The sequence below is a fragment of the Arachis hypogaea genome, chromosome 3, assembly GCF_003086295.3.
Source record: "Arachis hypogaea cultivar Tifrunner chromosome 3, arahy.Tifrunner.gnm2.J5K5, whole genome shotgun sequence".
Taxonomy (NCBI): Eukaryota; Viridiplantae; Streptophyta; class Magnoliopsida; order Fabales; family Fabaceae; genus Arachis; species Arachis hypogaea.
Window position 1 is genome coordinate 141897713 of NC_092038.1, and position 71629 is coordinate 141969341.

General features: G+C 33.2%; 6 protein-coding genes, 1 long non-coding RNA gene and 1 other non-coding gene across 15 annotated transcripts; 4 read left to right on the forward strand and 4 right to left on the reverse strand.

Annotated features, from left to right (window-relative positions):
* The first annotated feature begins 6062 nt into the window (after nt 1-6062).
* Nucleotides 6063-6185, forward strand: LOC112739698 (small nucleolar RNA U19). Its single transcript, XR_003170635.1, has one exon. It is a non-coding gene; the product is annotated as a small nucleolar RNA U19 (small nucleolar RNA).
* Nucleotides 6186-15122: 8937 nt separating this feature from the next.
* On the reverse strand, nt 15123-17437 carry LOC112734801 (E3 ubiquitin-protein ligase AIRP2). The gene is made up of 5 exons (XM_025784265.3): nt 16886-17437; nt 16387-16549; nt 16182-16248; nt 15801-16029; nt 15123-15594 (listed from the first exon to the last, which is right to left on the reverse strand). The coding sequence occupies exons 1-5, from the start codon at nt 16972-16974 to the stop codon at nt 15384-15386; spliced, it is 759 nt and encodes a 252-aa protein (XP_025640050.1). The 5' UTR covers nt 16975-17437; the 3' UTR covers nt 15123-15383.
* An 8475-nt stretch (nt 17438-25912) lies between these two features.
* On the reverse strand, nt 25913-30745 carry LOC112734803 (probable LRR receptor-like serine/threonine-protein kinase At1g67720). 7 transcript variants are annotated; one of them, XM_025784266.3, is made up of 15 exons: nt 30393-30745; nt 29739-30282; nt 29141-29652; nt 28899-29028; nt 28570-28641; nt 28404-28472; nt 28263-28334; nt 28050-28118; nt 27770-27924; nt 27431-27681; nt 27124-27250; nt 26969-27034; nt 26701-26887; nt 26479-26611; nt 25913-26384 (listed from the first exon to the last, which is right to left on the reverse strand). In XM_025784266.3, exons 1-15 carry the CDS (start codon nt 30484-30486, stop codon nt 26055-26057), a joined length of 2811 nt encoding a protein of 936 aa, XP_025640051.1. In that variant the 5' UTR covers nt 30487-30745; the 3' UTR covers nt 25913-26054. The 7 variants fall into 7 exon arrangements, with proteins under 7 accessions (XP_025640051.1, XP_072089824.1, XP_072089822.1 ...); XM_072233723.1 differs by having other exon boundaries at nt 27821-27924; nt 30393-30733; XM_072233721.1 differs by having other exon boundaries at nt 26479-26614; nt 27821-27924; nt 30393-30733.
* On the forward strand, nt 25984-27125 carry LOC114925089 (uncharacterized). Its single transcript, XR_011880486.1, has 3 exons — nt 25984-26115; nt 26213-26377; nt 26526-27125. It is a non-coding gene; the product is annotated as an uncharacterized lncRNA (long non-coding RNA).
* Nucleotides 30746-39799: 9054 nt separating the features above from the next.
* LOC112734805 (E3 ubiquitin-protein ligase AIRP2) lies at nt 39800-41769 on the forward strand. The gene is made up of 5 exons (XM_025784271.3): nt 39800-40511; nt 40637-40799; nt 40903-40969; nt 41062-41287; nt 41389-41769. Exons 1-5 carry the CDS (start codon nt 40432-40434, stop codon nt 41594-41596), a joined length of 744 nt encoding a protein of 247 aa, XP_025640056.1. The 5' UTR covers nt 39800-40431; the 3' UTR covers nt 41597-41769.
* Nucleotides 41770-45627: 3858 nt separating this feature from the next.
* LOC112734806 (two-component response regulator ARR11) lies at nt 45628-48656 on the forward strand. Of its 2 annotated transcripts, XM_072233733.1 has the most exons (6): nt 45628-46320; nt 46552-46704; nt 46786-47187; nt 47285-47361; nt 47457-48298; nt 48522-48656. In XM_072233733.1, the coding sequence occupies exons 1-5, from the start codon at nt 46188-46190 to the stop codon at nt 48294-48296; spliced, it is 1605 nt and encodes a 534-aa protein (XP_072089834.1). In that variant the 5' UTR covers nt 45628-46187; the 3' UTR covers nt 48297-48298; nt 48522-48656. The 2 variants fall into 2 exon arrangements, with proteins under 2 accessions (XP_072089834.1, XP_025640057.1); XM_025784272.3 differs by lacking the exon at nt 48522-48656 and having other exon boundaries at nt 47457-48496.
* On the reverse strand, nt 48451-50448 carry LOC112734807 (stemmadenine O-acetyltransferase). The gene is made up of 2 exons (XM_025784273.3): nt 49719-50448; nt 48451-49247 (listed from the first exon to the last, which is right to left on the reverse strand). The coding sequence occupies exons 1-2, from the start codon at nt 50343-50345 to the stop codon at nt 48537-48539; spliced, it is 1338 nt and encodes a 445-aa protein (XP_025640058.1). The 5' UTR covers nt 50346-50448; the 3' UTR covers nt 48451-48536.
* Nucleotides 50449-53076: 2628 nt separating this feature from the next.
* On the reverse strand, nt 53077-54553 carry LOC112734809 (acyltransferase). Its single transcript, XM_025784274.3, has one exon. It carries the CDS (start codon nt 54481-54483, stop codon nt 53185-53187), a length of 1299 nt encoding a protein of 432 aa, XP_025640059.1. The 5' UTR covers nt 54484-54553; the 3' UTR covers nt 53077-53184.
* Nucleotides 54554-71629: the final 17076 nt, after the last annotated feature.

Consider the following 71629-nt stretch of genomic DNA (forward strand, 5'->3'; position numbering starts at 1 on the left):
AATCCTTTGCCGGGGCTAGTTTTCAGATATCATAACACATGCTTGGCAGCTTGAAGATGAGATTCAGTAGGAGATGCTATAAATTGACTTAATTGTTGAGTGGCATACATGATGTCTGATCGAGTAGTGGTGAGATAGATAAAACGTCCAACCAAACGGCGATATACAAAAGGGACAGATAGCAGGGGACTTTTGTCTTGATATAGTCTTGTGGTACTATCCATTGGAACAGAGGCAGGTTTAGCACCTAATAAACTAGAATCCTCCAAAAGATCAAGACAATATTTTCTCTGAGATAAGCAAATTTCCTTCGCTGATTAAGCAACCTCAATATCCAAAAAATATTTTAATGGGCCCAAGTCTTTAATTCAGAAGTGTTGGTGCAAAATAGACTTAATAGCAACAAGTTCAGAAATGGAATTACCAGTAAGAACAATATCGTCAACATAGACTACAAGGATAGAAATTTGAGCACCAGTGAATTTAACAAATATACTATAATCAGATAAGGTCTACTGATATCCATGAAATAGCAAAAGATGAGAAAGTTTGTCATACAACATACGACTATATTGTCGTAAACCATATAGTGATTTTAGTAGCTTGCAGCATTGATTCGGTCGAGAAGATGTAAATCTGGGAGGCAGAGTCATATAAAAATCCTCAGAAAGATCTCTATGTAAGAAAGTATTATTGACATCCAATGGATGTATGGGCCAATGCTTCATAGAGGCCAATGCCAAAACTAATCTGATGGTGGCAGGCTTGACAACAGGAAAAATTTTTCCAAGAAATCAACACCTTCAGTATGAGTGAATAGCCACAAGGCATGCTTTATATCGATCAACTGAACCATCAGGCTTGTATTTGATGCGATAGACCCATTTACAGCCAACCGGCTTAACGCCTGTAGGGCAATCAATAAGACGCCAAGTTTTATTCAGCTCAAGAGCATCCAGCTCATCTTCCATAGCACTACGCCAATTAGAGTGTTGATTGGTGTCCTTAAAAGACTTTGAATCAACGTCAAAATGTAGTGATAAAAGAAACTTTTTATGTGAAGATGAAAGAAAAGAAAAAGACATGACTGAAGATAAAGGATACTTGCACTTTGAGGGAGATTGATTTGTAGAGGTGAGAGAGAAATTACACAAGTAATCAGAGAGATATGCTGGAGGTCGGTGAGGCTGGTCGGAATGACGAGGATGGGGTTGCTCAGGTGGTGAAGAAGGTGACAGGAGATGAGGAAGTGATGGTGGACTGATGTCTAGTGCGAAAGGAGAGAAGGGTGTGTGTGTTGAAAGAGATTCGGTGGTCATTGGGTTCAACTTGATTAGGAAACGACGAGAAAGAAGGAGAGGTTGTTGGAGAAAATAAAGAATTAGATGGAGTTGGGTCAATGGGTATAGGTGAGGGTTCAACTGGAAGACTAACTGAATCTTGTTTTTGAGAAGACATGTTTTGGCAATGTTGGGCTGAGTGTATGGAATTGAACTTTTTTGGTGACTAAGGACAAGATCATTTCATAAAAAATTACATTTCTAGAAATCTTAATTCTTTTATCTTCTAAAATATAAACAATATATCCTTTAAAACCATGTTAAAAGCTAATAAATACAGCCTTTTTGGCTCTTGGATCAAATTTTGATCTGTTTGCCATTATGGTAGAAACAAAACATAAACATCAAAAAATTTTAAGGTCATGATAACTTAGTGGATGATTGAATAAAATCTCAAATGGTGTTTTAAAATTAATTGCGGATGATGAAACTATGGTAAATTAGATTGAAACATAAGAGCACGAGCTATATTCAAAATATGTTGATGCTTGCGTTCTACCCTTCCATTTTGTTGAGGAGTTTCAACATAACTACGTTGATGAATAATGCCCTTTGAAGCATAAAAATCATGTAAAATAAATTCTGGTCCATTATCGAAACGAATAGTTTTGACTTTAGAGTTGAATTGTGTTTCAACTAAAGTAATAAAACTTTTTACATGATTTTGCACTTCTCCTTTTGATTTTAATAAAATAACCCATGTAAAGCAGCTAAAAATCATCAACAATAGTAAAAAAATATTTATGATTATGAATAAAATTTTGTCGAAACGGACCCTAAATATCAAAATGTAATAAATCAAAGCTTGCATTGGCTTTGTTAAAACTTTGAGAAAATGAAAGTTTCTTTTGTTTAGAAAGATGACAAATGTCACAAGCCACGTCATGATGCATAGAGATAAAAGGGAAATGTTTATGTAAATGATTAAGTCTTTGTCCAGAAAGGTGTCCTAAACGAAAATACCATATATTTGAAGGTGTAATGGGTGGGGATTACATGGAATTTATGGAATGTGTAGTGGATAAATTTTTACCGAAATTGGATTTAAAGACATATAATCCCTATATTATTCTGCCCAAATCAACCGTCTCTAAATTATTGCTCTGTAGAGTACAAGAAGAAGATGAAAAAGTGAGTTCACATATGAGTGCGGAAGTAATTTTTGAGATGGAGATAATATTAAAGTTGAAATGAGGTAAATAAAAAATATCATGAAGAACCAAGAATGGGAAAAATTGAACAATACCTTTATAAAAAACAGTAATTTGAGAACCATTTGGTAAATAAACAATAATAGGAGAAATTTGTGTATAAGAAATAAACCAAGACAAATTTGATGCAATGTGATCTGTGGCACCAGAATCAATGATCAAAGTATTCAAGAATGAATCTCAATTTGAAAAATTGTTGACAATAGAAAAAGTATTGAAAGAACAAAGATAATGAGTAGTTAGACTTGACAAAAGCTCAAGTTGGTTTGAAGGACGAGTTTCTTGATTGGAAGGAAGTGACATGAAAGAAAAGTGCTGGACTGACGAAAGGTCCAAAAGAAGCTCCTGATGATGTTCGTGTGCTCTTTCTCCTTGACCTAGGACAGAGTAGGGAGGTTGATTATTCATCGTGGGAGGGAGGTTGAAGGGGTTTTAGGATCTGAATTGGTTGGTTTATCCATAGATGTGAGCAAAGCTCAAGAGAAGCTCTGAAACCATAATAAAACGAAAAGAGTACATAAAGAGTACGCAAAGATAATAAAATTGTGAAAAAAAAAAAGAAAAAAAAAAAGAAAAGATGAAGAAATTTTATTGATTGTTGATTGATTGAAATTATAAACTATGAGGGTAAAACTAAATATATATAGAGCATTGGCCTATGAAAGATAAAAGAAAATAAAGATAAGACAAGATAATAATAAAGACTAAAATTATAACTGAATTTGTGTATACTGTTGGGTTGAATTTGTGTATTCTGTTGGATTGAATTTGTGGGCCGTGAGACTTCTTTATTGTTGTCATTGGCTAAGGTGGAAGAGTAGTTTAATAATATTATCTATTTTTTGATAATGTACAGATGAGTGGAGAGAAGGAGATTGGAGTAGGGGTGGCAATCTGCACCCTATCTGTGGGTATCTAATCCGACCCCATCTGATTGGGTAGGGTTGTCAACCCAATCCGCAGTGGGTAGGGTAGGGTGTGGGTTAAGCCTCAACCCTACCCGACCAACTCGCACAGTATATATTTATATGTTATATATTTATATAAAAATATGTTTAAAATGGATGTTGAATTAAAGACCTCTCACTAAATGTAAAAGATCCTTAGACACTAAAAGAAGATCATTAATTGATATTTTAATACTTTTTTTACATAAAAGCCAGTTATATTTTAAATTATCATCAAGTTATATAATAATGTTGCATCTTTTTTGTAATCTGCGGGTAAGATCGGGTGCCCGCGGGTTAAGAACGAGTAGGGTTAGGGTTGAGATATTCTCAACCCGCAGATAGGATAGGGTTGAGTTTATATACAAATCTCGATCTGCGGGTAGGGTTAGGGTTGACTCCAAATCTTACCCTACTCTACTCATTGTCACCCCTAGATTGGAGGCGTCTTTGGTGACGCAACTTTTTGTAAGGTTTAATTCCTCTATAGATCCTTATAATTTTATCAAATTTTTAGTTAGATTTTTATATATTTTTTTAATTGAGTCTTTATATCATAAAATTTTTTTTAGTTAGATTCTTATATATTTTTTTAATTGAGTCTTTATATCATAATTTTTTTTATTTAACCTATAACATAAAAAAATGTTTAAAATAATAAAATATTTTATTAGAAAAATGAATATTTTTTCTATTAAAATAAAAGATCTAATTAAATAAATCTCTATATTTCTAAAATACCAAAAGAAGTATTTGTATTTTGTCCCACAATCAGAGTCCTAACCATAGTTCTTCCCGTCTAGTTGCGTTTCCCGTGCTCATTGTCCGTTGCATTCTCGTGTCGTAGTCCATCGCGTGCTCGTCGTCTCTTGCGTCGTGCGCCATCGCCATCACTGCTTGGGTGTCGAATTAAACCCTAAAATGGTCCCTGAGATTGGTGTCATGCACTAAAATCGTCCCCGAAATTTCAATTGCACTAATTACGTCCCTGAGATTGAAAAAAATGCACCATATTAGTCCCTAACCTATTTTCCATTAACGACGTGATGACATGGCATGATAACGTGCACATGTCACTTCATGATTTCGCTACGTGTAATGGTATGATGATGTGGTGACCAGTGACACGTGGCATGCTGACGTGGATGGTTGTGCCACGCGTCACAATGTTATTTGGCCACGTGTCCATTTGTGCCACGTGTCACAACAGTATTCGTCTACGTGTCATCCATTATGTTATCGTTGTATATGCACCAAATTAGTCTCTCACTTTGCATTAAGTGACTCATTTTAGTCCCTGAAATTGAATGTCGTGCACCAAATTAGTCCCTTCACCAATTTTTTCTCATTTTTTTAAATTTAAAATTTTAATATCTTAGATACATTAATTTCAATTCTATTTTTTCATATATCGTTTAAATACAAGTGCTTTCATAAAATTTTTTTAAGATTTTACTTTTTAGTTTTAATAATTTAACATTGGTAAATTTTGTAATATATAAGTATGTTATTATAAAAAAATAATTATATGATTGATTAGACACATTTTTTTTCATAAAAAAATATGTATTTTTAACAATAAATTAATAATTAAAAATAAACATTTTTTCTTATGAAATACACGTTTTCGTTATGTGTAAATGAGCTAGATTGAAGGCATTTCAAGCACCCTCACTACCATCTTTGACCTCTGCAGTCTAGATGAAAGAGGTCAGAGATGGTAATGAGAGAAGCTTGAAATGCCTTCACGTCAACTCCAAGACGGCGGTTATTAGGGGTATCCACAAGAAAAAATATTTTATAAAAGTACCGAAAGAGGTCGGAGATGGTAGTGAAGGTGCTTGAAAAGCCTTCACGTCAACTCTAAGTCGGCGGTTAGGGTATTCGCAAGAGAAAAAATATTTTATAAAAACACTTTTATTTGAAGAACATGTGAAAAAATAGAATTGAAATTAATGCATTAAAAAATATTGAGAATTTTGAATTTATAGAAAAAATGAAAAAAAAACTGGTGAAGGGACTAGTTTGGTACACGACATTCAATTTCAGGGACTAAAATGAATCACTTAATGCAAAGTGAGGGACTAATTTGGTGCATATACAACGATGACATAATGGATGACACGTGGACGAATACTGTTGCAACACGTGATACAAACAGACACGCGGCCAAATAACATTGTGACACGTGGCACAACCATCCACGCCAGCATGCCACATGTCACTGGTCACCACATCATCATACAATTACACGTGGCCAAATCATGAAGTGACACGTGTCACTTACAGTCCACGTCCTCATGCCATGTCATCACGCCGTTAATGGAAAATAGGTTAGGGACTAATATGGTGCACTTTTTTCAATCTCAGAGATGTAATTAGTGCAATTGGAATCTCAGGGACGATTTTAGTGCACGACACCAATCTCAAGGACCATTTTGGGGTTTAACTCCTTGGGTGTCTCCTCCATGGGTCGTCCACCATCGCATGGTATAGCGAAGTTCTTAACCAAGTAATGTAACCTATGCCTCTTTGAGTAGCCCTATGAAAATAATCAATTTCATATGTGGTTTAGTTAGGGGGCAGATAGCAATCAGAACCCAATTAACTTTGGGATTCTTTGAGAGAGGCCTTTTGAAGGGACTCTGCAATCTCGTTGATTGTTCCTCAAGCAGCCTTTCACATTTTTCCTACCTTTTTTTATTTTTAACAAGGCTACAATGGATTGAAAATTTATGTTTGCGGTTTTGGATTATAATATGTTACTCTGTATATGATCAATTGACTATATGAACCCATCAATGCAGGTAAGTTTCCAACATTAGTGACACATCAGGAATCCGTAGAGTCAAAAGTTAATGGTACAAAAGCAATGGTGAAGTTTCAACTTAAGAAAGTTCTTTGCATGGGTGTTACAGTTGGAAATTGCTCAATGGAGGAGAAATAAATATTCCAGAATGTACAATTTAGTGTCAATTTCCTTGTTTCATTATTGAAGAAAAACTGGCAAAATGTAAGTTTGACTGTTCAAGACCTTATATCAATATCAGTATTAAGGTTCTCAATATTGGAGCATTAAGTTTGAGATTCTTTTGGACTTTTGGTTTAAGTATACAAAATTTTAGGTTTTATTTGAAACTGTTTGTTCCCTCCAAGATAAGATATAGGCAAGCTAATTAATCTCAGCGTGAGATGTGTTTATTTCATGATGTCAATATATTCTATTATATTAACAAGCATGAATATATTTGAAAATTTTCTATTATTACCAGTTGATGTGTTCATAAAAAGGCTTAGGCAACTAGACATATCTTTAAGTTATGTCTTTATAGCCAAATGCTGGCAGCGTGATGTTGAATAGGCACTAACTTAGTTTGGCCAATAGGATGCCTCTCATTGTTAAGCAGAGAATCATTTTCAACTACCTTTGTTTTTATTTGAAAAAGAATGTTGTTTTGGCTTGTTATTTTATTTTTTTAATTTTTTGTTAACTGTCTTTTTATTTATGTTCTGTTTGTTGAAACACGTGAGATACTTGTACCTCAAGAGTACAATGGGGAGTGCAATCCGCATATTTTAGATTGTTTAGATGTGGGTAGTTTGTATTGGCTAAGCCTCATGAGTTGTGGACATGTTAGCGGGATGTTATGAAAATTATGGTTATGGACAGGACCCCAACATGTATGAAAGCTATCCAAGGTATGCAAATTACCAACCGCCTCAGACCTCAGCAGTAGCAGCAACAAATGGGATATAGTTAATAAGAAGCCAAACCCGACTTCTATTTTTCGATTACTATTCTGTATCCCTATGATACTTATTTTCAGTTGCTTCTATGTTGATGGAAAACTAGTGAACTCTATTCCCTTTTTTATTTTTCCTTCTTTTTTCTTCTTGTTTTTTATCAATGGTGGTTATATTAAGATTTACATTTGTTGTAAACCTTTTGTTATCAAATCATGCTAACAGAGTACTTTGTTGATGTTCATATATTTGATAGATTGGTCCATTAGATATGTATTTTTCATTAAAATTTATTTTTTTCGCAAGTTACATTATTATGGATTTGTTGAATGCAGTAGATTGCTATTTGTTTTTTTTTTTTTTTTTTTTTTTCATCTTTTCACCTTTTAATTATGTTTATCATTAAAATATTTTATTGTATTGTGATATTGTCATGTCTTTTATCTCTTTCGATTAATTTATGTTAAATTATTTAAAAAGAATTTCATGTAAATGTCCGTAGATCTGAGAAAAGAAGGCAGGTTAGAATAGGCAAGAGCAGAGAAAGGGTTAGGAGAAAGGATTATTGCTGCATCTTCTCACCCAACAACAACCTCTGCTACTACATCTTCACAATCACGTACTCCCCACCACACTGTTGCTGCATCTTCACAATCACTATCCACTAGTGCTGCAGATTGTGAGGCTCTTATCATAGCACCTCCTGGATCTTCATAAGTTGTATAAGAGGAAAGTAAAAAAAAAGAGTAGAAGAGATACTGAGAAGAGAGAAATCTCAGAGAAATATGAACCTATTATAGGTGAAAGACAAGGATATATAAGTAATTTCATAATTCGCTAATATTTTCTTATGTTTAATGTTAACAGGGACTAAATTGAAAAAAATTATGGTATAAAAAACTAATTAAAAAAAAGTATAGAAACTTAATTGAAAATTCAGTAAAATTATAGAGATCTGCAGAGTAATTAAACCTTCTCGCAATACACGAGAGACCTATGCTGACATTTCGCAGATGGCGAAAAATGAGAAAAACAACACCCGTCTCAGAGTCAGTACTTAACTGTCTACAAATTGGTAACCCATGACTAGCGAAAAAGGAAAAACCAAACACAGACACCCCTTCATGCATACTATTATTTTAGTGTTATTACTAATGATAATATTAATATTATTACAATAATTATCTCAGTACATATATATCTTAAATATTAATATATGTAGGTAATATGTATAATTTTTTTAATGACGGTGCAGCATTTTTTTTTATTGCTAATAATTGTTACAATAATGTTCTACATCCATATAAAATACATATTCAAGTCTTCCAAGCAGTTTTTCGTTAACACGCCTCTCCCTCCTATCAACGTAACATATAAACCTCTTCTTCAACGTAAATATTCTTCTTCCTCTTCTCTTCTTCAACGTTAACGATTTGCATTGTAATTTTTGGATCCATAATCTCTGCTTCTCGTCGTTCTTCTTCTTTTTTCTTTTCTTCTGCTCGTTGTTCTTCTCTGCTGTTCATCCTTCTTCTTCCTATTCTTCTTCGTTTTCTTTTTCAATTTTGTGGATTTATCTTCTTCCTTTTTAGATTTCAATATTCTATCAAAATAATGAATGATTCAACTTCAAATCAGTTGAATGAGAGCATTTTGGATTATTCTTCTGAAATGAATCAAGCGGACGTGGTTTGAATTTTTTTTAATCGAATTGAATGGAATGCAATTGTTAAATTGAATTGAATTGAATGTACGCATATGTTCTGAATTGAATTGAATTGAATTGAATTAAATTGATAATCTCTCAATTGTAGACATAGGTGTTTTGAACTTATATAATGGATAATGTTTCGTTCATTTAGTACTATACAATTGTTTTACCATAATAACGTGTTCGGTTTATTTTGCAGAAAGCTGTTTGAATTTGATTTTATATAATGGATAATGTTCCATTCATTTAGTACTATACAATTATTTCACTATAATGACATGTTCGGTTCATTATGCAGAAAGCTGTTTATTGCAAATATATATCTTTTCTCCCAAGTCTCCATTTCAAGTGATCCACTAGTTCATTGCAAATAATCTCTATTATATGCACACAAAGAGCAAGCGCGTCAAAGTAATTAGTTTCTATGAGTTGCGCCACGTTATTCTCGTTGAATTTTATTATGTTGCTATTCTTTTCCAAGCTTCCCAATAAGTAAAATTCTTTAACATCTCCAGATGAAATATTAAAGGCCCAGTCTTTTATATTAGATTCATAAATTTATTTCTCTCAAAGTCCATCCAAGCACTCTTTTAGATTATTTTTGAATTGAATTGAAGATGCAATTGCTAAATTGAATGAATTGAATTGAATGTACGCAAGTGTTCTGAATTGAATTGAATTAATAATCTCTAAATTGTAAACACAGGTGTTTTGAATTTGATTTTATATAATGGATATGTTCCTTCATTTAGTACTATACAGTTGATTCACCTTAATAACGTCTTCGGTTCATTATGCAGAAAGCTGTTTTGAATTTGATTTTCTATAATGGATAATGTTCCGTTCATTTAGTACTATACAATTGATTCACCTTAATAACGTGTTCGGTTCATTATGCAGAAAGCTGTTTTGAAACTAAATACTGATAGAAACATTTTTTTAATAGTGATATATGCACTTTTTTGGTTCATTTGGATTTTTAGGGCTATTAATGTTTGATAAATACCCTGATTTCCATTCACTGTGAACCTAGAACAAAACAGCAGCCAGACAGTTCTAATAAATATATACATTAACATCTCAAACTGACAAGACAATGACTAATCCATCTTAAATCAGATATATACCTTAACATTAGATTTTCAATAATATTTACATTAATATTCACATATATACATTCAAAGAAGCAGTGCTTGTTTTTTTAAACAAGTTAAACAAAATAGTGTTAATTACAACCAGTCAAACAAAGTATATCATATTTACTATCTAAATCCCCATATGTGAATTTACAATAAGGGCTGGAGAGGGTAGCAGATGGCTTCGGGAGTCTTATTGTTTCAAATGCCCGAATCACTTGGCCTCTCATTTTGTATATATGCTTACGTTATAGCGCGACTTCTCCTTCTTTGTCACCATTGTCTTCTTCATTTTTGCTTTAAGGACAAAAAAAATTAGTCAATAATTCACTCAATACACTGACAAGCACAAGCATGCACATTTTAATCAAGTGAATCAAAATAAGCAACTCCACTAAACCGAACATTCATGTACTGAATAAAACGTGATAAACATTCATTCATCAAGAAAAATATTTCTGCATACACAAGGACTCAACTGAACACACTAACAATCAAGTGAATTAAAATGAGCAACTCTACTGAACCGAACAATATTCATGTACTGAATAAAATGTGATAAACATTCAGTCATCATGAAAAATATTTCTACATGCACAAGGACTCAAATAAATACACTAACAATCAAGTGAATCAAAATGAGCAACTCCATTGAACCGAACAACATTCATGTGCTGAATAAAACGTGATAAACATTCATTCATCAAGAAAAACTTCTCTGCATGCACAATGACTCAACTGAACACACTGACAATCAAGTGAATCAAAATAACCAACACCAATAAATCGATCAATATATCACAGAAAGGAAATAACAACACATTTTCTATTCGTATGCCCTAGTTACGCAATAAAAATGGATTAGAATAAGCCGAACTAGGAGAAATACGAGTTTTGAGAGAAATTAAATGAACATAATAACGACAGTTTTTCTCATACCTTGCGGAGTCTTTGTTCTTGTTTTTGTTTATTTTTTCTTCTTCCTTTCGAAAGCTTGACGCGATTCTGGAGTAGGAGCAGTTTTCGCAGAAAACACGATGGAGGTTTGAGAGATTTGAACTTCTCCAGTAGCGGTTTCAAAGTTGAAGTAGGAACGTTGTTTCATAATGAAGGCGCGAATGAATGTTAAACGTTTTGGGGTTTGGGCGTGCGAATACATGCTCATTTAATGGAATTGTGTTCTTTTGGTGTTAGATAAGCTTGAATGGACTTGGATGTAAAATTACATGGATGTATAGCATGACCGTAATTGTTATCTAATCTAATATTATATGTGTAATAATGTGAACATTATATATTATTATTAACTTTAAAACTATGAAATCAATATTAATATAATGAATATTAAATATGATTTTATATGCTAAAATAATATTATATATTAATATTCATATTTTTATTATAATAAATTATTACCGAATGTCAAAATAATTATACGTATTAACATTAAAGTATTTTATATATTTATGTTAATAAATATAATTATTTTAATATATTAAGACTGATAATAGTATAATACATAAATATATTATTAATAAATATAGTAGTATAATAACATGAAAAAGGAAAACTCTTCTTGCTAAGAGTATAACTCTAATGGTTTGGTTTTCATTACATTTTTTTTATATAAAGGAGAACTAACTGAAATGAGAGTCTCTATACAATTTTTTAGAGGAGAAAATTTCTCTAAATAGAGACTTACAGTATCCAATAATAACTTGTTATATGGCAAGTTATCTTCTTTAAAATAAATAATAATATAAAATTATAATTAATTAAATAATTATATTAAATAATTAAATCATAATTAATTTATTAATAATTATAATAAATTAATATATTTATTTATTAATTAATTATAATTTTATTATTTAATTAATTATTATAAAATAATTATTTATATAAAATCATAATTAATTAATAAATAATTATAATAATTTATTATATTAAATAATTATATATCTATTTATATTAGTTATATTAAATCATAATTAATTAAATTTATTTTTTTACATAAAAAATAAATTTAATTTTTACATATTATAAAATAATTTTTAGTTGGATTATTTATTTTTATTTGTAAAATTTAAAATATTAACCAAATTTAAGTTATTTATTTTAATATTTTTTAAGATTAAATTATTTTTGAATTTATACATTTTAATAACATTATTGTAAAAAAAAAACTAACTATATTAATTTTAATTACTTTAATTAATTTCACAAAATTAGTCGTCGTAAAATTAGCTGTTAAAAACTAGCCATTACTATATTACTGTTATTATTAATAAATTAATATTTTATTACTCTGTATATACTATTTACATACACTTCTATCCTCACACTTTCTTCTATTCTTCTTCATCTTTTTTCAAGTTTACGAAATCAAAATTCTGCTGATATTATTTTTTGATCGAAAAAAATAGATCTAAACCAACTCAACTCTTTTTTCAATTACTTACAAAAATTTTCTCAAATTCCAAATATCCAACCATCTCAAAAGTTAAACTCTCAAATTTCAAATCAAAACTTCCCACTGCCAAATACATTTCAAAATTCAAATCTACCAAATCTTCCTAATTTCAATTTTCAAGCTCATTATAATAATCAATTTCTTATATTCCAACCACAAAATCAAAATTCATAAACACCACATTTTTCATTTTCATCCATATTTAACCCCTTTATCAAAAATGTTACTCCAACATTCTTCCCGTTTTCAACTCAATTCAGGGCATTGAGACATAACTCATCTATTGTTGGTGACTCTTCTAACCTATCCTCTCAGAGTCCGATTCAGTCTAGTCCAAATTTGCAATATTTAGATTTTGCCAATCCTCGTTGATTAGATGCTATCGACCTCAATGATGATGACATTGAAAATTGGAGACAAGATAGTAGTCAACACTAATATTGGGAAGAGAATGAGATGTTGATCAGTGCATGGTTGAATGTTTCAACTGACCCTATAGTTGGTACCGATCAAAAGAGCGACACATTTCGGAGTCGAATTCACAGGCACTGTATAAAATTTTGCGCCGACATGACAAAAGGATAGTTGCATGTAAGAAACGATGATATAAGATCAACAAGACAATTGCACAATTTGTTGGTTGCTATGATCAAATTAGTCGAAACATAAGGAGTGGTTCGAAGAAGAAAAAACAAATTATAGTAAAAAATTCACTTTTAAAAGACATTAAAATATACTTCATTTAGAGCAAAAATAGAGAAACCAACTACCTACATAAAATAAAAATTCAAGGAGAATCAAAATCAGTACAATGTATACTCATCATCATCTAATCCAAAAAAAAAAAAGGTTCTCTTCTCGCTTTGAGCGAGGTGCTTTTCGAGGATGTTAAAAAATTTTTAAAAAGGCTTTCTCACCCACTACAAGAAGGGGTAACCTATCACCCCAAAGTTCAGCACCACACATTTCCATATTCGAGAATAACACAAAAACCATATCCCCGAGTTCAAACCATGTCTTCAACTTTGTCATACTCATTTGACATGGGTTGGGCCACAAAGTTGACCTTTCCCCCCACTCAAAGCAGATCCCATGAATGGAGTTGGACATGGCTAGGGATGGTAAAATTTTCCGAGACGCGGGGATCCCTGCGGGGACTGCCCCGAATGGGGATCCGATTGTGGGGAATTTTTTCCGCGAGGATGGGGATGGGGGACAAAATTCCCCCGAAGCAGGCGCGGGGACCCGAGCGGGGATCCCCGCCCCGTCCCCGCTATTCCCCGAAATTTATGAATTCCTTAAATTATCCTTAATAGTTTATTTCTCATATATGTTTTTTAGTCATTTCTCACACACACATATATAGAAACCCAAAACTCCTAATCTTTATTTGCATAACCCTTCTTCAATTCAGAGATCCCTAAGGCTGTCCATACTCCATCTAACCTTTCTGCAGCCACCCCCTCGTCACCCTTCTCACCGAATCGTCACACCTCACCGTGCCATCACCCTTACCGCGTCGTAATTTCTATTTGCGGCGTTCTTTTTCATAACTCTGCCGTCGTGTCCATTATCCTCTCTGTTGCCACGTCTCTTACCTCGTCCACTTCTTTGTCCTTTGACTCGTCGTTGTGTCCCCCTATTGCGTTATTTCGAGAGAAGTCACCATCGTATCATTTAGACTTTTTGTATAAAATCTTGCAGTTTTTGTATAAGATAGATACTTACAACTCTATTCATATGGAAATTAATAATTAGTTAGAACTATTATGTAGATGGGGAATGAGGTCCCCGCGGGGAATGAGGCCCCATGGGGAATGGGGATGGAGAGCAATATTCCCCCACGGCGGGGAATGGGGCGGGGATGGGGAGCAGGGAGGCATCCCCCGCCCCCGCCCTACCCCATTGACATCCCTAGACATGGCTATACAGACCTGAATAAAATTTTAAAGCTACATAAATATCAAGTCCAAAAAAAAAAAAGCTACATAAATATGACCACAAAAAAAAGAGTTACATAAATACTCCAAATAGTCCCTGTCCCCCCACCCCCCAAAAAAAAGGTTACATAAATAAAATATCATTGCATGTAGGGAAAGGATTGTTATCATATAAATATATTAGTAGTTTAGTAGTTGTATTTTCAAATGACCTCAAATGAGATCTAACTAATTTATTTACCCTTAATATTGTTTACATTTTTTAAATACATAATATATAATTTTTTTTAATATTAATTGTTTCCAAACATAGATAGGGCCAGTCATTAGTTTGAATTAGCTTTTTTCGCTAACGTGCCATCTTTTTTAAAATTTATTATCAAAATACCACTCTTTTAAAACTAATTATCTAAATACCACTATTTTGCTAAAATGATAACTGATTTGTTATTTTATTTTTAATTACAATCAATTATAATAATATAAAAAAAGTGGCACATAGGTAATTAGATTCAAAAGAGTGATATCTTAGGATTAAGTTTCCGAAAAAGTAGTTCATTGGTTAAAAAGCGGTCTGAATCAAATTGTGCAAATTAGCCTGTACTAAAATAGCATACAAGTATACAACTTTAGTGCAAATAGCACAAACAATTTATTTGTAATAATAGTAACTCTACAATGGAGATATATCAATATCATCAGAGGCAAGAGTGGTTTCCTCGGGTGAAATTCCAGAAATTAATCTCAGCAAAAGCTGTTTCTGAAATGAACATGATCATTAATATTTCTTACCAGACTCTATTCACATTTGCAGTCCGGAATGTCCTATCTGTACAATTTTTCTTCTTAATTTTTTTTCCCTTTGCTGTTTTTCTTTTGAATCAAATTAAGTATTCATAATACATTAAAAATAGTGCATCAGGGTAATCTTTAGGTAGGCTATTGATATAAAGATGGAAGCGCAGCAAGTCCTCTTTTGAAACAGTTTCAGCATCAACAACATCCTCATTGCAGGTCAGAACCCATAGATCCTCAGAGTTAACTCTCCTCAAGCTGCCGCGGCAAAACGGGCATGACTCGGACCGCGTGTTCCTGCAGGTTGGGAAGCTCAGCATCCCCGTTACAAATGACAAAGACAAACCAAATTGTGCACATAATCTGTTAAGCAAGGTTATCAGACTCGAGAATTCAGCAAACTTGTAGAGTTCAAGTTTAGGTAAATGCGAATCCTAAAACTCTACGAGTTAACTCGAGAATTTGATAACCTTAGTGTTAAGGGTGAATAACCGAGTTATTACCACTTGCGGTAGCATTTGATACACATGGCATGACAGCAATTAGGCAAAACCATTTTGGTGCATGGCTCTAAGCAAATTCCACATTCATCTTCTCTTTCCAAATCAACATTGATCAGTTTCCTATCACCTTCAATAATCTTGTTGCCATTGTTGCAAGAGTGTCCTTCCTTACAAATCTCCAACTTATCCAAGCTTCCATGGAGCCGCTGGAGAGACGGCAGAATAACGGCTAAAGTTCAATTTCCAACCACAAAAAAGATCAATAAGAAATAGTTAATAAAGGCAGCCATACACTCTTTTTTATTTTTTTCTCTTTTGGTGGGTGAAATGAATAAATAAAAGAGAAAAAGGTACTTTTTTGCAAGTCAAAGGTTCACGCACCATAAAAGTCTCTTATGGTTGCCTTCCTTGCATGAGAAGTTATGCTTGATCTACCATCATTATGAACCTTTGGTACAGTAAAAGAAAAAAGCACCACCAATAACAACAGCAGGAAAACACATGTATCAATTATTAGCATTTGACACACACATACCAAAACAAAAGATAAAGATAAAAGTTCTAAACCAAATTTCAAGGAACTCACTTTGTACACAAGTATGTGGAACAAGTTGAGATAACTGTGTAGAAAGCATGTGCAAGAACAATCCATCCATTGCAAGAACAACAGAAGGAGAGGAGCCAAGTGATTGTAAACCAATTTCATTTGGAGAAGAGTCCCACCTTTGGCTCTTGGAATTGCAGCAGCCCTATATATATAGAGAGAGAAGGCACAGAACCACACAACTGAAATTCAGTAAAAGGGGCACAACACAAACAACCATAACCCCCCAAGAGCCACGAACTGTTTATTCCTTAATTAGATAGTCACCGAATTCATACTTAATTAACAAACAAAAACAAGTGGATTCTTATCAAGTGAGGATGATGATGATTCATTTTATTTTCCAAACCCTTTGATAGAAGTAAATAATTTTGTCGCTACCAACAAAACCCAGTTTTAATTTGTCTCAAAACAAGCAAAAAGAAAGTAATCTAGCAATGAAAAAGAAAGAAACTTTAGAGGAAATGAAACAGAAACTCACAAAGCATTGGCGTGCTGTATATCAGCCTCAAGCAGTTTGAGGGAATCCTGGTAAGGCAACCGAGAAAGCTGGTACGGCACCACTTCCATCCTTTGACAAAAAGCTGAAAAAGGGTTCACAGAGAAGACCAAATTGGAATTCTTCACTTCCTTCTTCTCTCTCTGCAACCCTCAAAAAAGCAGTTTTTTTTTTTTCCCTCCCTATTTTCTTTTTATCTGTTTTTTTGTGAGCCGTTGATTGTGAACTTCTGACTATCGTGAGGGCCACTGATAGGAGATGAGGTAAAGAGAAGAACTTTGGTCGGTATTCAAGCTTGGGTGGTGGTGATGATGGTGATGGTGGTGGTTCTTCTGTGAAAGAGTTTATGCGGTGGTGGGGTGGGTGAGAGAGAAGAGTGAAAGAAAGGAATAATAATGGGACAATAAGGAATGAAATGTGTTGTGTTGTGTTGTGTTGCGTTTCGTTCTTTCCTAAGAGAGGGAGAGAGTCTATGACTATATGTCATGTGTTATTGTGTATGTCTCTTATGTGGATTGTGGAATGATGACTCATGAGGATGGTGATGATGACACACACATATCAACTTGCCCTTCATTCATTAAGCAAAGTATTACTATTTTCCTAATCCTCACCAAATATTAAGTCATTAGTGGTTAATTTGAGATATCGTATTTAATTTTTACTAGAGTGAGACTCGCACTGTGAAGGAAATGATAAATTAATAATAGTATATAATATATTTTAATAAATATTATATTTTTTAAAAATTAATTAAAAATATATATAAATTAATATTAAATTTGATGTATTTTTTATTTAAATATTTTATAATACAAAAGTTTTTTTATGTTAAAATTTTATAAAATTATATCTTTATATATTATTTTTATTTTTATTTTTATTTTAATTTTAATTGACGAATTTTATCTTTTTATGTGGTGATTATTTTTTTTTATTTTTAATTGTTATTAGAGTGGTTTCTTTTTTCTTCCTATTATATATTTTGTGAATATATATTTTTTTGAATTGTTGACTTATATGTATTTTTTATTGTCTATTTTGTTCCATTTTTGTATATATGTCGTTCTTCGTTTTTTTTTTTTTAAATAAAATAGCTTAACACAATAAGGTGGAGTAATAAAAAAGTACAAAATACAACGTACAAATAATAGTCTTAAAAATCAAAAAACAATAAATTCAACCCATAATTATTTTTGTCATTGTCAACAACAAACATTAATTCAACACTATTTCACTCTGTGCAACTCATAAAATAACCTTTCAATAACATTCGTCACTCCTACTTTTTAATTCTCAAATATTTTATTATTTCTTTTCATTCATGTATTTTAGATAATAGAAAAAAAATTCAATTAACCACCTTTTTTCATTTTTTCTTTCTTGCAGGCACTCCTGACCAACTCTCAAAATGTTGCTTAAATATTCTTTGTCGAAATATATATCTTAAATTTATTAGTTTTTCTTTAATCTCTTGAGTGGTATATCATATAGGTCTAATAATATTAGTATTGGTGAAATTTATTTTTATAATCAATTAAGAATAAAAATGAACAATATAAATGATATTTTGAATAATTAAATTTTTTATAGTATTATCTATTTTATTTGTTTTAATAGGAGTTGAGTTTTAGTATTTTTTATTGGGACAAATATCTTGATAACAGTATATTGGTGAGTATCTTTTTTAAAGTTAAAATCATTTACTTTGACTTTAAATATTAGCGTGAGATTGTATAAATTTTTCAGACTTTTTTACTAATATAAAATAAGAAAGATTTAAAATTATCAGAATTTCCTAAATCAATTTCTTGGTACGTGAATATCATTTTCTTATTATTATATAAATCGTTTCAGGACTTTGTTGTTAGGTTTACTAGTAAAATATCGCATGTTGAGACGATTTATGCTTGAATTTAATAATCCAAAAGCATGTAAATTGTCTTAGAATATTGTATTTTAATAGATAGATGACTATAAATCGTCCGAGGGTGAGAGAGTAACGAGTAAAAATTGGAAACGCAGAACCCTAGGACGATTTATATCTTGCTCTAATCCTCAAAATTTGGGACGATTTATGCTTTAAATAACCATCAAGACTCGGAAATGATATATGTGTGACACAAAACTATCTCTTCCAAATCACTTTATGTCAGTATATACCATACTCATTTATTTATAAATTTATTGACTTCATAAATCATCCCAGGATCATTAGGTTTGTCACACACACATAAATTGTCTCATGGTCTTGATGGTTATTTAAGGAATAAATCATTCCAAGTTGTTGAGAGTTAGAACAAGACATAAATCCCAATTTTGTGTTTTCAACTTTTATACGTTACTCTCTCCACTAAAATATAGTCAACTACCAAAATACAGTATTCTAGGATGATTTACATATTCTTGGATTACCAAGTTCAAGCATGAATTGTTTCAGTCTACGATGTTTTAATAGTTAACTTAAACTATAAAGTCTTAGAACGAATTATATAATAATAAAAAAAGGATATTCACATAGTAGAAACTGATTTAGGGGATTCTAGTAGTTTTGAATCCTCCTTATTTTATATAAGTAAAAAAATTAATTTTTTATTTTGGATGGTGCTTCATTGTCATTGTTGTCTTGGAATATTATTAGATTTAAGGCAGTTGTATCCAATTATTTTTTTTTTAATTTTTCTAGCACAAAAAATACTGTAAAAATCTTTAATTTAATTTTAAATCTATAATAATTATTGAATTAGTAATTTATAATTTGATAAAAAAATTTATGATAAGTATAATTTGATGAAATTTTTTTATAATTTGTATTTGTAATCATTTTTTATTTTATAGCACAAAAACTTTATTTTTTTATATATTTTGTGAAATTTTTTTTGACATTTATTTGTTAAACTTCTTTTAGGGCGCCAACTTTATTTTTTGAGTTCTCTCTTTACAGTAAAAAAAAAATCTTTTAGTACATATAATTTTTTAATGACATCTACAATAATAAGAATAAAAATTTTTAGAATATTTATTATGTGTATGTATATATTGAATAAATTATTTTTAATAAGAATAATTTAAATAATGTAAAAATATCTACTAATATTTTTTTAGCACATTCTATCAGATAATATCTCCAGTAATACAAATTTAAAATAGTGTTAAAATATAATCAAAACTAATTCTTTGATTTTGTTCTCAACTATTGTGAGTAAAAAAATATTTTCATTGTACTCTTAATTGGTCTATAAAAATTATTTGCATATTTTATTTTTAAAATTTTGTAGTGTTGGGAATAAGGAGTATGACTACAATCCAATCAATCATGTATCAAATAATTTGTTATTGTTATTATATTAAAATGTTAATATAATAAGGTCCTTGATTAAATTTAGAGATTTATCATTGTGATAGTGATCATAATATTGAGAGATAAATCTTTTATAATTTAATCTAAATTATTTTTTGTCATAGGATTATTAAAAAAAGGACATTAATAATCCGGAAAGATCAATATATATATATATATATATATATAACGGTCTTCATTGGATGAAGATTAATAGATCTCATTTATTAAATTATATATATAGGTGGTGCATATAGAGATATGACCATTGAACTGACTCACTTTGAGAATTTCTAATGGTTATAATTATTGCATATTTGTCAATAGGATATTCTCAAGATGAACATAGTAATATAGTTTCCTTTTGACCTGCGACTGTCATAGTAATTAACAATGTATTTATTATACTTTGATTCCGGACACCTAATACCCTAGGGTGCTAGTTAAATGGATATTGGGTATAATTTAAATACTTGTAGAATTAATGATTAGTTAATAAGGAATCCGTCAACTCTCGGTAAAGAGTTTGAGCTCTATGATTATAATGAATGAGATGAATAAAACCTTGGCCAAGGGATTGAATGAATGAAGAAATGAGTTTCTTAGGTCATTCACAGTTCATTATAATAATGGTAACAAGTTAGAGTTTGACAATTAAATCATACTCTAAAGGTTAACCAAGAGCTGGAAAGATGGAAGGAATTATACTTTGTTCTTCTCAGGTTCTTAGTAAAAATATATTACTTCATACTATCGGGTCGTTAAGGAGTGTTGCTAGACGCCAACCTTGATTAATAAATTTAGTATGACTAATTTACTACCCGCTTAGTATTGAACCTATGGGGTCACACACTAACGAGTGTTCTAATATTTGCTATTAAAATTATTTAATTATTATTTTAATTTGATCAAATAAATAATTATATTAATTCAAATGAAATATTATTATATTCTTTGCTAGTACCAAGAATATAATAATAATATGATAATTGAGAATATTAAATCAGATTTGAGAATAATAAGTTATTTTATTTTTTAATTTGGATGAGATCCTAACTGATTCTGTTTCAAATTGAGTTATGATATGATTTATAAATTTGATGGATTCAGATTTAGAATTTCAAGATATGATTTAAATTTGAATTGAGATTCAATTTTAAAATTAATAACAAATCTCATACTATATATATATAAATGCCAAGAGTAGAAGAAAGGTGAGAGAATAACAAGCGTTTTATTCCTTTACCTCTACACACATAAACGTATGTGAGCCTGATTCTTGGAGAAGAATTTTATGGCGTGCAAAGAGTTGCAAGAGGTTTCTCAATTTAGATCAGATCCATTGGTCAAAGAGTTGACAGCAAATGTTGGTCTCAGTGTGGATACGCATAGCGCATTCGTACCATCGAAGGAGAAAAAGATTTTTTACTAGCGTACTCAGGTATTTAGATCTGATATATACATCTATGTATTATTTCTAGAATAAAATTTAAGCACAAAATAGATCTTTAGGATTACTTTCTTTTCTTCCGCTGCGTATTATGAACACATGGTAATCCTTCATATAGTATAGATATTTTTTTGTAAGAAATATTTGAATTTATTCATCATATTTTTCTTTACAATTATATGAAGAGGTATTTTCTGCGGTGTTAGTAAATTATAGTTAAAAATTAGTAAAAAAAAAGAATTTGGATCCTCTAAAGTTTGAATTTCACTTTAGAAAGTAAATATGATCTCTCACCATTGATTTCATAGGTGGGACCAATAATAAATATGAAAGAGAAACTATTCAATGACAGAAGATCACACTTTACTCTCTAAAGTGAAATTCAAACTTTAGAGGATATAAATCCGTAAAAAAATGGTTAACATTTAATTTTTGTATCATATTTTTTCTTACCGTTATATCAAGAGGGTATTTCCTGTGGTGTTAGTAAATTATAGTTAAAAATTTGTGAATAAAATTGTTGACGGTTAATTTGTTTAGTTATTACAAAAGCAATTATCAATAACATATTAAAATAAATATAATTATAAGAATTTTAAAAAATAATTATATGTAAAGTATTACAAAATAATAAAAAAGATATAAATAGTAAAAGTAATAAGAGTATTTTTTTAAATTTGTTTTAAAAATGCAATAAATATTTTTATTTTATACCTAATCATCTAATAGAATTATTTTTAAGTAGATAGGCTCCTCTTTATTTATTGGTGTAAATATTTTTTATAGACGAACTACGAATTTGTGAAATGAAGTAATAGTGATAAGAGTCTTATATATGATATATAAGTAGGTCAAAATAATATAAAATTTGAATATTTTTTAATTTAAAATTTGATATGATAATATTATTATTATGACACTTTTAATAAGATATTTATTATATTCGATTAGTGCTTTATATTTTTATTGAATAATAATATGTAATAATTTACTTAATTATGAGATTTATGGTTTTAATTTTTTTAAATATTTTATTAAAAAGTAATCAGCTAATTTTTAAATTTTGCCAAATTATTAAAATTGATAATATGGTATTATTAAAAAAAAGACATGACCTAAATTCAATATATATAAAAAAAATAGTATCAACTTTATATAATAAAAATAAATAGATAAATAGATAGATAGATTATTCTTCTATTGAAATATCTTTTGAGAAGAATTTTTATTTTGATATATATTAGAAACAAGAAATTTTGCCAAAATGTTGTTGCGAGAGTGTTACACTTTACCTTTGAATGAAAAAAAAACCACACCATTTTAGGCTCAATCATGGTATATATGCATTAAAATTAATTATTAATATAAAATATATATTAAAAAATAAAATATATATTAAACATAAATTAAATAATATATATTTATATATAAATACATAATAATTAATTTTAATAATTAATTTAATATACACATAATATTTTTATTTAAGTGATTCAATTATAACCATAACTTTTTAGCAATATTTTTAGATTTAAGAGTTTTGCGAACTTATATCCTAAGAATATGTTAAACATATCATAAAAAAATATTTTATAAAAATTATTATAAAAATTAATTTTTTTTTTACATTTTTAATGTATTAAATACATAAAAAATATTAAAAAAAATTGTATTATTTTATTTTAAATATATTTTTAGAATATAAATTAGTTAAATTCTAAATTTAATACGACTTAACATCATATGAGTATTGGGATTGAAAGTAATTAAAATTTGTACGTTTTAAAATAATTGTCGTTTGACTTTTTTAATATATTAAAATTAATATATTATATATAAGTATATTAATTTTTTTATGTATTAAATAAGTAAAAAAAAACCATTATTTTGTAAAATATAAAGAGTATTTATATTTGTGTTTTCCAATAATTGATGAATTCAACTTTTTTTTTTGGGGGTATCTCCTTCTTTAACTAAGAAATCATTTCTCTTTAAATAGTATCCACTTGTTTGTTGATTATATATTATGGCTGTTTTCGTTACAATTGTTTTTTGTCCTTATTGCTTTCTCTCTCTCTCTCCTCTCATCATTATGCGCCTGTTGCTAAGATGACTAATTAGGTTTCCATGGAAACACAAGGTATTAGTAGGTTTGCTCATTATCAACCGCCAATACTAGCCTTTTTCTTTTCAAAAAAATTCTCCTTGGATTATTATATTGTAATATACTAATATATTCTTCCCATCAATTCAACCGAATAATTTTCTCATATAAAATGTATAATGAATGCCATTTGACTTTATCAATAATGTTTCAGAATCATGCCTTAAAAATAACGTGTTAATGTATTTATCCCAATTATATATAAAAAAAAAACATTACAAATATAAAGGTAATTCACGCTATTAAAATAAATAAAAATTAATATTACATAAATATCTTAAATTAGAATTATTTATATATTTTATCTTGAATAATTTTATATAAATCAAATAAATTCAATTCAATTCATATTAAATATAACTTGAATGAATTAAATTTAGATTACTAAAATACATAATAATTATATATAAATCAAATTAATTAAATTTAATTTAGTAAGATGTCAAATTACATTCGAATTAAAGTTTGATAAATCCAAGCAAATACACTCCATTTATCATGTGATGTGATGTAGCATAATTGTAAAGATAAATAGAAACAAATACTTTCAATTTACCATGTGATGTGATGTAGTATATTTGTGAATGTCAATAAAATGAGTTTTTACAAATTTCAACTGCACTAATTTCATTCACTGGCTGCACTTGTTTTTGGACAAAATCGATTTAGATAACTCATTATGCTAGCAAGTTTGCCAATGTTAGAAGGAATTAAATGGAGTCAATTAAGCTAGCAATAAGATGCTGCTCACGTGGCACATTAGATTAGATAATTGTTCAAAAGATTAGAGATTGAAGAAATGTTACACATGTATGTATTTTTTTTTGTTGTTCTTTAAATTATGTAGCTTATCCTAATCCCCCTATGTTGTACAGAAGAAAACACAACTATGTTATCACCTGTTTGAAGCAAATTAGATTAAATATTCGAATAAAGGAACATTAATTATTATCATCATTAGCATTGAATTATAATGGACTCATACATAGTTACGTGTAGGTACAGGAAAGGTGCTCAAACAATCCATCAAAGTAGGGCAAAATCTTAATCTATCCTAAGAAGATTCTGGATCACAAATATGATTTCTCCATGTTATATTCGTTGCTGTTTCAATTTTCAAACAGTGATTAATGTTGTCAATTATTCGTCGTCAGAAAAAAGAAAAAAGAAAAAGGAGTTAGTTATAGGGCTTCAATAAGTTGAGACAACACGACACCACAAGGGTCCAAGTCCAACCCAACACAACACACAGGTTGGTTTGGTGAGGCCATAAAGTTTGTTTCTTGCAACTTGCAAGTGAGATTTTAGTTGATTTACTAAATATGTTGTTTGTTAGGGTTTGTTTGGGTGAGCTTCTAATAAAAGATCTTTTTTTGAGTTATTTTTTTTAAAAGATCTTACGAAGAAATAAAAGTAATTTTATGTTTAGATATCTTATGCAAAAAGATTTTTTTATTTATTAATTATGTTTGGGTATAACAATATAAAAGTACTTTTTTGTTTATTTATTACATGAAAAACATTTTTTTTCTAAGAAAAAAAGATCTTTTAAAAAAAGATGTAAATTATAACTTCTCAAAAAAGATGTTTTTTTTTATTTTTCTAGTGCTTTTACTTTTATTACTAAAATTTGCCAAACACGTTAAAAAATAAAAAAGATATTTTTTTAACAAAATAATGACGCCCAAACAAGCACTTAATATGTTACATTCGAGTTTGAATTTTAGCAATAATTATGTAGTAAATAGAACCTTTAAATATGTGTGTAAGTGTGATATAATACATAAAATTGAGAATTGTCCAATCCATCCCACAAAAAAAAATTGTTTCTTTTGCTTGTCACTGTTCATTCCATAAAATGTCAATTTTTCCAAATTGATATTTGATGCCATCTTATCTTTTACTCTATTTGCTTATTTGTTACTCTATTTGCCCATTTGGTCAATCATGCGTGTCCCTTAGTTTTGGATCATAAATCTCCTTCAACCAACACACACAGATATGCTTATGTTAATTGATCCTAATTGATTAATTGCTGTCTCAAATTTAACAATATAATCAAATTTAAATTGCTCATTTATTCTTGCAACTAGCCAAATACTAAAAAAAGAAGAATTAGGGTTTGTCATTCACTATGTTGTAACTGTATGGATGGTGTTTGACATAATGCCTAATAGGATTACTGATTGCTACTCATTTATCTTGCTGATGGGATGCAGCCACTTGAGGAGTCAGGACTCTCAATTTCAAGAAAGCTTGTGAGTAAAGTTTTCCTAGAAGACTGTGGTTTTCCTGAAGTTGATGATGATGATGTTGATTTTAGCTTATTTTGTGCTTCTATTTCAATCTTGGTAGCATCTTGTATAGCCAAAATGACTTCTTGCATCCTTGGCCTTGATGCACCATGCTGTTGCACACATTGCATTGCAATCTCAACAACCCTCCAAATGGATTCAATCTTCGCATTCCCTGCTATACAAGGGTCAATCATCCTCATCACATCGCCTTTTCGGATTAAAGGTCTTGCCTGCAAAATTTTCATTTTCATCTACCATGAATTCTTTAGCTGAAATCCATAATGTTAAAGAAAGACTAGTTAAATTATTCAAAATAATATATACCCAGTGAACAATATTCATATCATCACCATAATCTTCTGGTGACACAGGCTTTCTTCCAGATATCAGTTCTAGAAGAACAACTCCAAAACTATACACATCACTCTTTTCTGTCAACTGTTGATTTGCATAGTACCTGCTTATAGAGAAAAGTACAAACTCAGTTCAGAACATTCAGAAGTAAAGAAACTGTTGATCATAAGAATTTGAGACCCCATGGCTTACTCAGGATCGAGGTAACCTATGGTTCCCCTTGCAATGCTTGATATGTGAGTTAAATCTTCTTCGGCTAGCCTAGAGAGTCCAAAATCTGACACTTTTGCTCTCATATTGATGTCTAAAAGAATATTGCTGGTCTTTACATCTCGGTGAATGATGCTGGGATTGCATCCTCTGTGCAAGTATTCAAGACCTGTAGAAAATAAGTCTGTTTGTTCAACTGTTAACTTGGAAGAACTTAACTGGACTGAGAAAGGTAATTTTACTACTGAACCTTTGGCTGCATCTTCTGCAATTCGAAGTCGACTTAGCCAGTCTAAGTTCTTTTGCTTGGAAGGTTCTGTGAAAACATTGGAAACACATGTCATGGGACAATTTGTAGTGCTAAATAAACAGATTAAACGAAAACGTAGGATTTAGTTGTTAGACCATGAAGGTGATCCCTTAAAGTGCCATTGTGCATATACTCATAAACCAGAATATGCTGATATTCTTCTTCACAGTATCCAATCAGAGGAACCAAGTTCCTGTGATGAATTCTTGATAAGAGGGCTACCTGCATTTGTTATTCTACAATCAAAGGTCTGAAAATTAAGAATTTCATATATTCTCGTAGTTTCTCTTGTCTATTTGTGGAGAATGCCATGCTAATAATAAAATATACTGAATACAACTCCTTTGGTTGAACTGCATTTCTGCAGGTAGAAAAATTCTTTGTAACTGAATTAAAGTTCACCTCATTAACAAATTGGCGGTTCCCATGGCTGGATGAATCAGTCATAGTCTTAACTGCAACCTCTTTTCCATCTTTCATTCTCCCATAATAAACAGATCCAAAGCTTCCTTTGCCAATTTTCTTCGAAAAATCATCAGTAGCTTCTTTCAAATCTGAGAGTGCTATATAGCAAGTGGTACCTTCATCCGTTAAATTTCCTCGAACCAATGAATATGCAGTTGAAGGTTTAGTGCTTTTGTGTGCAGAAACACCTGCTGGACATGAGAATGCTAAGTTGAAAAAATTGTAGTTAAAAAAAAAAGAGCTTAAATAGTATCGAATTTGAATTGACCAACTAGCCTTTTTGTCTCGTTTGAGATTTCCTTCTCTGCAGCAGTAGTAACAAAGTACCTATGAACAATAGTAATAGAATTGCTAGTACTCCAATTGAAATTCCAAGTATCAACTTGAAATGCTTCTTGCTCCCTCTATGTAGTCCAATATTTCCATCATAGCTAGAAGACAGAATAATTGTGGTTACAAGACTAGCTGAAAAGATCATACTATCATACAATTGTGGATCATAATCTAATCTTACATTAAAATACAAGAAAGATTTGCTGTTGCTAAGCTTACTTACTTGAAAACAAATTTTCCAGATATTAATCTTGCTGGTATTTCCCCACTAAAGGAATTATTCTGTATGAACCTGCCATAAATTCACAATTCTGGTATGATTGATAAAAATACAAGGATAATTATATGGTGCTTCGAATGAGAAATAATTGGAAATAATTTGATCCATAAATCAAAGTTTGAAATGAGAAACATCCATGAATATAAGTATACATACAGTGCTTGTAAACTTGGCAAACTACCCAGGTAAGATGGTAGAGGACCAGTCAATTTGTTGTTTTCTAAATGGCTGCAAGAGTCATCAGTTGAAAAAATGAAAAGAAACTTAAGAAAAGAAATAAAGAAAGAAGGAACTTACACAATCTTTAGATTTATAAGATTGCTCATGTCAGGTAGTGTTCCTGTAAGTGAGTTTCCATCTAACCACCTGAGCGAATAGGATTATATTACAAGGAAAACCAGTAAGGAAAAAAACTAAAGCAATTTTTTATTTTTTATTTTTTTAAATATAATGATGTACTTACAACTCTGTCAAAGCATCCATGTTATTCAGTTCAGGTGGGATTTCACCTGTCAAATTCCTTCTTGATAGAACTCTAAAATAAGTAGTTGGAATTTGTAAAATTGTAGTCAGTTTCAACTTCCGGTATATATTAAATAAGCAAAATGTGATGTCAACTTTTGAAATATTTGATGATGATTTTCCATTATAGTGCTTCCAAATTTACTCCAACTGTGTAGAAATGATCATAACAGATAGCCCATTCTACAATACTGAGTTAATATGGCAATGCACTTGATTAATGTTGGAATGGAACAAAATTTTCAACACAAAAAAGATTGAAGATGTTACATTTTTGAAATTCTTGGAGGTGTAGTGGCACTGCAATTTATCCACTCCCAGGGAGTTGGAACACAAGGATCACCTTCATTCATTTGCAAACTTTCAGCAGACGCCGATCGCAATGCATTTACAACAGTTGCTGCAAAATGAAAATAAGAGTATAAATCATTTCAATGGAACAACCAAGTAATCTGCATGTTCCATACAAGCAATGCTATATGTGCAATTGTATACTGATATCAGTAACTTACAATCTTGCCTGTCAGTCTTTGAAGCAATCCGTACATATTTGCTTATTTCCATTGCATTAAGGAGAGGTCCTCGAGTAGAATCCGGGGTTGCAACAAAGTTGAATGACAGAACAAAATCCAGACTCACATTCATGTAACTTGGTTCATAAAGAATGTAGCTACCATTGACATTCTCAGCAATGTTAACAACTGCATTGCTATAGTCAGGTATATAAGGCTGCTTCAACTTGAATTTTCGAACCTCATTTTTACCAAGATCTTCAATTTCTGCGAAATACGCGTATGCGCGAGCATTGGCAGGGAAATCCTCTAAATTCAATCTATAGCTAAGTACTCCTTTTGTGCCAACAACTGCAGTTTGCATAACTCTAACAGGCGGATACTCTCTTGTCCCTATATCTATGTTCCTTGTAGTACTAATTCTCTCTGTTCCGGGTGCCACCCCTACAAGAAAATTTTGCCTTCTAGCTAGATCAGAATCCCAAATTCTATCATATGGATCATCCGGGTACCTGACATTAATACAAAGATTAAATCAAGACCATGCTTAACCAAGCTGCAATATTTCAAACACTTTTAAGGCTACAAGGCTCCACACCTGAGAGATGCCTCACTTGGAGCACCAAAATTGATTCTTGCAGCTACTTTCAAGTAGTAGTTATCCTCATAATCAGTGGCATACATAGAAAGATTCAAGGGTCTAAGCTCAAGAGTAGATATAAAAGGAGAACCAGTTGTGGCACAACACATGCAAACATCAATGGAATTTGTGGGTGCCCTTATAATCATTTCTTCAATATACACTCTTTTAGCATCATATATAGAGATAGTGGCCCATTTTGTTGCATCCAAATAGAGCTGAAACTGAGGGTATGTGCCTCCATTTTTCAGCATTCCATATTGAAATGTTGCTCTAACAAGATACCTTCTTCTCTCAACTGTGCTTAGTGTGTAACATTGTTTCTTGCTGTCAATGGGAAAGTCTCGGCGCGTTCGATACTGAACCATGGTTCCTCCATTTGGAGCATCTTCTACTTCCACTGGAGTTCCATGGTGCATCTTGTCAGAGTCTGAAATCCATGACAACCCTGTGCTTCCATCAGTGTAGTTACTTTTCCCTCCACAATCAATGCTAACAAATTCTACATGACATGGTTTCAAATGAATAAATAAACTGATGAAGTTTCATGTTTCAATAGTTTTTCCTTCAACTGAGAATTCAATTGAGGAGCATAAGACTAAAGAAAATTACCTTCAAGTTGTGAAACAGAAAGTGGAGTCAGCATAAGAAGTATTATACTCAGGAAGAGAGAAAATAAATCCATAGAGGTAAAGCAAGACAACATAGGAAATCTTTGATTCAAGAATGTTTTAAGTGATTGATTATGTTAACAGTTAATATCTGTCAGTTCAGTATCTTCAACTGCTATGTCCCAATAATTACATTTCAACTTTTCTCTGATTGATAAGTTTGGTTGATTGTTCATTCACGTTCTTATATCTTTATCATTTGGGGTTAGGAATCTTGTTTTTTCATTTTAGGCACAACTTTTTTTTTTCTCCTTTTTTTTTCCCATTCTGAAAAAGTGACACAAAAGTCCACAAGCTACAAAGTGAGAAAAAGATATATAGCATTTTTCGATCAATCCACTTGTTATTGTAAGAAAAATCCAAATTTAATTTTTCCTGGTTATCAAATTTGTCTTGGGCGCCATGGGACAAGAAGAAGATATTTATATGATGGTAAGATTTGGTCTCTCCTTAGATATTTTAATAGTTTTTTAGACAGAATTTCAAACCACCCTTTGAATTTTTTGGTATAATTTGGTGATATAATATGAATTAAAGGGAGGAACAACATAACTGTGATTAAAGGATGACAAATACAAACGATTAAAAGTGGAGGTAGGTGATTAGAATGGAAGGGGGCTTAAATTTAGGCACTTTACTTCCTTTAATTAGTGCTTTATCAGAGCGCATAAACCTGTGAAATTGTATAAATAAATAACTTTGAACAATGTTGTGCTCTCTCTGCTTTCTAGAGTTTGAAAAAGTATGCATGTCATGTGTGGCCTTGGTATCAACACTGTGGCCTGGGTCCCCTCTCCCCTCTCTCTCAAATCTCAATGCAATCAATTCCATGGGTTCCATCATCTTCTTTACAAGTATCCAAATTTCATTATTAAAATTTCATTAGCACCCTCACAGGATTTATAGTCTCAAAACTCAAGACTTTTTAAAAAAGGGATGAGCTTATCTACTACTCAACTAATTTAATATTGGTTCAAAAGGTTAAATGTAACATAATTAAGTATATATATATATATATTCAACCATATTACATATTTATTTAAACTATAATAATTATAATTGAAATTTTCACGTAGACATGTTTTTCAGTTGCAACATGCAATCAGAGAAAGACAGGTTGCAGAATATCTTCTGTTGTTTCTTCCTGAATCCTGAGATATTCCCCACATACACAGAACAGTGTTATTTGGCCATGCATTCAGCATAGCTTCTTCTTCAAGCAATAAATAAATAAATAAAATGGAAAATTTAATAAGAGATGTTGAGTCACTGAAAAGAAGAAGCAAAATTCTTCTTTTCTGTTTGAAGTCAACAAAAATGATTAGAGGTTACAAATGATACAGGTAGAGCATGATAAAGTTTAAAAAAAATTAAAGAACATTATAGAACTTAAGCTTGGTCTAGAATCAAGTATGATGCAAGTGGTTCTTATCAAATTAAAAGACTCATAAAACTACTTGCAAGTTGTCCACCTTGCATAATCAAAAGTTTAGTAAAAATTTGCAACTTGAAGATAAATTAGCTTAGTTGCAATTTTTGACTTAGTCAAGAAATGAGTTGTTACATAAGTTAATATTTATCAACTTGTCATACAACTTGATAAAGATGAATGTAAAAAAAGACTCTAGTACACACACTTGTGCAATTTGCGTGCGTTTGGTTGGTGTCCATGTACACCAAAAACATAGACACAGTGATACATGTCTATCGTTTGTTTGCTGAGACACAAATTTTTAATGGACACGGTCACACACAAGTGTTCATGAAATAGACACAATTGATAAGACACAAAATTTTACATTTTTATCCCTTCCTTTTTTTGAAATACCAATTATGTACCTTAACCCTAACCCCCTTTTTTCCCATTATCTTCTTCATTCTGAGTTTCTAACTCCAGAAAGGCAGAAACCTTCCAACATCCAGATACCTTTTTTCTCTTCCCTTCTCCTTCCTCCATCCTCCTTCTTCCATTGTTGTGTCCCTCCCTCATCCTTTCTCCCTCCTCCCTTCTTCATCTTCTTCTGTCACTACCCCATTCCCTCCATCACTCCTCCCTCTGCCACCGCCGCTGCTTCCACTCCTTGCCACTCATCCAGATCTGTACTTACCACTGCAACAGTCGCAGCGCCGTCGCCATACAGTTCTCACATAATAGAAAAATCGCATTGGCGTCACTGTCTAGCCGTAACGAGATAGCAAGTCGCACCGCCGTCGCATCGCTGTCATCGTCCACCTCTCGCGACCTAGCAACTCACAGCGTCGTCGTCATCCACCTCTCGCAACCCAGCATCTCGCAGCACCCACCCTTCCCAATATAGGAACACTCGTAGTGCCGTGCTATTCGACTTCCTCCGTTTTACAACTCCCATCGCCTTCCAGTTACTCGCAGCCGCTACTGTCTTCTTCTGCCCTTCTATTGTTGTTAGCGCCATCTCTCAATCTCTTGATTTTTTTTTTTAAATTTTGGTTTATTATCACTGTGATTGCTGGCTTGCCTCTCTTTCTCTCATTTTTTTTGAGATAGATAAATGATTGTTGTTAAGAAATTTATCACAATTTTTTTGTTAGTTATATATTTTGTTAGATGATGGTGGTGATTGTAGATCAGGGGCGAAGCTAGGTTAAAATTGAGGGAGGGGCCAAAAATTAATATTGTAATAGAAAAAAAAATAAAATAAAATTTTTAAGAGGGGCTAAAATAAAATTTGTACACAATTTATAAAGAAAATTTGAAGTTTGGGAGGGGCCATTGCCCCCCTTTTATTATATGTGGCTCCGCCCCTGTTGTAGATGGTGATAGTGGTGGTGGTAATAGTGTTACTGATGAGGGTAAATTTGGTATGTTGATATGAATGTAAATTAGTGTATTGTTATGTATATTGTTATCAAATATAATAAAAAAATTTGTGTATATTTATGTCTATGTATTGTTATGTCTTTGTGTCTCTGTCCATTACTTTGTGTCTTTGTTACCAAACGGAGCCTTTGTGCACAATTTGATCAACTTATAAATCAAATGCAGGTCCACAAAATACTATATATAAGTGGTTAAGGTATTTGCTAATGTATATCATATTTTGCATAGAATTAGTGAGTGAAACTTAGAGAAAAAAGTAGTAAGGTCTCTCATGTATATAATCTCTTTGCATGAATTTTCATAATATGTAAGAGAGTATTGTAGACTTCTCTATATATTGTGAGAGATTGTAATTTCACCACTTTGTCATATTATTTTCACTATTGTCTATATTCTTATTCAGTTCTATTTCTTGTTCGCACATTTTAGTTGCGTTATTTTGTCCCTATTAACTCTGGTACCTAACAGTGGTATCAGAGTTTTAGGTTCTTAATCTTCCGCTGCAAAAAGACAAGTTAATGTCAAAACCATGGCAACAAAATTTAAGATCGAAAAATTCAGTGTGAATAACTTTTTCCTTTGGAAACTGAAGATTAAGACAATTTTGAAAAAAAAGAATTGCTTAGAAGCAATAGAAGGCAGGCCTACCAGTACTCTTGATGACAAGTGGAAAGAAATGGAGGGAAACGCCGTTGCCAATTTACACTTGGCTATGGCAGAGTCTGTATTGTCAAGCATCTCCGAAAAACAGACAGCAAAGGAGATTTGGGAGGCACTCACTAAGTTGTACGAGGTAAAGTTACTTCACAACAAGATATTCATGAAAAGGAAGCTCTATACTCTTCGTATGAGTGAATCCACATCAGTGACGGATCACATCAACAATATTAATACTATATTTTTACAACTGACATACATGAAGTGTCAAATTGTAGAAAATAAACGTGTTGAACTTCTTCTCCAAAATTTACCAGACTTGTATGGTCAGCATCACAAATAACAACATTGTTGATCAACTTCGATTTGATGATGTTGCTGTCGCTATTCTTGAAAAAGAAAGTAGGCGCAAAAATAAAGATTATCGAACGAAAAGTTCAAAACAAGTAGAAGCTTTGTCGGTGATGAGAGGCGGATCAACGGAACGTGGCTCTAGTAGGAGTCAAAGTCGTGGTAGATTAAGGTCTTGAAAGAAAAACCTTACTTGTTACAATTGTGGCAAGAAAGGACACTTGAAGAAAGATTGTTGAATAAATGACCATTTGTACCCATGAGAGATGAAAACGCTGATATTTGTATCCATGATATCCTGAAACTAAAGTTATACCCATGATAGATGCCCTCCGTGTGACAAAAGTGTCCTGGCCTGGATCTGAGCTTGGTTCGTGGGAATCCGATCCTAAGTGGCACTCCAAACCCCCCAAATCCATATCTTAGTTGTCCATCTTAGGGTATTCCAAACTCCCGTGGCCGCTAGATCCAGAAGACCTTCAACAACATCAAGATCACCATCCTCTGCGGTTTCGTCACCATCCTTGTCCTTCGCGGTACCATCGGTGTCAACCTCTCCTCCTCCGACGCTGATGCCGTCAACCAGAGTCTCATCAAGGAGACCAACCGCATTCTCACTGAGATCCACTCTGACTCTGACCCCGACGACAACGACACCCCTTTCAGTCCTAACGCCCTGCCGCCTTCTCCTTAGTCCCCAAGATCTCCGATTGGGATCAACAACACCAACAATGGCTCCAGCAAAACCCTGAATACCCAAATTTTGTGAGAGGTAAAGCTTGAATCTTGCTCCTCATTAGTTCACCACCAAAACCCTGTGACAACCCAATTGGTGATCATTACTTGTTGAAGTCGATTAAGAACAAAATTGGTTACTGTAGATTGCACGGGATTGAGATTGTGTACAATTTGGCGCATTTGGATAAGGAACTTGCTGGGTATTGGGCCAAATTTCCAATGATTAGAAGGTTGATGTTCTCACACCCTGAGGTGGAGTGGATTTGGTGGATGGATAGTGATGCTTTCTTCACTGACATGGTTTTTGAGCTTCCTTTGTCTAAGTATGATGATTACAATTTGGTACTTCATGGATTTGAATACCCTAAGATGGAAAACTACACCAATAATAACTAAGATATGGATTTGGGAGTTTAGAGTGCCACCTAGGATCGGATTCCCACGAACCAAGCTCAGATCCAAGTCAGGGCACTTTTGTCACACGGAGGGCATCTATCATGTGTATAACTTTAGTCTCAGGCTATCATGGGTACAAATGTCAGCATTTTCATCTCTTATGGGTACAAATAGTCATTTATTCAAAGATTGTTGGTTCAACAAGAAGAGCATGGAAATGTCTTGTGCATCAAAGCTGCTATTAGTCATGAAGACAATAAACCACTAGCTGATGTTTGGCTATTGGATTGTGCAGTAACATATCACATAACTCCACATCATGAGTGGTTTAGCACTTATGAACCTATTTCAAAAGTATTTGTACTCATGGGAGATGATCATGCCTTAGAAATTGTGGGAATTGGTACCATCAAAATTAAGATGTTTGATGGTTCCATCCATACAGTTCAAGGTGTAAGACATGTGAATGGCCTGAGAAAAAATTTGTTATCTGTTGGGCTATTAGATTCTCAAGGGTACAAGATTAATATTGAAAGTGGATCGTTGAAGGTGACTAATAGTGCTCCTGTGATCATGAAGATAAAATGGCTAACAACCAATCTCTACATGCTTTCTGGAGATACAATTTGAGATGCAGAAGCATCAGATGTATCTGCAAACCAAGAAGACACAACGATGTTGTGGCATCACAAATTAGGCAATATGTCAGAACGTGATCTACAAGTTCTTGCAGAATGTAATCTCCTTCCAGGGATTAAAATAGTGAATATATCTTTCTGTGAGCACTGTGTGACAAGCAAGCAGTATAAATTAAAGTTTGAAATATCAACTGTTAGAAGTAAGCACATACTAAACTTGATTCATTCTAATTTATGAGAATCACCAGAATGATCACTAGGAGGAGCAAAATATTTTGTCTCCTTCATAGATGATTATTCACGAAGAGTGTGGGTATTCCCCATCAAGAAGAAGTCAGATGTGTTTCCAGTATTCAAGGAGTTTAAAGCGCGAATAGAGCTTGAAATTGGAAAGAAAAATAAAGTGTTTGATGGCAGACAATATAGGAGAATACACTGATGGTGATTTTATTGCATTTTGCAAGCACGAGGGTATTCAGAGACAATTCACAGTTGCATATACACCTCAACAAAATGGTGTTGCCGAGTGGATGAATAGAACTCTTCTAGAAAGAATTCGAGCTATGTTACAAACTGCAGGATTAGCTAAGTCTTTCTGGCCAGAAGCAGTTAAAACAGCCTGCTATAATTGGGTTGAAAACTCCAATGGAGATGTGACAAAGTAAGCCACCTGATTATTCTTCTCTCTATATGTTTGGATGTCCTGTTTATGTGATGTTCAATACCCAAGAAAAAACAAAGCTTGATCCTAAATCAAGAAAGTGTATCTTACTGGGCTATGCTAACAATGTAAAGGTGTATCCTTTGTGGGACCCCAATGTCCACAAAGTTATTATCAGTAGAGATATTATATTTGCTGAAAACGAGTTGTAAAAAGAGCAAGAAAACAACAGTAGCACTGAAGAAACTACTACAATACATGAATGGTAAGTCTAGAGAAAAAGACTCTTCTGAAGCAGAACCTGAGCAAGTTGAATAAGGACCAACTAAAGCTCGCAGAATTGAAAAAAACCATCATTGCATGCCGACTATGTCATGACTTGCCATGATGCATATTTTGTTATTGAAGCTGGAGAACCATCAACCTTTCAAGAGGCTATTGAAAGTCTAGATTCTTTTTTATGGATGACAGCCATGCAAGAAGGAATGGAAGCATTATGCAGAAACAAGACGTGGGAGCTTGTCCTACTCCCGGACAAAAGGAAAGCAATTGGTAACAAATGGATTTACAAAATAAAGTGTGACAATTACAATCAGATAGAACGTTATCGTGCAAGACTAGTGGTGAAGGAATTTGCTCAGAAAGAAGGTATTGATTTCAATGAAATTTTTTCTTCAGTAGTTAAAATTTTTACATTAAGAGTAGTTCTTGCTATATGTGTTGTGTATGACTTACATCTTACATCTAGAACAACTAGATGTAAAGACTGTCTTTCTTCATAGTGAACTTGAAGAAAAAAGTATATATGCTCTAACCAGAAGGCTTTGAAGAATCAGGAAAAGAAAACTTGATTTGCAAGTTAACCAAAATTCTGTACGGCTTAAAGTAGGCGCCGAGATGTTGGTACAAGAGATTTGATTCCTTCATTATTAGCCTTGATTACAATATACTTCAGTCAGACTATTGTACTTATTAGAAGAGGTCTAGTAATGATGATTTCATCATTCTGCTGTTGTACGTGGATGACATATTGGTGATAGACCCCAACAAAGATTATGTCCAGGAATTAAAGGCTCAGTTGGTTAGGGAGTTCGATATGAAGGATATGGGGATGCAGATTTGCCAAGACAGAAAAGATAGGAAGATTTGGCTATCCCAAGAAAATTACTTGATGAAGGTCTTGCGGCGCTTTAACATGCAAGAGTGTAAGCCAATATCAACCCCACTTCTTGTCAATTTTAAATTATCTTCTGAGATATGTCCTAGTAGTGAAGCAGAAAAGATAGAAATGTCTTGAATGTGGGAAGTCTTATGGTCGGCAGATTCATGACAAATCCAGAAAAAGAGCACTAGAGTGCTACGAAGAGGATCCTGAAATATATCAAAGGAACCTTTAATATTACTTTATATTTTGGAGAATCTGAATTTACCATAAAAAATTATGTTGACTCTGATTTCGTAAGAGATCTTAACAAAAGAAAATCCACTACAGGCTATGTGTTCACACTTGCAGGAAGTGCAGTAAGTTAGTTATCAAAATTACAAGTAGTTGTAGCATTATCAACTACAGAAGTTAAATATATGACAACTACGCTATCTTGTAAGGAAGCAATTTGGTTGCAAAGGTTAATGGAGGAACTCGAACGCAATCAGGTTATGATTCTAATATTTTGTGACAGTCAGAGTGCCTTGCACATTGCAAGGAATCCAGTCTTTCACTCAAGAACGAAGTACATAGGCGTTCAATATCATTTTGTTCGTGAAGTAGTGGAGGAAGGAAAAGTGGATATGCAAAAAATCCACATCAATGACAATTTTGCATATATCATGACAAAACTAATCAATACAGATAAATTTAATTGGTGCAGATCTTCTCTTGACTTATTGAAAATATGAGCAGTATGAATACACCAAAAGAATAATTTTGAGTGGGAGATTGTGAAAAAGAAGAAGCAAAATTCTTCTTTTGGTTTAAAGTCAACAAAAATAGCTAGAGGTTATAAGTGATACAAGTCGAGCATGATGAAGTTTCAAGAAAATTAAAGAACATTATAGAACTAAAACTTGGTTTAGAATCTTAGAAAACTCATGAAACTACTTGTAAGTTGTCCAACTTGCATAGTCAAAGTTCTAATAAAAATTTACAACTTGAAGATAAATTAGTTTAGTTACAATTTTTGACTTAGTCTAAGAATGAGTTGTTACATAAGTTAATATTTATCAACTTGTCATACAACTTGATAAAAATAAATGTACAAGAAGACTCTAGTACACACACTTGTGCAATTTGTGCACAACTTGATCAACTTATAAATCAAATACACCTCCACAAAATATTTTATACAGAGAGTTAAGACATTTGCTAATATATGTCATGTTTTGCATAGAACTAGTGAGTAAAATTTATAGAGAAAAGTAATAAGGTCTCTCATATGTATAATTCCTTTGCATGAATTTTCATAATATATAAGAGAATATTATAGACTTCTTTATATATTGTAAGAGATTATAATTTTACCATTTTATCATATTATTTTTATTATTATCTATATTTTTATTCAATTCTATCTATTTCTCATTCACAAATTTTAGTTGCATTATTTTGTCCCTGTTCATATATCATCTATGTTCCTGGTTGCCTACACGGTTATCTGTGGCCCATACTTTTAATATTTGGCAGAATATTTAAAGGGTCAGCCAAACACGCCCCTTCTTGGTCACGCTTTTGGGCCTTAAGACTTGTGGAATAAGGACAGGCCTATAAACTGGACCGACAGTGATATACTGATATGCATTTATGTGACCCAATTTATCTTTTTCTTTATTTATTAAAAAAAAAAATCCTTTCTAACTGCATTGTGCCGAGTCAATAATGCTCTATGATTCTATGTACTTGACTCATTCATGAACAGCCTCCACAGATTAAAGTAGGTAACCAAAATATGAGTAACAAATGTACTTATTAAATTTAAATTAAAGGCTTGATGTATATAGATAAGGTCAAGAGCCAAGACACTTTAAAGTAGAGGATGTAAATAGGTGACAACTGGTTTCAACAAGAAAAAAAATTGTTGCAGCCGCGCATTATTAATGTCCCTTATGCAAGAAAGATGAGAAAAAGAGAGGGAGGGAAAAGTTTTTGAGAGGACTGAAACCGAAAGCACAAAATGTTAGACTTTAGAGTAGGGGAGTAAATAAATATGATACTATACAATGTGTCTTGCTATGAGACTCTAACCAGATTAGACAATTATCAAAGACAAATGGTTAAACACGCTGCATTGCAGTTGACCACAGAGAATTGAATTAATGCGCAAGAAAAATAGGTAACAAAGTGAGAGAAGGCATCCTTTTCTTTCCTTAATAATCCTTATATGGTGGCCAAGTTTGAATATTAAGCTAACTTCTTTTCTATCTATCTATCTATCTATCTATCTACCCTCTCACAACAAGGTCTCTTTCTCTCTTTCATCTTCCTTCTTCATCTGCTTGTCTTCTTCTTTATTTAGAGATACCCCTCCTTCTAATCCATGCAATAATCAATATTCTCTTTGTGGTACAACAAACAAATTAAAATAGCTCCCTTGGAGTAGCAACAACAACATAGCTTTCTTTTACTATATCACCCTTTTCCGTTTTCCCTTCTATTTTTTGTTCTTTTCTTCTTCCTTGTTGGGACTTAATGGTGCAAATACAATCCAATAGTTCTTTCAGAGAATCTCTCAAGGCTCTTGAAGATGATATCCAACATGCCAACACACTGTAAGAAATTTTCTTTCTTCTTCTTAGATATCAGTTTCAAAAACTATCACAAATATCAATTTTTTTAATATACCATTTTGTCCAAATTGACTGCTACATAAATAAAGAAAAATTCAAAATTGCAGGGCATCAGCACTCCCTAGAGATTATAATGGGAGCTATATCCAAATGAAATTATGTTACAGCCCTTTTGCTCCTCTTTTCTTGTCATTGATTGAGTGGTTGGATTTTAGTTGCACAGATGATATTCCCCATTGTTTGGGATTACTCCACATTCTTATATCCAATGTGAGTCATCATATCATCACCATTTTCCCACTTTCATGCCCTTATTTTCCTCTTTTCTACATCTAGTTTCAATGAACTTGCTGCATACTATGTTTTTATATAGGTATACATTGATGGAATGCCATCTATTTCCTCAAAAGAAAGGATAGCCTCTCTAAGAGAATTCTATGGTATGTTATGTCTTCCTTCTTGCCTCTTTAATCAATTTTTTCACTTCAATTATGTGATTGACTTGTTTAAAATGGTGAAAATTCTCCTGCAGCTGTAATATACCCTTCGCTCCTATTACTCGAAGGCGAGTTCAATGTGTCCAGAATCAGAGACCACAGAAGCAATTGCAGCCAAATTGTGAGCAGAAAAAGGCTTGAAAAGTTTCTTGATGAAGACCAAGAGGGAGATGATGAATGTGACATATGCATGGAGAAGAGCAGGAAGATGGTGCTTCCTAATTGTGTGCATTCCTTGTGCATTAGCTGCTTCCATGATTGGTACACTCAAATCAAACACTTTGATACACTTGTTCTGTTCTCAAATTAAGTGTGGCCAATTATTTGATGTTGCTAATAAAGTGTGACATGAAATCTTGTAGGTATTTGAGATCAGAATCATGTCCATTTTGCCGTGGAAGCCTCAAAAGGGTTAGTTCTACAGATTTATGGGAGGTTATTGGAGACAGTGATGTAATTGACCGAGCTACACTTGCAATGGATAATATAAGACGTTTCTACCTTTTCATGGAAACTTTGACACTTAATATCCCTGATGCACATGTCTATGCATTTAACTACATGTTATGAATTGATTTGAATTCAATGTAAATTGGAAGATGATTACTACTTGTAAGAAAATTTTGAAACTTGTGTAATCTGTAATGAACATGTTGAAGTGCCCTTCTCAATTATGAATTGTATATAGATGTAATTAATCAAAACAAATCAAGTGCTGATAAGCCTAAGATTGTTGTTGCCAATTGAAGGTGCAATAAGGTTATGCCAGTTTAGTGTTTTACTCATTTTAAAAAAAAGATTTAATATGAGTTCTCATAAGTTGGCAAAAACTGTAATGCCTTGATCAACTAGGCAAGTGAACAATGTTGATTCTATCAAATTGGAGGACAGAACTAAGACTAATTTTCTTCTAAATGCTTTGCTTGTTGCTCACACTAATTTTAGTTCCTCAAGATAGCGTTTATTTTCATCGACTGAAACTAAGATGGGAGAGTAAGATTTAGTATTGTGTTTGGTGGTCTGGAACTAAAATTTTAGTCCCTTCAATATCTCCAGAAATTGGAAATACAGAGGACTGAAATTTTTTGGGATGGAAATTGAAATTTTAATAATATTTCTTCTCAAAAATATTTTTATTTAACTTTTCAAATTTTAAATCTACCATTCAATCTCTATATTTATCTTAAATTAGACATAATACTGACACATAACTCAATTTAGTATATTTTACACCAAACACAATATAAAGACTCAATTTAATTTCTGTCTTTCAGTCTCCATTTTCCGGTCTCAACTCTCAATCCCTGTCTTTTTTTCAAATGTAGCCTAATAACTTTCATCATAGTAGTCCCATGCCACACTGACATGTTAATTTACCTGTATTTGATTATTCATACTGTCTAGTTCATACTTCGTCCCTATAATTAAAAGGATTGTTTGACAAAAAAGTTAAAATAAAAATTTTATGTTCAAAAAGTAATTTTTTATCCTATGGTCTTATCTATTAAGTCTGGAAAAGATAGATACACACAATTTTGTTAGAAGTTGAACATGCACCTCGAATTACAAGACAACAACTTTAGCATTATTCCAACTTCCAAGACTCACCTTTGTTATAATCTCCATGTTAAAGAGAGAGAGACACAGAACCTAAAGTCCTTAAGATTCTGTTTAAGAGATGAAGTTCTAGAAATGACCCTGTGATATCCCAAATGGAAAGTGACTCAAATGATAAGTAGAATGGATTACAGTGTTTCAGCAATAACAATAGGACCACATATATTATATTACTTTGTTCTCAAAAAAGTATTTGAAAGCAAGTGGTTCAAAATGATTAGTTGCAATCAAGCATACACTCTAATTTCAATTCTTATTGCATTACACAACATATTCTCATATAGTCACAGACAGAATAATGAAAAAAAAAAAAAAACCTTGACAATGAAAAAGTAAATAAATTCCAAAGAGAATAAGCCAGGTAAAAAGAGCTACTGAGGAAAGCATCATAGAGGGAGAACAAGGCAGAAACCATTTTCATTAACTTTGAATTAAATTAATGAAAAGCTATATTCCACTTAGCATAAGTTGCAAGGACTTGATCCTATTAACTATTTTTTATGTTCATTTTTTCCAATCATAAGAAGCCTCACCACCCTCTCTTTTAAGTAAATAATTCTCTCCTTATCATAAAAGAATTTCCTAGTGGGAATTTTTTGTTAGGTTCATTCACTCATTTAATTTATCAGTTTTTTTTTTTTTTTTGGCTTATTACAATTAGTTTCCTTTTTCCTTTTCCTAAAACTTCTTCCGTACCCTCACCCCACTACACAAAATGTATGCCTTTGAATCCAAAACTTACTTTTCTACAAAGACAAAAAGAGAAGAAAGCTAGTTAACTATATGAACAAAAAGGTCTCTATTTATTTAAATATGAATAAAGCTTGTGACTAAGGTTATGGAATGAAATCAATCTCAATCAATAGTATATAGAAAAGGAGTGGGGGAAAACAAGAAGAAATAAAAAGAAGCAAGAAGTGCATATTGCTTTAGCTACTACTGTTGGTAATGGAACTTAATTAAATGATAATTGGTTGGAAATAAATGATTATTTAAAAGAGGTTTATAAAAGATGTCACATTTGAGGGTGTGTGTGAAGTGTGAAGTGTCATGCGGTGCAGATGGAGCTATCTTGGCCTTTCAAATGTTAAGTTGGTTTGGTATCGTGGCCTCTATCAATGTACATGATTAACTACATACCTATCTATTATTCCTGGATCCTAGAATTGTTATCCATTGCATGCTGCTCTTGTAACCTTTTTTTTCTTTTATTTTTTGTATTATTAGTCACATAAAAATAATTTCACGTCTAAATGTATTAAGTAAAAATAATAATTAAAAATTTTAATTTAATTAAATACTTCAAACTATCTAATAATTTTTAATTATTATATTCATATAAAAATCAAATCAGTCAATGAACACTTTAGAATATAAAAAGCAGGATAAATATTCGGTATTAATATAAAAAAATATTGAAGTATTATCAGAATTTATTATTTAATTATTAATATTTAAAAATATAAACTAAAATATGTTGTTAGATTACTAAATTAAAAGAATTGAATTAATAATTAAAAGTGATGACTAAAAATAATAAATTTTGATGACTTTTTAATATTTTTTTGATATAATATTCAAAACATTATGTTGAAGATGATTTGATGAATCAATAAAAGCTTTTCCTTAAAGTAAATTTGGATCAAATGCTTATAGAAATGCAACAACCAATAACTTTTTTTTTTTTTTTGTGTTAATTATATTCTTTGAATCGTCATTTCGGTCCCCGCAAACTTTTGCCATTGGACATATTCATTGTGGAGCACGTAACGGTCTATTCATCATGGTGGCATAATTGGATCCTTTTAGAAATACTTGAGTATTATATAACCCATTGCTCCTAATTAATTTATAACCACATATGTAATTTCTAATTTTAGTTTACTGCTTGGACTCCCCATTGAAATCTATTTCCACTTGTCTGCTAATTCCTATTTTCATTTACACTTAAGGGTTCATTGTGTTAAGTGTTTATGACACTGATGTTTTGTCCCTCTGCGATTGGAATTGTTTTGTGTTGGTTAGAGTTAGAATTAGGTTGTCTCTTATTTTTTGTTCTTTAGTAATTTGTTTTCAGGTCCGTCGTTACGTGTCGGAAAGCAACATAGTAATTAATGGATTCCAAGACCTAATAAAGGCTCCATTTTACGACATACATAGTAAGTTGAAAACTCGTATGCAGTTGTTTTAAAATTTGGATCTTTTAAATTTTAGATTTTTATTTTAGAGGATAGAGTGAGATCTCTCATTATTGAATATTTTTTTTCTCATATTTTCTCTTGATTCCATGAAATAAATAGTGATAGATCATATCTTACCTTCTAAAATAAAATTTAGAGAATCCAAATTCGATGTTTTATATCTCAAGTTAATATTTAAAAATTATTAAATAATTTGATAAATTTAACTAAATTATTATCTAATAATATTCAAGTATCAATAAAATAACTGCATTTTATTATATAGAAATTGTACTATTTTTTTAATAATAAAAAAAGCTCTAAAATAAGGTTATAAGTACGGAAAAAGTTGCTTTAAAGTTTAAAGGGATAAATACGTTATACGTGACATAAATGGTTTGGTTAGGAACACTACTTATCCAAGTAGATGTGGTTTACCGGGTGTCATACTTTATCACGATGACATTTAAAAAAATAAAAGAAAATAGATTAATCTTCAAATATTGAATTATCTATAGTCACCAAAAAAATATTGAATTATCTATTAATTTAAATTCAATTAAGAAGAGAAACAACAATGCTTGGTAGCAATATTCAATTTAAAGTATATATTTTCCCACTTATTTTCTGAGTCAGTAATCAGAAGTGGGATTGTTGCATACAAAATAGAGACCATGGTGTTTATGTATAATATATTTCATGTCACCTTTCTTTTTTGTTGCTGAATTCCATAAAGAAAACGGTTTTGGATTCTCAGTTGATTCTTACTCAGCTTATATATAGACCGTACATATGTTCAACCTCACAAGCAACATAAATATAAATTTAAAAAAAAAAAAAAAAAAAAACCAACCCGCCATTATAATATGTTGTGTATTGTTGGAAATTAAGACTTCCAAAATAATATATATTAAGTATAAACTACACTTAGAAATCAGAATACTTGTTAGCTGCTAAACCAACATTATTAGAAGCATGATGACTCTTTGAAGTTAGAGAGGAGTATCAATCTTCTAATCTTATGTTACTGCTAAACTAACTCAGTGTTTTTCAGCTTCTTGATTAATTAAGTAGTTAATTATATCTCCTGTTGAGTAAATTAATGTTTGCCACTTGTTGCCAACTTAATTTTCATCAATCGTCACATCTCAAACATTTACTATGACTTGAAGTGTTAAACTCAAAGGAGACATAATGCACTAACAAAACATGTGATCCACTTGGACAGTTAATATTCCCTTACTCTTACCCTTACCCTTTCTCTAATCTCTTCCTTTTTTTATTTTCTCCATCAAAAAACCAAACCACCATTGTTCTTTTCTACTGGAACTCCCAAAAGAAGTGATCCTAGCTAAGTAGGAAGCATGGATAATAATGGTTGCTTGCCATGTACACGTCGTGAAGGTTTTCCAGCTGGACTGAGAGTTCTGGTTGTTGATGATGATCCAACATGGCTTAAGATCCTTGAAAAGATGCTCAAGAAGTGCTCTTACCAAGGTAACTACTAACTGTTTCTTTTACTCATCATATCATTGCTATGGTTTGTTGATATTATTAGGGTCCAATTGTTAATATGATAAGGGATGATGTTTCCTTTCCTTTTCTTTTCTGTTTTAGAATAGTTACAATTTCTTCTTGCTGCTGTGTGTTTATACAAGTGACTCTTACTGCAAATAAAACAAGCATATTTTATATATGCTACTCTGAATCCGATCCCTTGTTTTTCAGTGACTACATGTTGTTTGGCAACGGAGGCTCTGAAGAAGCTTCGAGAGAGGAAAGATGCATTCGACATAGTGATCAGCGATGTAAACATGCCTGACATGAATGGATTCAAGCTTCTTGAGCATGTTGGACTTGAGATGGATCTGCCTGTCATTAGTATGTTATCATTCAAGTTTTTAACTTCATATGATATATATGATTATAACAAAACTAAACTTGATAGTTTAAACTGTGCAGTGATGTCTGTTGATGGAGAAACAAGCAGGGTAATGAAAGGTGTTCAACATGGAGCATGTGATTATCTCCTCAAGCCTATAAGGATGAAAGAACTGCGAAACATATGGCAGCATGTCTTGAGAAAAAGGATTCATGAAGGGAGAGAGTTTGAAAGCCTAGAGGGCTTTGATTTTGAGGGCATTCATCACTTGATGAGAAATGGACAAGATCAATGTTGTGATGATGTGAGCCTCTTTGCATTAGAAGATTGTATCAGTTCAACAAGGAAAAGGAAAGATGCAGATAACAAACACGACGAAAGAGAATTCGGAGATTCTTCTTCAACCAAGAAAGCTAGAGTGGTTTGGTCTGTGGATCTTCATCAGAAGTTTGTCCAAGCAGTGAATCAGATTGGATTTGATAGTAAGTCTATCTCTTAATCAAATAATACAAAAATTGTGATTGCTGACCAAATTAAAACTTTTTCACTATGTTAATAAGACTTTTCTTTGTTTCACAGAAGTTGGTCCCAAGAAAATTCTAGATTTGATGAATGTACCATGGCTTACCAGAGAAAATGTTGCTAGTCATTTGCAGGTAGGTATATGATGATGACTTTCTCTTAGGTGGTAGTGATAATAACCATGAAAGTTCTACTTTTTTATACTAATGAGGGAATTTTTGTCCTGCAGAAATACAGGCTCTACTTGAGTAGGTTGCAGAAGCAGAGAGATCAGAAGAAATGCTCCTCAAGTGGAATAAAGAATCCGGATTTGAATCCGAAAGATCCCGGAAGCTCTAGTATTAAGAACTCTATGAACAAGCAACAAAATGTAGTTTCAATTGACGGCTTCAGATGTCCAAATAATGGATTAGTGCAACTTCATGAATCTGATTTCACTGTGTCAGAGCTTAATAAAACAGAACAAAGAAGAGCACTAGCTACTAATAACATTATTCCGGATCCAAACATGACAAAGGTTTCACAGATAGTCCTTAATCAAACCTTTTCACCTCTCAATTCAGAAGGAAACATTGAAGTATTTGATTGCACCATACCAACACAGTACACTTGGAATCAAGTCCCCAAAAGGAAACTCCAAGATGATCCTAAATCACAATCAATTGCTTCAATGGTATCCAGTCCCTCTGCTGCAAGCTCAATAGCTTCTTCTGCAGTTGACAACATTATTCCGGTTCAGTCCAAAAGCCTTATGGTGAATGATCAATCTTCAGTCACTTCAAATCCGGGCTTGAAAACACAGGAATTTGATGCCAGTCTCATTCCTGAACTGGAATTTTACCAGCAAAACCTACTCTGGGGTGGCGAGGCGGCTTTTTCGCCTTTGGAGGAGGACTTGAATTTCTTTTTGCTACAAAGTGAATGCTACAATGACATGAACTTTGGTATGCACAACATAGACACGTCAGACTATTATTACGATCCAGGGCTTATTGCTGATGTTCCAAACCATTTATTATACGATTCAGCAGATTATTCAGTAGTAGATCAAAGTCTATTCATAGCATGATGGTATGAAATTAAAGAACAATTTATTATTGTTACTATACTTTTTTTTTTCCCTTTTTTGTTGAAGAATTTCAAATGTAATTGACTGATTTGGGGTATTCTTTTCCTCCCAGCATGTATAGAAGAATTAGATGATGTGTGATGGAAAGGCATTATTGTTGAACATATCAACTGAATATATTTAGATCAAACTTTGCTTAACTTGTTATTTATTTCTTAATATTAGAGTACACACACTTGTTCAAGAACATGATGAGCATGTCCAACGGTTTGGTTCAAGAGAAGCATAGCGAAGAAGATGAACGTGACGCTCAAACATGGCCATGTCTTTGTCAAGCATGCACACAACCGCTTCAATCCCTTTCCCATCTCTCGTATCCATCAAAACCACGCTGTTCTTCACAGGACACAAAACAGTGGTCACCCACACTGGCCTCCCCCACCCAAAATCCGCTTCATACGCCGAAAACCTACACCACCCAGAGAAAAACATCATATCTTTCTTCTTCTTCTTCTCCCCATCCTCACAACTACTCTTATTATCAGTAGTAACAGCTTGTCCAAATGTTACGAACTCCGACACGAATTTCAAGTCCCCAAAGTTTCTTACATACTTGTCACAAAACAAAGCTAGGCCTTCTCTTGTTTTGGTCACCAACTCGTGCAACTCCACTTCATCATTGTCCATGGAGGAAGCATAGAAGCTCGAAACCAAGTTCCCTAAGGACTTGTCCGGCAGCGGAGGAATCATTCTCTTGCGGAAGTTGATGGCAGCACGCAAGAGCGTGTTGCTAACACTCAATCCCAACGCCGAAACAGCACACTTGTAAATCAGTGCAACCACAACCTCAAACCTAGTAGGGTTCTCCACCTTCTGAGAAGACGACGACGACGAAACCAAGGCCTTAAGGGAATCAATTTTGGAACCTTCGAACACAAGCCTTCTACACACCTATTATAATAATAATAATAATAATAATAATAATAAGGAAAAGTATAAGTAACCAACAAGATTTTTGAACAATGTGAATTAATAGGATTAAAAGAGTAAATTTAATTAACATTAAATTAGAATGTAGTGTATTTTCATTTGATTGGTGATTGTTCATGTTGTTCAAAATTTTCATTGTTCTCCTAGCACTACCCTAATAATAATAATGCATAAATATATCTATAATTTTTGTATAAAGACTATTTTACCTATATTCATGTAAGGTGGATACTACTATGAAGATGTTACAATTGTCTTTATGTGAAGATGTATCTTTTTTACCATTAGATGATGAATTGAAGGGTTTGATTTTGATATGTTACAAAAATATTATCTTTCTCTAAAGTGTGGCCAAACAAATAAAGCACACTTTTAACAGAAGACTCTTTATAAGAAGATGTTTTTGAGTAGGTACCTTCATGTAATACGTACCATGTTGTGGTGAGGGACGAAGGAATATTGGCGGGGAAGTGGGAAGTGGCTTTGTGGGAAAAGCGAAGCTCCAACATGGGGTAAGGCTACTGTGGTGTGAGGTTGTTGGGTGAGCGTTGACCAATCGTTGAAGAAGTTGAACAAAGTGGAAGCGTCACCAACCTTGTGAGACATGCATACGGTTATGGCCATTCCGCCGCACGCGAAACAGTTAATTTGAACTGCCAACAAGCTCGACTCCAAGCCCATATCCTTCCACTGCAGCTCGTCGGGGAACAAGGGGCTCAAGAGGGCGTCCGTTGGGTTGCGGAGAATGTTGGAGAGATTCTTGGTTTTGATTCTGGTGACCACAAGGGAGACGCCTTCATCGTTGCAGTGTACGGAGGTTGGATCTTTGAACCTGCCGGCAAAAGGGTAGTATATGCATAGAGCTTGGGATAGGGATTTCTTGAGAAGCGATATTTTGGCGGCTTCGTCGGGAGATTCTTGAGGGGCATAAAAGTAAATTAATGGGACTGAGTTTGGACAAACGGCATTGTCGAACAAGGAGAGAGGGTAGTTTCTGAGGTGAGTCGGAGTGGGGGAACACGGTTTGATGCTTTCTCTTGATATCACTTCCATTTCCATCCTTCCAAGTTTTTTCAATGGGAGTGAGAGTCACCGCCATCAAATGTCATTTTAAATATAAATAAATTTATATATTCTATATGATAAAAAAATATAAAATAAACTTAATTAATTAAGAGTTGTGGGTAATAAGTATTATAATTTCAAGATATCTAATTTTATTTTCCACAATATGTTCTAAAAGTCTAATTAGTACTCTAATAACATGAAGTACTATATCTAATTAAAATATAAATTAATTTCTATATATAAGTCATTTAATTAAACAAGTCTAACTAAGTCATTTATACTCATGCACACATTTTTTTTTGGCGTCTTTGCTGCATGTTCTCTTTCTCCTGTTCTTCTTTCTTCGCCACCCCTATATACTTCGTCTTCTTCTCCTTCTTTTTTATTATTTGCTGCATGTTCTCTTTCTCCTGTTCTTCTTTCTTCGCCACCCCTATATACTTCGTCTTCTTCTCCTTCTTTTTTATTATTTTTTTCTTTCGTTATCATTGTTACCAACATCACTACCTCCTCCTCCTCCTTCTCTTTCTCTTTTTTTTTTATTGGAATTTCTTCTCTTCCTTCCTTTTCCTCCTTCTCCTCCATCGTCTTCATCATCACGATGATCATCATTATTATAGTCATCGTCTTCTTCTTATACGTATTGTCGTTATCGTTATCGTTGTTATCGTAGAATTTTTGTCATGTTGATGACGTTGCTTGATTCAAAATCGATTTGGATGTGTTTTTGTTTATTCTTTAGTCATTTTTGTGTATTATTTTTAAACTGAGTTTGTGTGTCGCAATTATTAAATAATTTTGGTTAAGATTAAGATTAACTTATTTAATTTGAATTTGTTTGTCAAAAAAACTTATATGTAACAGAGCTGTTAAAGTATGCATGAGATTGAAAAGATATTTTTGCATTTTAATTAAGAGAATGATATTTATTTGTAACATTTTTTGCAAATAATTATTGTATATTTTTTATGGTATGAAAAATAACTTGTTTTCTTTTATTTCTTATTATCAATCATTTAATTAAACTCACCCTAGCCAAAGAATAAAATATAGTAGTGTGTACTTCATATCTCCAATATTTTATGAAAGTAGCTAGTCCAAGTCCATCCCTTTCCTATCTATATATCATTTCAGAAGCAATCACTTCCAAATAATTGTCCGATCCCACGATTACATTATTAACTTTTGTATTTATGTTATATACTTGGGCAAATAATTCCAGGACCACTTCAATAGCTTGTATATATGTTAATGTATACGTTCATATATACAACAAGGACTGATGACCAACTAATTATGGCAACAACAACATGGCCTATATAATATCTTTTGATGCATGCAGCACAACCTTCCTGACTATATATATATATATGCCTTAAATATATATTTTTTAAAAGGACGAAATGTTGTCAAATATTGTCATGATTGAATTACCATAGAAACCAGATTTAATATCAGTTTTTTTTTTCCTTTTCACTGAATATTTGGATTGGAATGTCAGATTTATGATTTGAATTCGGTGGAGGATAATTTTACTTGCCACAACTGTTCTCATTTTGCTTATTAATTTAACTCGCTCGTTTGGAAGAAGTGATGAATAGCTTGTTTGGGAATAGTTAGTTGGTCATAGGATTATTGTTATGTTACAACAGTTAATTAACGTTCTAATATTCGGTTATTATTTGTAATATATAAAACTCATATATAATTATTTTTATCTAAATTTTATAGTTAAAAATTATTAGATAATATAATTTAGTTAAGTATATTAAATTATTTAATAATTATCATCTATTAATTTTACACAAAAATAATTATATATAAATTTTTATTTTTCTAATATATATATATATATGGAAGTTTTATAAATTATTAATCAATTTATTTAAAAAAAAAGTCATTTACTGGCAGTAGTTGGTGAAAAATGGTCACTGCCAGACAAAAACCTTTTGAAAAGGAAGAAATGATGTCGGACAAATAAAAATCAGATAATGAAATGGTGATACTTTTTCTTAGAGGGTGTGAGAAGAAAAAAGACCGGGAAAAAGGAAAGGTATGATAATAAGACAACGAAAGTAATAGACATAGAAGTTAGGGCGATATATGAAGGAGACGGTAGTAGTTGTAAACTTGTAATTGGTTATTTTGTTACCTATGTGAATAATTTTTTAATTAATTTAATTAAATTTTTATTCTTTATATTTTTTAATTAATTTTTATTATACTAATAAATTATTAAACCAATCTAATTATCAAAATGACCGAATAATTTTGAATTCTTTTACATATAATATAGTTGGCACACAGAATTAGATCGGTCCATTATTTATCCAGCATAATAAGATATTACTGCACTTTTATATAGTACCACGCATGCTCACCATAATGGTAAAATTAAACCCCAAAGAGTGTTAGGGCCAATAAATTTTGTAATGGACCCTAGATTTTTTCATTAAACTGTAGTGACCTTGATAACAATAATAATAAGCATTCTTCATTATAAATCGAGTATTTAGATGGTAAAAATTTATGTACAATTATTTTTATATAAAAATTAATAATAATAAAATATAAAATAATAATTTAATTAAAAAAATATAAATAAATATTTTTTAATTAATTAATTTTAAATAATTAAATAATTATTAATTATATATAAATATAATTTAAAAATATTTATTAATTTATTATTAATTAAATTTTTATTAATAATCTAATAAGATTGATTAATTAAATTTATTAAATTATTTAAGGATTTTCAACCACTAATCTTATAGGACTGAATTTTCATAAAAATAAACACCACACTTAAACACATAATAACGATGGTTCATGCATGAACCTTTGGATTAATAGAAGCATATTGAAGGAGCTCGAAATCACGCTGAAAGACCACCAAATCTTGCTCCTCCATGCTGACAAGAGCTTCAACACCATTCCCATCTCTGGCATCCATCAAAACCACACTGTTCTTGACCGGAGACCCAACACTCGTCACCCACGCCGCCTTCCCCCATCCAAAATCCACCTCATACGTCGGAACCCTACACCAGCTCGCAAAGAAGAACACTCTCTTCTCCGATCCAATCGGACTACTTCTCCTCGCCGTAGTAGCCTTCCTTAGGAACTCAATCACAAATTCCTTATCCCCAAACTTCTTCACACTCTTCTCGCACAACTCAGATAAACCTTCCCTCGTTTCTTCCACCAACTCGTGCAACCCTGCACCTTCCTCCTTTTTCTTTGACACTACGGGGAACGACCAGACCCAGTTCCCTATGGACTTCTCCGGAAGCGGAGGAACCATTCTCCTTCGGAGATTCGCGGCAACAAGCAAAAGAGGCGCGTTAACGTTGCCGCCAAGCCCCAAAGCAGAAACGGCGCGCTTGTAGATCATTCCAATCACAACTTCAACCCGCGACGGGTTCTCAACGCCGTTGGATTTCACCGTTTCCTTCAGGGACTCGATCTTGGAACCCTCGAACACGAGTCTTGCACACACAGTGTTTTGCTTCGTGAACGAGATTTCAGGAAAGACCGGCAAGTCCTCTTGCGGGAATAGAGAAGATCCCGCAACAAGATCCGGCGGGAAAGGTAGTTGATTATTGGTTCGGTTGATAGTAGCCCAGTCATTGACGAAGTTGAAGAGAGTGGAACCGTCGCCGAGTTTGTGAGACAAGCAGACGGCAATGGCGATTCCGCCGCAAGAGAATTGGTTGATTTGGATGGCTAATATGGTGGCATCTGAACCCATGTCCTTCCACTGAAGGCCATCGGGGAAGAGAGGGTTCAGAAGCGATTCGGAGGGGTTGTTGAGAATATATGAGAGGTTGGTTTTGACGTTTGAAACGAGCAATGTGACGCCTCGGTCGTTGCAATGGATGGATCGCTGGTCCCTGTAGGTACCTGCAAAAGGGTAGTATATGGTTAGAACTTTGGATAACGATTTTTTGAGCCTTGATATTCTGGTTGTTACGTCTTCTTCGTTGTTGTTCGGGTAAAAGTAAATTGCCGGGACGTAGTTTCGTGCAACGATGTGGTCTATGAAGGAGAGGTGATGGACTCTGTGGTGCCAAGGTGTAGGTTTAGAGGGTTTGATGCTTTCTCTTGATATTAATTCTCTCTCCATTCTTATTCCCCTGCAATTTAATCGCTCTAATAATTCGATGATGGATGATCACCAATGCGTGCACCAAACTTGATATATATATACAAGCTAAACAGTTATGAATATAAAATATATGTTAAAACATAAATACAAAAATAAATTAAATTATACATGTATTTATATATATAAATATATTAATAATTAATTTTAATGGTTAATTTTAGTGTATATAAATAACATTTTTATATATTACAAAAATACATCTCTTATGTTCACATGCTTACTCCTTGGCAGATCATAACTCAATTCTTTTATAATTTAACCTTTACCATTTATAATTATTCAATTATTTCAACCATAATAAAATAAAATAGTTGTATTATTTTCTAAACATTTTTTGTTGTGACATAAATTTAATCAAAGTAAGAATCAATTACTTTTGAATTAACACATCAACTGATTTTTTTTTTTTTTTTAAGTTATTCTTTCACACATTTTCATTATTTTCTCCTTCTTATATATGTCATATTCACATTAGCTCATGTATTTATGATAAAGGCTGACTAATCCAAGGAATAACCAAATTATTAATTAAACACATATGTCAGTGTATATATATAGAGTAAACCAAGTGATTATTGATTAAAATTATTTCCGTACAAGATTACTTTTTATATTTAGATATATTAAATTATTAATGGATAGAACAAAATCAATATGACTGGCTATGAATTGAATATAGAAAGAGATGTTTATATTGAGGAGTGTTAGGGCCAGCAATTTTTGTGTTTTGTAACCATTAATTGACTACCAATAATGGTTTTAATGGTGTGAGATTAAATTCAATGGCGTGGGATCGTTCAATTTTTTTTTATGGTTAAATGCTGGCCAACTTTTTAAAAAATTGCTGGCTCGCTAAACTTTCCCTGTATATAATAAATAAGTACAGTGGGGAGAACTTGATAAATGAATTGTAGCGTTAAAATAACACACCAAAATTGAACTACTTTTGTTGGACCACATAACAATTAACAAATTGAAATTTTGCGAAAAACAACAATAGCTGATGATAATGATAAGTGATTTGCAGTAATAGTAATCATTTAAATTGTTAGATTCCTAAAAATAAAGAAAAAAGAAACTTAATTAGTTCAATTATTTCGGAGAAAAATAGTCTGGTGATAGCTCTCCTCTATAATAATAAGAACATAATCTTGATGACACATTGAAAATTAGTCGGACATGGTTACTTCACAAATTCTTTTCATATAGATTTCATGGACCACATACATAAGCGAATTGAGATTTATATTAAGGAAATATAAAGTTGCTGATCATTGTAAATTTGGATTGGTCGCTGGTCTCGATCTTTGTTATCTTAATAACAATAATGCATCAACAACAACAAAATGTTATTCTATTAGCTAGATGAGATTAACTACATACACCAAACAAATAACATTGTTATGTCCTATCATGTATTATATTTGTCTTAAAATCGTTTATAGATAGATTTTATTTTGACCACTTCATTCAAAAAAAATTTACGTCTTTCTCTTCTATTTTATTCAAAATCGTTTATTATTTTTGTTCGGTTGTTCGTTAGATCACTTGAGGAAATGATAATTGGAAGTGAGGGTTAGGACCCTAATACGAGAGCTGAGATAAGAAATTGAGCATGTAAATCCTCAATTGATCGGTGGGTGCGGTCACCTATAAGGACAATTTGATGCTAAAATAAGTGTTTATACGATAAAACGGTTAGATTAGGGTTATGGTGACGTACTTGTAAAAAAGGGTAGGTTCCTCTCTTTTATTTCTCTTTTTTTGGTGGACCCTCCTGTTTGAGCCTAGTTGTCTGGAAATTTCTATCAGTTATCCAGACTTCTACTGACAAGATCATGTAATGTGATGGACACATTGTTGCTCGGATGGGTTGTGGACCTGTCGGGTCGTCGCAGGTTCGTTTATTTGGTGGACCTTCGACTCTTGTTAGGTTGGGCCAGAATATTGCCCCTAATGTGTGAAGTCGTAGAACTTACGATTGTTGCATTAGTTTAGTCCGTGTTCTCGTGTGATATAGTCTTTATCTAATCGCGACTTCGCCAATGGGACTCACGCTTTTAGCGCTTTCTTTGTGTGCGTGAGTTGCCCCAATCGTACTAAGACATCGCTTCGATTTCTGTACCCGACGAAACATTAAATGCCTTTTAAGAGTGATTTGAAAGCGCGTAAAAAAGTCAATTCTACCCTTGACCTTTCGCGCTTCTCCTCCTTCAGTTACAATTACTTCCCCCACTTCATTCTATCATTTCTTTTCCTCTTTCTCTTTCTTTCACACAAATGCCATCACCACTCTTGCCGTTCCTCATTTTCTCTGCCGCGACACCGCGACAACTACCGTTGATATTACTTAAGGATTTTGCTTTTCTCTTTTAATTGTTAATATTTTCAATAATTAACGTAGAGAAAAATAGTACTAGAAATGTTTTTGTTTTTCTCTTTTAATTGTTAATATTTTCAATAAATTTTAATGATCATTATAATATATGTGTAAAACTAAAAAAACACACTTAATACAAAAAGTGAGAGTATTTATTTATCTTTTTTTAACTAAAGGTAAGTTATTTCATTTTATAAAAGTGAAATATAGAGTCCACAATTGGAGAACTTGATACGGCAAAAGATTAGAGTTCTTCCAACACAAAAAGTGCATCTAAGATTGGAATTTTCAAAGCAAGCAATATAATAAAAAACTCAAACAACTTATGACTAAGAAAAGAGAAGAGAAGAGAAGTATATTTTAAACAGAAAATTTATTTTGAAGAAGAAGGTTGAGAGGAGACAATGGTGAACTCGTGTACAAGGGTTCCTGCCTGAGCCAGAATTTTCTCAGGAGTCAGACATTTGCCTTAAAAAATTTACAAATTCCGAGCCAGCCACAATTTTCAGAGAGTGAATGCAAACTGGGTTTTCATTTTGGTGAAGTGAGATCTTAAATTGATTGCTTGAAAGCTTGAATCTAACCATATTTATAGTGGTTGTGCATGTATAGGGAGGAGGGAACGAGGTGTTGGCCCAATTTTGCCTACACTGTTGTCGCTGTTGGACAAGAAAATAGACAACGGTAGATCGATTGTGGTGCTTGCTGACATTATTGACATTGGCTTGAGATGTGATTCATCCTTGAGTGGAGTTTCTTTATGGTAGATAAGACATTGTGACTCAATCTCCATAGAAAAACTTTTATTTTTAGATTGTACTGAATATTTCAAATTGAGGTCCATAGTTTTCTGTTTCTGATTCTGTCATCAAGTTGTTGTTCATGAACTTAAAAAAATAGTAGGTTAGCTCATATCCTGATATTACTGAATAGTTCCCATCTTTTTCCTTACTCCAAGTCCAACAATCTTTACCCTGCCCTATAATTGTGTTGCATATTATTCTGGCTCTATGATGTACGGACACTGACTCGGATATGGGACATGCCAACACACAAATTTTAAAATCTTATAAAATACGGGGACACACACACACACACATATATATATATATATATATATATATATGTAATTTTTTTTAAAATAGTAATAATACTTTGATATTTTATTGATATTAAAACATAAATTAATTTTTTAATTATTTTTAGTATCTTATTTTAATTATATAAAGTATTTAAAATATTTTTTATTTTAATAAATAATATATACTATTTTTAAATTTATTTCAAGAATACATGTTCAGAATAAAGTTGGACATGCTAACACGTGATAGTATTTAGGTGTGTCGAAGCATATCCAAAGAATTTTTTTATTGAGAATCGGTTGGACACAACAGACACGCGTGTCAAACGAGTGTCGATGAATATCGTGGCCAAAATATATCTGACACACGGACACGATAATTCATCAGGGAACTTGACTATTCCACAAGGCTCTCAAATGTGGTGCCTGTGAAGAAGGCAAATGGGAAATGGAGGATGTTTGTCGATTACTCAGATCTCAACAAGGCGTGTCCCACAGACTCGTTCCTTCTTCTCAACATTGATGCCCTAGTAGATGCGGCGGCAGGATACAAATTTTTTAGCTTTAGGGATGCAAATTCGGGATACAATTAGATTCCAATGCACTGACCTAACGAAGATAAAACGGCATTTATAACGCCAGTAGGGACCTACTATTATAAGGTCATGCCGTTTGGATTGAAGAACGTGGGGGCAACTTACTAAATACTAATGAATAAAGTTTTGAAAGACTACATCGGTAAGTCGGTAGAGGTTTACGTGGACGACATACTGGATGGTGAAGACGACCGAACTGAATAGCTTGGTAGCTGACCTGAGCATCATCTTTGACCCACTCCGAAAGCGCAATATAAGGTTGAACCACCTAAAGTGCGTGTTTGCCATGGAGGCAGAGAAGTTTCTTGGATTCATGATCACACAAAGAGGGATAGAGGCCAATCGGATAAGTGTGAAGCCGTTCTGTGAATGATAAGTCCTGGTTGTGTGAAGGATGTGCAAAGGCTGGCAAGGAGACTGACGGCCTTGTCACGTTTCCTCGGTGCATTGGCAGCCAAGGCGCTGCCTTTCTTCAACCTGATGAAGAAAGCGACGGCCTTCGAGTGAACCCCGGCGTGTGAAAAAGCTTTTAATCACTTTAACAAAATCTTTTCAGAGCCACTGGTTCTCGGTAATCCAAAAGAAGGAGAGACCTTGTATTTGTACCTTGCGCTGACGGAAGAGGTTCTGGCAGCTGCCCTGGTCCGGGAGGAGGACAGGATGCAACAGCCTGTGTACTTCATAAGCAAAGTGCTCCAAGGAGCGGAGCTGAGATACACTAGGCTAGAGAAATTAGCCTACGCCTTGTTAATATCCTCTCGAAGGTTACGACAATACTTTCAAGGACACCTGATCACGCTAAGAACCGACCAAGCAATCTGACAAATTCTACAGAAGTCTGACCTGGTGGGGCGAATGGTGACTTGGGCAATAGAGCTGTCCCAGTTTGATATTCGGCATGAGCCCCTGCACGCAATTAAAGAATAAGCCATGATTGATTTTTTTGTTAAAGTGACCGAAGATGTTCTTGAGGATCCGAGCGTGCGGTGAAAATTTCATGTTGACGAGGCTTCCAACCAAGCGTTCAGAGGAGCCGAGATCATTTTAGAAAGCTCAAAAGGAGTAACTTATGAGCAATCTATCAAATTTGAATTCCCGGTCTTAAATAACCAAGCCGAATATGAAGCAATAATTGGCGGCTTAATTTTAGCCAAAGAGGTTAGAGTAACAAAGCTTGAAGACACAACAGCGACTCACAGGTCGTAACCTCACAAGTCAACGGGACATTCCAAGCTTGGGACCTATTATTGCGAAAATATTTGAAAAAAACTAAACAGTTGTGCAAGGATTTTGAGGAGGTAGCGGTTCAACATGTTTCCAGGGAAAGAAATGCTAGAGCGGACCTTTTATCAAAATTGGCGAGCACCAAACCCGGAACAGAAAACCGATCTCTCATCTAAGGCTTGGTGAAGGAGCCGTTGGTAACCCTCTGTTTGATTCAAGCTCAAGAGCCCCTTTCTTGGATCAGCTTGATCCAAAGTTTTCTAGAAGGAGGACTGTTGCCAGAAGACGACAAAGAAGCTAAAGCAGTAAGAAGAGAAGCCGCTAAGTACGCAGTACTACAGGGACATATATACAAGAGAGGGCTCAACCAACCCTTACTAAAATGCTTACGGCGCAACCTGACGGAGTATGTCCTAAGAGAAGTGCATGAAGGATGTTGTGGGCACCACATTAGGGAAAAGGCTTTGGCTCAGAAGCTCATTAGAGCTTGTTACTATTGGCCTTTCATGATGACAGATGCTCACAAGTTCGTGAAGAAGTGCAAGAAATGCCAAGAAAACATGAATTTTCACAAAGCACCAGCAGAAGAGCTAAGCTCCATCCTGGCCTCCCGACCTTTCTCCCAATGGGGAGTTGACCTCTTGGGTCCTTTCTGGGTGGCTGCCCCAAGACTGGTCAAATACCTCATTATAGCCATTGATTATTACACTAAGTGGGTGGAGGCTGAACTATTGGCAAGTATATCATCTGTGAAATGCTAAAAATTCCTATAGAGACAAGTGATCGCTAGGTTTGGGATCTTGGAGATCGTTGTATCGGATAATGGAACACGATTTTTCGATAAGAAATTTGGGGAGTTCATAGCAAGACTTGGAATCAAGCAAAAATTTTCCTCTGTGGAGCATCCCCAGAGCAACAGGTAAGCCGAGGCGGTGAACAAGATTATCCTCAAAGGACAAAAGAAGCACCTGGATCAGAGAAAGGGCTCCTGGACAGACGAGTTAGTCTCTATCTTATGGTCTTACAGGATAACACCACAATCCTCTATCAGGGAGACGTTATTTCATCTTACATATGGCATCAATGCGCTGATTCCCGTGGAGATCGGGGAACCGATCCTAAGGTTGCTCCTTGGCGAAAGCGATGAAGCGAATGAAAATAATTTGATAGATGAAACCAGAAAGATAGCCCACTTGTCGGAAGCAACGCTGAAGCAGAGGTTAGCGTTGTGTTACATCGTAAGGTGCAAAACAAGAGAAGGCAATATCGGTCCGCAACCCCCGGAGAAGGCAAGCCTCGCCTAATTGGGAAGGACCTTACAGGGTAAAAGAAGTGCACGAAAAGGGCACCTACAAGTTGGAACGGCTAGACGAAAAGGAAGTTCCGAGGACTTGGAATGCAATGAACCTCTGAAAGTTTTTCTCCTGAAGGCTTGACGACCTCTCGACCAACCGATTATCCTTTTCCTTTGTTTACTTTAACTTTCATTTACTTTGTTCGTTCTTTCTTTAATTTACTTTGTTTAACCAAAACACTTGTTTTATTATACATTGTTAAAGAGGGGGTACTCTTTTCCCATGCCCTCAGAGCGAGACAACGGCAAGGAGTTTTAACGAGGCCCATTGTTGAAAAGCGATTACGTGTTGATTTTAAAACTTATTTTTTGCTTTGATTTGTTTATTCATGTGTTATCAAGTTATAAAGACGGGTTCCCGGGACTGATCACCCTGGGAACTATAATGCCACGACATACGGATATCCATCGAATTATAACTTGCCGACCAAATGGAAAAAAAAAACAAGAAAAGCAACTAAAATAATGTAAAGATTCTAAGAGTCTCAATCGTTAAAATGGTAGCATAAAAGAGCATCACACATGCCCAATCATGACAAAGTATTTTTCACAATTACATACCAAAGGCATCACATCAGTCCGATAACAAAAACAGTTCGAGACGAAAATTCAAAAAATTACAAGTGACAAACCACATCACTTCCTTGGGATGTTGATCACCTTCCCATACTGGATCATCTTAAAGGCATCGATCGCCGAATTGTCGAAGTCAGGAACGAGGAGGGAAACTTGAGTTTTCATCGTCTCCTCGGTAACAGTAATTGTGTCCCGGGCGTCCTTCAGGATTTTCTTATTTTTCTTCTTCATGGTCAGGGCCTCCTGGCGAGCGGAGTCTGCCGACTTCATGGCCTCAACTAGTTTCTCCTCCAACTCTTTCACTTTACCCTCTGATGCAAGAGCCCAACCCCGAGTTTCATTGAGCTGTTTGGAGAAAGAGAGGTCCCGTTCCACAAGGCAGTTGATCTCATCGGTAGTCTCTTTCAACTTATCCTCCTCTTCGGCAAGCTAGGTCTTCAAGGACTCCTCTTGGGCCTTGTGGTTGGTGATGTCTCTCTGAGCAGCCCTAAATTTTCCTTCTAAAACCTATCCCTGTGCCAACATGGGCTCCACCTTTCTGGCAATGGCGGCTGCCTAGAGGAGACTCCCGTACATCCACCTCGCCTGGGTGACCAGTTCTTCTTCATAACAGAGGGAATTTTTTTCATGTTGGAGTTTGTTTTTCTCTTCTTGGGGTTAGAAATAATGATCACCTCACCTTCGGGTTCAATCATTACTCCCTTACTCCGCTCCGCTTTGTCAGTAAAAATGTTCTCGGTGGGTACCTCGGGAGGAGAGCGTGATTGAGCTTCACCCTCGCCGGCTGTAGGACCTCAGGCTCAACGGTGGGGTCGTCGAGTTGTCATCATCACTGTCATTCCCCAGGAAGAGATGAGTGATCAAGCGGGTCAAATTTGTGTGCCTGGGAGCCATCCCAACAACAAAAGAAGCAAAAAGCAAAATAAAAGCAAACTTAGAAAATCAGAAGATAAACAGTATATGAAGTCGGAAGCAAAACAATAATGTGCAAGTCGGAAGAGCGGGAAATCGTCGAGGAGAGAATCTTACCTACACATTCACGACTGGATTCTCGGTCGCCCATTAACATATGGGGGCTAAGATTTTTAGAATTAAAAATCGCTAGTAAAACATCGGCGATCTTTTGGTTCTCCTGACCTAGTCCATCATTGGTCATCTTTATCAAATAGTTGGAGCCAGCTTCGAAACTCCAATAGGTCGGTATCCGCCTTTATCCTTCAAGGGTGAGTCAAAAAGGGCGGCAGCCCTGAGCCGGTCTCACCTTAAATAAGGTTTCTTTGAAACCATGGAATGAATCCTCGAAGAGACTGAAGATCCGACGATTCTGTACAGCCCGGAAGAAAAGGTACCCTTTCTTATGCTTTCCTTTTCGGGAAGGGTTGTAAGCAAGAAGAAGTAGAGAAAAACGTTGACGGAAGCTGGGAGCTCCAGGTATTCGCATACCTTCTCGAAACATCGGATGGCAACCCAACTGTTGGGGTGAAGCTGTGATGGGACAACATCACACCGATTTAAGAGGGCCATGATAAAAGGTAAGAAGGGGAGGCAAACGCTCAATGTGGTGAACATGGGCTTATACACCCAGAGCCAGTCGAAAATCCGAGGAGACAATAAATTTAGTTGGCAGATATGCTGCTGGGCTCCCGGAACAAATACATCATAGTTTGCTTCCTTCGGACCACCCCCGCACAATGTCCCGAATTTTGAAATTCTTGTAGATCCTCCTGAATTATCCTGGAGGATGTGCTCGTTACGTCGAAAGTAACCCAAGCATAACAATTTATAAGATTTTGCACCATAGACTGCTGTGTCATACCTACAGTGGGGGCACCACTTAAGTAAAAAAGAAAAGTGAAAAACTCGGAGAAAGTCAAAATTGAACTACGTTTTACTACATCACTATCCTATGCTATTCCACATAATTTCACGCCTAAATCAGGAAGGAAACCACCTATGGTACCCTCCCTAAGAGCTAACTAACAATGGCGAGTTCAATTCAAGCAAGTAGTAACCAAACGCAACGAATAACAACAAAAGAAGCATTAAAATGAACAAAATAAGCACAAAGATTCACTTACTAGTAGGTAAAGCAAAAGGAAGCGATGGAGTGGGGCAGATGTAGTGAAATACACAGCAGGCAGAAGGTGAAGTAATAGTTGAGAAGTAGCAGTTATGGAAGAAATAAAAAAGGAGAATGAGAAATGAGAGAGATGTGAAAAAGATATGAATGTTGGGATGGTAACCGTCAAAGGGGAGCGCGAAAAGATAAGGATAAAATGGACTTTTTCCTTTGCTTTCAAATCAGTCATAAAGAACATTTAATGTCTCAGGAATGGAAATCGAAACGACACCCCAAACAATAGTTAGGGGCAATTCACGTGCACTCAAGACATGTCCCACGGGTGGGGTCACGAGTAGAGGGAGACTGTTACACGAAAAGATCCTTGCAGGTGGTCCCACCGTCGATCCACCGACGATTGTGACAGCACCTTTTCTCGCAAAGCTCACACCCAGGTTCAGATACTTTTCTCTCTCTAGTAGTTGCTCTCAATCCAACACTCAACCAACCTCTCATTTTATTGAGCAATCCTCTCATTTTATTGAGCAATCGAATAATGTATAATATTTTTATTTAATTTATTCACATTTTTTGTCATAATTTCTTCAATTTTTTTTGGCTCTTTCTTTTAAGTGAGTCATTATGTGTGACTATGTTATCACGTGGGCTCTTATCAAGAATGGGCTTATAATCCATGGACCCTAATATTTTTGCGCCCGTACATTTGTCAACGTCGCCTTTCAATGGAAAACAAAAGTGAACATTCATATTGGTTCTTAAAATTTCGCTCACGTCTCAAAGTAATCTTCAAATTTTAATTTTCTTCACGGTCTCTACTCTTCTAAATCCCTATTCATGTATTTTAACTGGGTTGATGATGGATAGGGTAATATTGGATTTAGAGTCTATTTTTAGATTTAAATTTTTTTTAATTTAATTTTATTTTTTTATAAATTGAAAATTTTTTAATTTTAATTCTATTCATATTCTAAAATTAATTATCCGATCCAACTTACAACAAATTAAATTTTTTAGTCAAATATAATATTCAATCATTTTATAATTTATAAATATACTAATCAAATAAAAAATATAAAATTAAGTCAATATTAAAAATAAAAACAGTAAAATTATGATAAAAATTATTTTTAAATCACAAAAAAGATACGTGAATTCAATTTCTATGGATTTTATTATAGATGTATAATAATTTTTACTTACATATTATAATATATCACATAAATTAGATTAGGCATAAATCCACACCTGATCCTACTCATAACTCAACTTGCTTCATTCTCAATCCGATTAGTTGCGAATTAGGTTATTAACCCTACCCAAATAAATCAAATCCAATTAAATTATGTAGATAACATTAGTATTGCCAACCCCAATTTTATCCTTATCCGCAATCTAGTTATGTTTCGACGCAATCTTACTTTCAACTCCTATGTTTTATTTTTCATTCCTTCTAATAAAATTTTTCCCTTCAACTCTACTCCTCCACACCCAAGTCTTTCATTTTCCTTCAGCATCCCAAAAATTAACATACTAAGTAATATATCGCTTTTAGCTCTTTTTCCTAATTTATAAAACTTTAATTAATTGGATTCAAGTTTTAAAGTTATAATACTTTAATTAATTAGATTCAGAATTTTTAATTAAATTAACAAATAATGCTGAATAAAAACAAAAAAAATCTCAATTATAGTAGTTCATCATAATAACCCAACTTAATAATGTTAGAGGCCTTCTCCTAATATAAACTAAAGATAGGCCCATTCCTCTTGCTAAAGAAGAAAGATCGGATATCTTTAACGGATCGAATTTTGAAGTAATAATTTTAAAACATAAAAAGAATTCTCAAAAATGGGGAAAAAAAAAATTCTTTTGAATAACTCAGGAAGAAAGCCAATGTTATTTTTTAGAACTAAAAAGTTTGATAAATTAAAAAAATAAAAAAAAATTAGATAAAAAAGAGAAGATCAAACTTTCAAATTATCAATTGATAAATCTTCATAAAATCCCATGAATTCGGGTGAAGCTTAGAAGATACAACCTTATTGATAGAAAAAACTTCAGTCTCAAAATTAGAAAAAGAAAGTGATACCCCCAATCTAGTAAACAAGCAGTCATACATAAAAAGAAAATAACTTTTCAAGTTACTAAATTAGAGAAAACAATTTCTATCTTTTGGGTCAGAGGCTACTATTTTATACTTTCTCTCGTCCTCTTGGATCCTATAAATCCTATGTTGTAAACGAAATTTTTCTACATATTCATTATCAACTATGAGAATGGCAGAAAGGATAGTAGTATCTACTCAGTCTAAATAAGGAGAAATCTTAAAAGACATGTTGAGAACAACTAAATTAGACATAAAGGGCCTACAAAGTAAAATAAAGTTATGTCACCACAAAAGCTAACGAGTTACAATTCAAGCACAAAAAAATAACACCAAAATATTTAAAGAAGTCAGAATCTACTGAAAACAAAAATGGGTCCAAATTTTCAAGACAAAATAGAAATAAAGAATTCAATCTACTCTACCAAAATACAAAATCACGCAATTACTTAAGAGAAAAATGGCATCATTTGGAGACAAGATAACAGTCCCAGAATTCAACACAAACTCAGAATTTACAAAAATTCTCAAATTTCACCAACAACACTAAAGTGACCAAAAGATTATTACGGTAGTAAGCAAGAAAAATTTCTAACAAGAAGTGACATCCGTACAAGAAACCGTAGTTTCGGAAAGACTATTTCTTAATATCAAAGCAACATTTTCGAAAAGACCCAATATTTTTTCCATCAACAAGCATTATCCAGCCATAAAAGGAAGAAAATCCAACCTTAATAAAGAGCAGGAAGAAAAAACATATGCGACAATAAAATAAATAGACGATTGATAAACCACTATTTTATGGTTTATCTTGTACTCAATTGAGTGGTTTCATCAAGTCTTTGCACACATATTCATACGAATTGCATGGTTTTACAATTCCTTCCTAGTTTTGTTCTATGGTTGAAAACTTGCTTCCTAAGCCTTTAATTTGTGTATTTTAATTTCCCTTTATACCATTCGATGCCGTGATTTGTGTGTTCAGTGTTTCAGGCTTTGTAAGGCAGGAATAGCTTAGAGGATGGAGAGGAAGCTTGCAGAAATAGAAGGAGCACAAGAAATAAAGGAGACAACCAGCGAGCATCGACGCGCACGCATGGCTCACGCGTGCGCGCAATCTAGAGATTTTTACAGTGATGCGTGCGCGTACCTGACGCGCACGCGTGGATTGGAATTCTGCTAGACGACGCGTGGCGTGCTTGACGCGTATGCGTGACACGTGAAGATGACCAGCGACGCGTACACGTGCTTGACGCGTACGCGTGACATGCGCGATCTGCAGAAATCGCAGAAAATGCTGGGGGCAATTTTGGGCCGAGTTTGGACCCAGTTTCCGGCCCAGAAACACAGACTAGAGCCAGGGAACGAGCAGAAACTCAAGACAGATTCTCATTAGCGTAGTTTTAGTTTTAGTTTTGAAATCAAAGAGAAAAAAATTACTCTCTAGGTTTTCTACACATTCATATTTTTAGTTTTATGCTTTTGCTTTGGATATTGAGAAGAGTCATTACCTCTGTTGAAGTTGCTATTATTCTAGTTTGTTTTCTTATTCCCTTACTCTTCCATATCCTTAATCTTTATTCAGAGTTACAATTGGATTGTTTTTAGAATTTATTAATGCAAATGATTACTTTTACTTTAAATTAATTTTCAATTATTGTTTATCATGTCTTCCTTTTATTCCTTTTTTAATTCTGTGCAAGTTATATTCATGTCAATGGAGTAGACTCTCAACTTGACTTGGGAGTTGATTAAATGGAGACCCTAGAGTTGGAATGCTCAAGTGATTAGTTAAATTGGAAGTTGTTGGCTAATTCTCTATTTACTAACGCTAGACCTTCCCAAGGGAGAGGACTAGGATTTGCGAATAAGAGTTAGCTCAATCACTTGACTTTCGTTTATTTAGTAAGGGTTAACTAAGTGAAAATAACAACCTCTTTATACTACACTTGAGAGAATTTCAACAAGGACAGAACTTCCAATTAATCATTCCCCCAGTCAAGGATTTTATTTTGAATATATAAATCTCTTTTAATTTTCATTGCGTTAATTTATAATTATTTATTTCCTGTTATTCAACTCTCAAAAATCTTTGGAAAAACTTCTGATTAATAAGATAGCACCCCTTTGTCAACTCGTTGGGAGACGACCTGGAATTCATACTCCCAATATTTTTATTCTAATTTTGTGACAACCCTTCTAAATTGATAAGCGAATTTTTGCTGGTTAAAAACTATACTCGCAACATATTTCTTATATTAATTTCTTAATTGGCTGATTCCCGCCTGCATCAACGATCCCAAAACATTTCTCGCAACACAAACAAAATCTCAAAGAAAAATTTTAAGGTAGAGAAACCTTGAAGAAAATGAGTAATGACGAGGGAGAAGAAGAGAGTATATATGGAGAAAGGTGAAGTAGAAGTGCAGAAAATGAAACGAAAAAGAGGAAAGAGAAAGTGATTATGCTTATATATAGTCATTAGGGACAAAATGGTACATTTATCCCTTAATGACAGACACAGTTGTCAAAGCAATTGAAAAGACGTATGAACGGTTACGAAAAGACGCAACATTCAGATTTAAAAGCACGTCGAGTACCCGACCTGACTCTAAGAAAGATGGTATACCTGACATAATGGAATGAAAATCACAAGAAATCAAGACCGACTTGAAAAATGTCTGAGCCCGAACCAATGAAGCTCGACCTCAAACAAGGGCACTGTTTATACTTTGACTCACGACTTAACCAAGCCCAAAATGAATAAGACTCAATCAACAGATGTTAACTGATCGACACCTATCCGACCTCATAGAGGTCGAACGCAAGAACATGAGTTCAGCTTTACTTATCTAAATAAGTAAGCAACTCTTACTATTTCTCCTACTCATCTAAAAATGAAATTTTAACAACCTCTCTAACAAAAAGGAGTAACGAACCCATCATCAAAGGTGAGACTCCTCAAAAAATAGTTATTAACTTTACATCTATACTTATAAATATCCTGACACTCTCAGGTATTATTCGAACTCCAATCTACTAAAAATCTGCCTAAAATCCTTGCTAACTTAAGTATTAAAGTGCCTTACAGGTACCACACCCGCACCCCCTCACGAGGAACTTGGACGACTTCATTCCTGCAGAAAAAGACAAAAGATATTTCACCTAAAGGTGTCTGGACCACATGTTCAGACCCAAATCTTCTTAGTTCTAGATAACTCTGGGAACATTAGCAAATAATACTCAATAAAAAAAGACAAAAAGACAAATTGATCATTGACTTTTTAGTTCGCAGATATTTAAGTTCCTAAGGATTTAAAAATACATTTAAATTTCTAACCTTTTTAAAATTTGGACATATCGATCCTTGAGTCTAATTTGTCCAATTTTAAAAACTCTCTCACGTGTGTGATACGAGTATAGCTAAATGCAAGGAAGGAAGTGAGAGGCTTGCAACGTCAGCAAAAGAGGTTGCAACTAACTCGGGACAGATGGCAGCAGATCCTCAAATTCAAGGCCTCAGAAGAAGCGTGAGAAAGAGGTCAAATAGCAGGCTGTTGAGGGATTTCAAGCACTAGGCGTATTGTGGTATTTTCTTCTTTCTTCTCTCTCAACCCTCTTTCTTTGGTCACTCTCATTCAGCTGCTACATATAATTTTCCCTTCTATTTTCCTATTCTGTTATCTTCCCTTCCCTGTGCTGATTCCCACTTCCATATCTCAGGTTATGGATTCTCCCTACTGCTGCAATCTGATTCGGCGAATTCTGATTTTTCTATTTCCTTCAATTTTGACATAGTTACTGTTACACTGAAGAACTCTATCTTTTTTTGTTCTTAGAACTCAATCACTGATGAGCTTGATTTCTTTCTGATTGTTCTTAGTTATTTTTGAACTCTAAACTTGTACTTCTGGCGTAATTACTCTATTCAATATACATACCATTTTCCTGTTTTTTGTTTAGAGCATCTATCACTCTATCAGTGTGCATTCGTATCAACCAGGTCAGTATAACGGGAGTCACGTTTGATTTTTTCGTTGAGTCTGACAGACCCAAGTGAACATAAAGGATCGATATGTCTAAATTTTAAAAATGTCAGAAACTTAAACATATTTTTAAATCTTCGAAAACTTAAATATCTATAGAAGTCAAAAATCTATTTATCTTTTTTCAAAAAAAAAAAAATCAAAATCACAGTAGTTCACTATAATAACCCAACATATGTTATTTTCTAAATTTCTTTTCCAAAACAATTCACATCCCATCATTATTTTTGTCCGAAAACGTGGTTAGACTGTTTGCAACAAAATCGAACGGCTGTTCTCATAAGTTTGATTAGTTTAATCAATAAGAAGCAAAATTAAACAGGTATAATTAGATTACTGAACAGATAATATGGTCCTTTGAAAAGATGTTTCCAACATCCGCATGTGAGTGGAGTGTGGAGTCCATTTCGGTGGACGGGTAACTACTGACTAGTAATAAAATAATACTTTACTCCGACTGCATGCATAGCGAGGAACCTTTTTTTTTCCGAATTAAGATCTGATACACAGTTGTTTATTAGATAAAATTCATGGAGCATACAATTAGGGGTGTTCGCGTGCAATTTAGATCGGTTTTAAGTAAAAAATTCATCTGATCCAAACGCTAAATTTACTTGCGGTACGGTTTAGATTGGATGATTTAAAAAAAAAATCGATACGATCCGATCCAATTTCGAACGGTTTGGATTGCATTAAATTTGCGATTTCGTAAATTAAAAAAATTAAATATATATAACAAATCTCAACATTAAATTTTAAATAACCAACAATAGCATAGCAAGTTTTAACAATATCTAAAAAAATCGATAATATAACAATAAAAATAAAATTATAAGTTAGTTAAAATAAATAAATAAATAAATTACATTTTGAACATAAAATATTTATTAAATAATAATAATAATACATGAAAAATATAAAAATGTATAATAAATTGAATATGTTATAAGTATAATTGTAAATATAATAATAAAATTTTGGATTGGATTGGATCGGTTGTCAAAAGTAGATCCGAAATTCGATCCGATTCAACGGTTTGTAAAAAATTAAATCCAATCAAATCTAAATTAATGCAGTTTTAATCAATTTTTGATTTAAATTAGATTAGATAAACGGTTTAATTTGAATCGGTTTGGATTTAAACACTCCTACACACAACTATGCAAGCATACAAGTGATACAACACATGGATTGAGAAGAACTCAATGATTGATAATTCTAAATTCATTTTAATTATTTTCTTAATGTCTAAATGAATAAAAAATTTAAAATTTTTTAAAATTTTTAATAAAAACAAATTTATTTATTAAAAAATTTAAATATAATTAATAACAATAAAAATTCATAATATATATTTTTATTTTAATGTCGTTTGATCCCTTTTTTTTCTCTCTCTCTCAAACGTATAGGGCGTGGCTTATATTAGGGGTGTTCATGGTCCGACTCGATTTGAAGATCTGGTCTGATCTCAAATTCTTTAGATACTAATTTTGTGTGATTTTACCGGGTCTAATGTCGGGTAAGAGTCTCAAAAATAGATCCGATCATTATTTTAGATCGGGTCTGAGTCATAGCCCGGGTCACCTGAACTCGGCCCGGTGGCTTGGTCATTATACACAATTAATATTTTGTGTTGTTAGTAATGGATGATGACTATTCTTAT

What these genes read in the sequence shown, in the direction of transcription:
- LOC112734801 (XM_025784265.3), bottom strand. Translation starts at nt 16,974, where the DNA reads ATGGAAGTGGTGCCGTACCAGCTTTCTCGGTTGCCTTACCAGGATTCC. An exon ending in ATACAGCACGCCAATGCTTT is followed by an intron (nt 16,550 to 16,885) that starts GTGAGTTTCTGT and finishes CTATATATATAG; the next exon opens with GGCTGCTGCAATTCCAAGAG. An exon ending in TCCACATACTTGTGTACAAA is followed by an intron (nt 16,249 to 16,386) that starts GTGAGTTCCTTG and finishes ACTGTACCAAAG; the next exon opens with GTTCATAATGATGGTAGATC.
- LOC112734803 (XM_072233720.1), bottom strand. Translation starts at nt 30,486, where the DNA reads ATGTTGTCTTGCTTTACCTCTATGGATTTATTTTCTCTCTTCCTGAGT. An exon ending in TCTGGAAAATTTGTTTTCAA is followed by an intron (nt 27,925 to 28,049) that starts GTAAGTAAGCTT and finishes TCTGTCTTCTAG; the next exon opens with CTATGATGGAAATATTGGAC. An exon ending in TTTAAGGGATCACCTTCATG is followed by an intron (nt 27,035 to 27,123) that starts GTCTAACAACTA and finishes ATGTTTTCACAG; the next exon opens with AACCTTCCAAGCAAAAGAAC.
- LOC112734805 (XM_025784271.3), top strand. Translation starts at nt 40,432, where the DNA reads ATGGTGCAAATACAATCCAATAGTTCTTTCAGAGAATCTCTCAAGGCT. An exon ending in ATCCAACATGCCAACACACT is followed by an intron (nt 40,512 to 40,636) that starts GTAAGAAATTTT and finishes TCAAAATTGCAG; the next exon opens with GGCATCAGCACTCCCTAGAG. An exon ending in ATTAGCTGCTTCCATGATTG is followed by an intron (nt 41,288 to 41,388) that starts GTACACTCAAAT and finishes GAAATCTTGTAG; the next exon opens with GTATTTGAGATCAGAATCAT.
- LOC112734806 (XM_072233733.1), top strand. Translation starts at nt 46,188, where the DNA reads ATGGATAATAATGGTTGCTTGCCATGTACACGTCGTGAAGGTTTTCCA. An exon ending in GAATCAGATTGGATTTGATA is followed by an intron (nt 47,188 to 47,284) that starts GTAAGTCTATCT and finishes TTTGTTTCACAG; the next exon opens with AAGTTGGTCCCAAGAAAATT. An exon ending in ATGTTGCTAGTCATTTGCAG is followed by an intron (nt 47,362 to 47,456) that starts GTAGGTATATGA and finishes TTTGTCCTGCAG; the next exon opens with AAATACAGGCTCTACTTGAG.
- LOC112734807 (XM_025784273.3), bottom strand. Translation starts at nt 50,345, where the DNA reads ATGGAAATGGAAGTGATATCAAGAGAAAGCATCAAACCGTGTTCCCCC. An exon ending in TCGTCCCTCACCACAACATG is followed by an intron (nt 49,248 to 49,718) that starts GTACGTATTACA and finishes TTATTATAATAG; the next exon opens with GTGTGTAGAAGGCTTGTGTT.
- LOC112734809 (XM_025784274.3), bottom strand. Translation starts at nt 54,483, where the DNA reads ATGGAGAGAGAATTAATATCAAGAGAAAGCATCAAACCCTCTAAACCT.